General features: G+C 44.5%; 1 pseudogene; it reads left to right on the forward strand.

Annotated features, from left to right (window-relative positions):
- Nucleotides 1–21,978: 21,978 nt before the first annotated feature.
- Nucleotides 21,979–22,182, forward strand: LOC144499396 (U2 spliceosomal RNA; annotated as a pseudogene).
- Nucleotides 22,183–72,089: the final 49,907 nt, after the last annotated feature.

Consider the following 72,089-nt stretch of genomic DNA (forward strand, 5'->3'; position numbering starts at 1 on the left):
GATGAGGGTAGGGCAGTGGATGTTGTCTACATGGACTTCAGTAAGGCCTTTGACAAGGTCCCTCATGGCAGACTAGTGCAGAAGGTGAAGTCGCATGGGATCAGAGGTGGACACAAAACTGGCTCGGTCAAAGAAAGAAGTTTAACAACACCAGGTTAAAGTCCAACAGGTTTATTTGGTAGCAAAAGCCACACAAGCTTTCGGAGCTCTTAGCCCCTTCTTCAGGCCCCTTCTTCCTGAAGAAGGGGCTAAGAGCTCCGAAAGCTTGTGTGGCTTTTGCTACCAAATAAACCTGTTGGACTTTAACCTGGTGTTGTTAAACTTCTTACTGTGTTTACCCCAGTCCAACGCCGGCATCTCCACATCGGTCAAAGAAGACAGAGGGTAGCAGTGGAAGAATGTGTTTCTGAATGGAGGGCTGTGACAAGCAGCGTTCCTCAGGGATCAGTGCTAGGACTTTTGCTGTTTGTAAATATATGTAAATGATTTGGAGGAAAATGTAACTGGTTTGATTAGTAAGTTTGTGGACGACACAAAGGTTGGTGGATTTGCGGATAGCGATGAGGACCATCAGAGGATACAGATCAGTTGGAGACTTGGGCGGAGAGATGGTAGATGGAGTTTAATCCGGACAATGTGAGGTAATACATTTTGGAAGGTCTAATACAGATAGGAAATATACAGTAAATGGCAGAACCCTTAAGAATATTGATAGGCAAAGGGATCTGGGTGTACAGGTACACAAGTCACTGAAAGTGGCAACGCAGGTGGAGAAGGTAGTCAAGAAGGCATACGGCATGCTTGCCTTCATCGGCCGGGGCATTGAGTTTAAAAATTGGCAAGGTCATGTTGACGCTTTATAGAACCTTAGTTAGGCCGCACTTGGAATATAGTGTTCAATTCTGGTCGCCACACTACCAGAAGGATGTGAAGGTTTTGGAGAGGGTACAGAAAAGATTTACCAGGATGTTGACTGGTATGGAGGGCATTAGCTATGAGGAGAGGTTGGAGAAACTTGGTTTGTTCTCACTAGAACGACGGAGATTGAGGGGCGACCTGATAGAAGTCTACAAGATTATGAGAGGCATGGACAGAGTTGGTAGTCAGAAGCTTTTTCCCAGGGTGGAAGAGTCAATTACTAGGGGGCACAAGTTTAAGGTGCGTGGGGCAAGGTTTAAAGGAGATGTACGAGGCAGATTTTTTTTTTTTACACAGAGAGTACTGGGTGCCTGGAACTCGTTGCTGGGGGAGGTAGTGGAAGCGGATACGGTAGTGACTTTTAAGGGGCATCTTGACAAGTACATGAATAGGATGGGAATAGAGGGATATGGTCCCCATAAGGGTAGGGGGTTTTAGTTAAGTTGGGCAGCATGGTCAGTGCAGGCTTGGAGGGCCTGTTCCTATGCTGCAATTTTCTTTGTTCTTTGAGGGGAGATCAAATTGAGGTATTCAAGGTGATAAAAGGTATGAATAAAGTAGACGTGGAGATGATGATTCCACTGGTCGGGCATTTTAGGATGAGAGGTCATAGTCTTAGAATAAGAGATAGCAAATTTAAAACAGAGTTAAGGAGAAACTATTTCTTCAAAGGGTTGTGAATCTGTGGAATTTGCTACCCCAAGTGCAGTGGATGCTGAGATAGTGAGTAAATTTGAGGAGTTAGGCAGATTTTTAATTGGTAATGGGTTGAAAGGTTTTGGGGAAAAGGGAGGAACATGGGGATGAGGGTGGCACGGTGGCACAGTGGTTAGCACTGCTGCCTCAGTGCCAGGGACCCGGGTTCAATTCCCGACTTGGGTCACTGTCTGTGTGGAGTTTGCACATTCTCCCCGTCTGCATGAGTTTCCTCCGGGTGCTCCGGTTTCCTCCCACTGTCCAAAGATGTGGGCGTTAGGTTGATTGCCTATGCTAAATTGACCCTAGTGTCAGGGGGATTAGCAGGGTAAATATATGGGGTTACAGGGATAGGGCCTGGGCGGGATCATTGTTGGTGCAGGCTCAATGGGCCAAATGGCCTCCTCCTGTACTGTAAGGAATCTATGGTATGACTTTGGTGTTAAACAGGAGCATTTCAACCATGATCGAATAGCAGAGTGGACTTGATGGGCCAAATGGCCTAATTCTGCTCCTATATCCTATGAACTTATGAAGACATCCTCAATTTGTAATTTCCTTCGCAAAATACTGTGAATGCTGGAATCTGAAACAAAAACAGAATGGCTGGAAAATCTCAGCAGGTCTGACAGCATCTGTGAAGAAAGAATAGAGCTGACGTTTTGAGTCTGGATGACCGTTTGTGATTTTCCAGTATTTTCTGTTTTTGCTGTAATTTCCTTATTTCCCCCTCTGCCAATGTTCCATCCAGATATATAATCAAGATTTGATAAGAAGCAAAAAAAAAACGTCAATTAAGAACCAGGATTTGAACTTCAATCACTTCCAGCATTAATTTCCTGTTTGCCCACACAATCCTTTTGAAATTCCGATCTGCAGTGCACTACTCTATTTAATAGTTGAAAGTCACCAGTTGTTAAAAGAAGCAAGCAAGCAGCTCAAGGGACTGAATACCGGAAAGTTATAGTTTTGAGTCGAAGAGCTGCTCCTGTCTTGACTTAGCTTGACTGGATGGGAGTGAGCGACTTATCATTTCTCAGCTGCACAGCACAGCAATGAATATTACAATCTCACGCAAATGGGCTGAGAAAGAGAATGTGGAGGAATGGTCAGATTCAGCATTGCTGTGTTTCAAATTAAGCCGAATCAGGGATCAACACTGCTCACTGCTGCAGTGGATTCTGTAGTCCAAGACTACCACAGTCTAAAACACAGAAAAAAAAATAGAATAAATATTATTGATTCCCAAAGATATTCTGAAAGTTGTAACGAATGGCACTGTTGGCAGCACGATGGCATAGTGGTTATCACTGCTACCTCACAGCGCGGCCTTGTATGACTGTCTGTGTGAAAGCTGCACGTTCTCCCCCGTCAGCGCGAGTTTCTTCCGGGTGCTCCGGTTTCCTCCCACAGTCCAAAGATGTGCGGGTTAGGTGGATTGGCCATGCTAAATTACCCCTTAGTGTCAGGGGGGTGATCAGGTTAAATACGTGGGGTTAGGTAATAGGGCCTGGGTGGGATTGTTATTGGTGCAAGCGCAATGTGCCAAATGGCCTCCTTCTGCACTGTCGGGAATCTATGATTCTGTGATACGTATACCATACAGAATGCACAGTTCAAGATGGAGCTGACTGCCAACTACTCACAGGGATTTAGAAGAAGTGGACAATGAATGCTGGCCTTGCCAATAACGCTCATATCCTAAGAATGTATAGATTCTAAGAATGCTAGATTCAAACTGATATCCATGGCTCAAACATTGATAATTAATAGCTTTGGACTCTACTCCAAGCTTTACAACAGTTACATTTTAGCACTGTTGTACTCTGAAGAGTTTTACACTAATACAGTTTGCCATATTTAATATTCTATTGTGAATACTGTCACTTGTTGTGACAGTACACTCCTTCTTAAAAGGAAAACTAGCATTGACCATAAATTGACAATTTGACAGATGTCAACTTCAATGTACTGTAAAAAGGCAGTTCTAACCTAGCTATGCATTATACCTTATGTGGTAATGAATGAGGAAAGCTGTCTGTTAACTTTTGTATGAGACACTACTCAAGTCAACATAAAAAGGTCCAATAACACATTTGTCCAAAAGCAGATGAGACCATAATTTCAGCATCCTCAAAAGCATTTATCTCTCAGTCAACATCAAATGACTAACTGGTCATTCACCTCATTGTCTTTGTGGAACCTTACAATAGGCAAATTGGTGGCTATAATTGTTTACAAAACAACAGTGGCTACACTTCATATACAGTATTGTGTGAATACTAACCCAATATGGCTTCTATCATCTCCTGGCAAACAAAAGGAACCAAACTTATGGCTTGTGACATGTCAAAGCGAGAGATCATTTTGTATTCACCTCAAAGGCATTGGTCCATTTGTCGGCATGTAATTAATGAGGACACTGCAGTGATCAGATCTTTGCAATAAGAGTCACTAACAAAGCGAGAGTGCCTGAGGCTGAAGATAACAATTATTATTCACAATGTACAACTTGCACCTTTGTTGTAAGAAACATTACAAGGTTCTTCTTCACCAAAGCACAAATCAGAGCAATTCAGTAGGTCTGGCAGAATCGTGGAGAGAAACAGAGTTAACGCTTCCAGTCCATATGGCACTGCGAAGGGTCATATGGACTCAAAACATTAACTGTGCTTCTACCTCCATAAGTGCTGTGAGACCAGAGTTTATCCAGCATTTTCTGTTTTCATTTCAGATTTCCAGCATCTGCAGTATTTTGCTTTCATAAACCAGAGAAAATGAATCATGGAACAAGGAGGAGGCCATTCGGCCCATCGATTATGCAGCGACCGCAATCCCACCCCTATTCCCATAACCCCACATATTTACCCTGCTAGTCCCCCTGACACTAGGGTCAATTTAGCATGGCCAATCAACCCAACCCGTTCATCTTTGGGCTGTGGGAGAAAACCAGAGCACCCAGAGGAAACCCATGCAGGCACGGGGAGAATGTGCAAACTCCACACAGACAGTAACCCAAAGCCGGAATTGAACCCAGGTCCCTGACACTGAGGCAGCAATGCTAACCACTGTGCCATTGCGCTGCCCATGATGGACACAGTCAACATAGAAAAACTACAGCACAAACAGGCCCTTCGGCCCACAAGTTGTGCCGAACACATCCATACCTTCTAGACCTGCCTATAACCCTCCATCCTATTACGCTCCATGTACTCATCCAGGAGTCTCTTAAAAGACCCTATTGAGTTCGCCTCCACCACCACTGACGGCAGCCGATTCCACTCGCCCATCACCCTCCGTGTGAAAAACTTACCCCTAACATCTCCCCTGTACCTACCCCCCAGCACCTTAAACCTGTGTCCTCTCGTAGCAGACATTTCCACCCTGGGAAAAAGCCTCCGAGAGTCCACCCGATCTATACCTCTCAACATCTTATACACCTCTATTAGGTCTCCTCTCATCCTTCGTCTCTCCAAGGAGAAAAGACCGAGCTCCCTCAGCCTATCCTCATAAGGCATGCCACTCAATCAAGGCAACATCCTTGTAAATCTCCTCTGCACCCTTTCAATCTTTTCCACATCCTTCCTATAGTGAGGCGACCAGAACGGAGCACAGTACTCCAAGTGGGGTCTGACGAGGGTCTTATATAGCTGCATCATTATCCCCGGACTCCTCAACTCAATCCCTCGATTGATAAAGGCCAGCACACCATACGCCTTCTTAACCACCTCCTCCACCTGCGGGGCCGATTGCAGAGTCCTAGTGAGGGAGTGCTGCTCGGGCTGCAGTAGAGTGTGACAGTTGCTGTCTCAGTGAGGGAGTGCTGCTCGGGCTGCAGTAGAGTGTGACAGTTGGTGTCTCAGTGAGGGAGTGCTGCTCGGGCTGCAGTAGAGTGTGACAGTTGGTGTCTCACTGTGGGAGTGCTGCTCGGGCTGCAGTAGAGTGTGACAGTTGCTGTCTCAGTGAGGGAGTGCTGCTCGGGCTGCAGTAGAGTGTGACAGTTGGTGTCTCAGTGAGGGAGTGTTGCTCGGGCTGCAGTGGAGAGTGACAGTTGGGGAAGTGTGGGGAAGTTTTTTGTTTTCTTTTTTTCTTGCTGGTAATGGCTTCAGGGATGGCAGTTCAGGCAGTATGCTGCATCTCCTGTGGGATGTATGTGGTGAGGAAATCCAGTAGTGTTTCAGGAGATTTTAGTTGTAAGAAGTGCATTAGATTGCAGCTTCTGGAGGAGCGTGTAAAGGAGCTGGAGGGGGAGGTAGAGGAACTCCGCATAATTCGGGAGGCGGAGGTGGAAGTTGATAGGAGTTATAGAGAAATAGTAACTCCTAGAAATGAGGCTTGGGTCAATGCCAGGAGGAGGGGTAAGAAGCAATCGGGAAGACAATCCCCTGGGGCGGTTCCCCTCCATAATAGGTTTTCGGTGCTGGAGGCTACAGTTGAGGAGGAATCAACTGAGCATAGAGAGCAGATCTCTGGGGGTGAGCCGAGTGAGAAAGCTCAGGTGGTTAGGGGCTGTAAAAGACTGGGCCTTGTGATTGGGGACTCCACAATTAAGGGGACAGATAGGAGGGTCGGAACTAAAGGTAGGGACTCAGGGTTGGTGTGTTGCCTACCAGGGGCTGGGGTCCGGGATGTGTCTGACAGGGTATTCAGGACTCTTAGGGGGGAGGGAGATAAACCACAAGTTATTGTACATGTGGGGACACACGACATAGGGAGGATAGGGGAAGGGGATATTAGGCAGGGATTTATGGAGTTGGGGTGGAAACTAAAGGCCAAGACTGACAGAGTGGTTATCTCTGGACTCTTGCCTGTACCACGGGATAGTTTAGAGAGGAATAGGGAGAGGGAAGGTTTGAATTCATGGCTGAGGGGATGGTGCAGGAGGGAGGGGTTCAGGTACTTAAGCAATTGGGGCTCGTACTGGGGAAGGTGTGACCTCTATGAGAAGGATGGTCTACACCTTAATCAGAAGGGGACCAATATCCTGGGGGGTAAATTTGCTAAGGCCATGCAGGGAGGTTTAAACTGATTCGGGGGGGGGGAGGGATCCTGAGTAGTGGGGCTGAAAGTGAGGGATGCATGGATGGGGACTGCAATGCACGGCATTGCAGAGGTGGGGTGGAGCAGGGTTTGAAATGTGTATACTTCAATGCCAGGAGTATTCGCAATAAAGTGGGTGAACTTGCAGCGTGGATCAGTACCTGGGACTTCGATGTTGTGGCTATTTCAGAGACATGGATAGAGCAGGGGCAGGAATGGATGCTGCAGGTCCCGGGGTTCAAATGTTTTAGTCGAAGTAGGGAAGGAGGTAGAAGAGGGGGAGGGGTAGCATTATTGGTCAGAGATTGTATCACAGTGTCAGAGAGGAGGTTTGATGAGGACTTATCTGTTGAGGTAGTATGGGCGGAGATTAGAAATAGGAGAGGAGAGGTCACCCTGTTGGGAGTCTTTTATAGACCTTCTAAAAGTTCTAGAGAGGTTGAGGAAAGGATTGCGGAGTCAATCCTGCTTAGGAGTGAAAGTAATAGGGCAATTGTTATGGGGGATTTTAACTTGACTAATATTGACTGGAATTGTTATAGCTCTAGCTCGTTAGAGGGGTCAGTTTTTGTTCAAAGCGTGCAGGAAGGTTTTTTGACTCAGTATGTAGACAGGCCAACTAGAGGTGAGGCTATATTGGATCTGGTGCTGGGAAATGAGCCAGACCAGGTGCTAGACTTGGAAGTTGGTGTGCATTTTGGTGATAGTGACCACAATTCGGTTACGTTCACCTTAGTGATGGAAAGGGATAGGCATGAACCTCGGGCCAGTGGTTTTAGCTGGGGGAAGGGTAATTATGAGGCTATTAGGAGAGAATTAGGAAACATAGGTTGGACTAGGAGATTACAGGGACTGGGAACGTCCGACATGTGGAGTTTTTTCAAGGAGCAGCTACTGCGAGTCTGTGATAGGTATGTCCCTGTCAGGCAAGGAGGAATTGGTAGGGCTAGGGAACCGTGGTGCACCAAAAAAGTTTCTTTGTTGGTTAAAAAGAAAAAGGAGGCTTATGTTCGGATGAGACGTGAGCACTCGGGTAGTGCACTAGAAAGCTTTAGATTGGCTAAGAGGGAGTTGAAGAGCGAGCTTAGAAGGGCTAAAAGGGGACATGAGAAGACTTTGGCGGATAGGGTTAAAGAGAATCCTAAGGCGTTCTATAGGTATGTCAAGAACAGAAGGTTGGTTAGGGCAAGTTTAGGGCCAGTTATAGATGGCAGAGGGAAGTTATGTGTGGAACCGGAGGAGATTGGTGAAGCATTGAACCAATATTTCTCTTCGGTGTTCACGCAAGGGGACATGAATATAGCTGAGGAGGACACTGGGTTGCAAGGGAGTAGAATAGACAGTATTACAGTTGATAAGGAGGATGTGCAGGATATTCTGGAGGGTCTGAAAATAGATAAATCCCCTGGTCCGGATGGGATTTATCCAAGGATTCTCTGGGAGGCAAGAGAAGTGATTGCAGAGCCTCTGGCTCTGATCTTCAGGTCGTCGTTGGCCTCTGGTATAGTACCAGAAGATTGGAGGTTAGCGAATGTTGTCCCATTGTTTAAGAAGGGGAACAGAGACTTCCCCGGGAATTATAGACCGGTGAGTCTCACTTCTGTTGTCGGCAAGATGTTGGAAAAAATTATAAGGGATAGGATTTATAGTTATTTGGAGAGTAATGAATTGATAGGTGATAGTCAGCATGGTTTTGTGGCAGGTAGGTCGTGCCTTACTAACCTTATTGAGTTTTTTGAGAAAGTGACCAAGGAGGTGGATGGGGGCAAGGCAGTGGACGTGGTATATATGGATTTTAGTAAGGCGTTTGATAAGGTTCACCATGGTAGGCTTCTGCAGAAAATGCAGATGTATGGGATTGAGGGTGATCTAGGAAATTGGATCAGGAATTGGCTAGCGGATAGGAAACAGAGGGTGGTGGTTGATAGTAAATATTCATCATGGAGTGCGGTTACAAGTGGTGTACCTCAGGGATCTGTTTTGGGGCCACTGCTGTTTGTAATATTTATTAATGATCTGGATGAGGGTATAGTTGGGTGGATTAGCAAATTTGCTGATGACACCAAAGTCGGTGGTGTGGTAGACAGTGAGGAAGGGTGTCGTAGTCTGCAGGAAGACTTAGACAGGTTGCAAAGTTGGGCCGAGAGGTGGCGGATGGAGTTTAATGCGGAGAAGTGTGAGGTAATTCACTTTGGTAGGAATAACAGATGTGTTGAGTATAGGGCTAACGGGAGGACTTTGAATAGTGTGGAGGAGCAGAGGGATCTAGGTGTATGTGTGCATAGATCCCTGAAAGTTGGGAATCAAGTAGATAAGGTTGTTAAGAAGGCATATGGTGTCTTGGCGTTTATTGGTAGGGGGATTGAATTTAGGAGTCGTAGCGTTATGTTGCAACTGTACACAACTCTGGTGCGGCCGCACTTGGAGTACTGTGTGCAGTTCTGGTCCCCACATTACAGGAAGGATGTGGAGGCTTTGGAGAGGGTGCAGAGGAGGTTTACCAGGATGTTGCCTGGTATGGAGGGGAGATCCTATGAGGAGAGGCTGAGGGATTTGGGATTGTTTTCGCTGGAAAGGCGGCGGCTAAGAGGGGATCTTATTGAAACATATAAGATGATTAGAGGTTTAGATAGGGTGGATAGTGATAGCCTTTTTCCTCTGATGGAGAAATCCAGCACGAGGGGGCATGGCTTTAAATTGAGGGGGGGTAGTTATAGAACCGATGTCAGGGGTAGGTTCTTTACCCAGAGGGTGGTGAGGGATTGGAATGCCCTGCCAGCATCAGTAGTAAATGCGCCTAGTTTGGGGGCGTTTAAGAGATCCGTAGATAGGTTCATGGACGAAAAGAAATTGGTTTAGGTTGGAGGGTCACAGTTTTTTTTTTTTTAACTGGTCGGTGCAACATCGTGGGCCGAAGGGCCTGTTCTGCGCTGTAATGTTCTATGTTCTATGTTCTATGGACCCGGACCCCAAGGTCCTTCTGATCCTCTACAGTACTAAGAGTCTTTCCCTTTATATTGCACTCCTTCATCCCATTTGACCTACCAAAATGGACCACGACGCACTTATCTGGGTTGAAGTCCATCTGCCACTTGTCCGCCCAGTCTTGCATCCTATCTGTGTCCCTCTATAACTTCTGACATCCCTCCAGACTATCCACAACCCCACCAACCTTCGTGTCATCGGCAAACTTACCAACCCATCCCTCCGCTTCCTCATCCAGGTCATTTATGAAAATGACAAACAGCAAGGGTCCCAGAACAGATCCCTGGGGCACACCACTGGTGACTGACCTCCATTTAGAAAACGACCCATCTATACCCACTCTCTGCCTTTGGGCAAGCCAGTTCTGGATCCACCGGGCAGCAGCCCCTTGGATCCCATGCCCTCTCACTTTTTCTAGAAGCCTTGCATGGGGGACCTTATCGAACGCCTTGCTAAAATCCATATAAACCACATCTACCGCCATCCCTTCGTCAATGTGTTTAGTCACATTTTCGAAGAACTCCACCAGGCTCGTAAGGCACGATCTGCCCTTGACAAAGCCATGCTGAGTATTCTTGAGCATACTAAACCTCTCTAAATGCTCATATATCCTGTCCCTCAGGATCTTCTCCATCAGTTTACCAACCACTGAGGTTAGACTCACTGGTCGGTAATTTCCTGGGCTATCCCTATTCCCCTTCTTGAAAATAGGAACCACATCCGCAATCCTCCAACATCTCTTCCGTCTCCATTGACGACGCAAAGATCATTGCCAGAGGCTCTGCAATTTCCTCCCTCGCCTCCCACAGTAACCTGGGGTACATCCCATCCGGACCCGGCGACTTATCTATCTTGATGCCATTCAAAGATTCCAGCACAACCTCTTTCTTAAAGTCCACATACTCAATCCTTTCAGTCCACCGCACGCCCGCAGTACATCCACCCAGGTCCTTCTCCTCTGAAAACCGAGGCAAAATACTCATTGAGCACCTCTGCCATTTCTACTAGTTCCGTACAGACTTTCCCACCTTCACCTTTTATAGGCCCTATTCCGTCACATCTCATCCTTTTACTCTTCACATATTTGTAGAATGCCTTAGGGTTCTCCTTAATCCTACCTGCCAGGGCCTTCTCGTGACCCCTTCTGGCTCTCCTAATTTCCCTCTTTACTCCCTTCCTACAAGCCGTATACTCTTCTAAATCCCTATCTTCGCCAAGCTCTGAGCCTTTTGTACGCTTTTCTTTTCTTCTCGACTAGGTCCCGCACAGCTTTCGTGCACCACGGTTCCTTTAACCGACCAACACCTCCTTGTCTGCTCGGAACGTTGTCCTGTAGAACTCTAGACAGACATTCCTTGAAAAACTGCCACCTCTCTTCAGTACATTTCCCTGAGAATACCTCCTTCCAATTTACTCCTCTAATTTGCTGTCTAATGTCTTCATATTTCCCCTTACTCCATATAAACACTATCCTAGCTTGCCTGATCCTCTGTTTTTCCAATGCAAGCCTAAAGGAGATAGAGTTATGATCGCAATCCCCAAGATGCTCTCCCACTGAGAGATCTGACACCTGTCCAGGTTCATTGGTCAGTATCAGATCAAGTACAGCCTCTCCTCTTGTAGGCTTGTCCACATGCTGTGTCAGGAAACTCTCCTGAACACACCTAACAAACTCTTCCCCATCCAATCCCCTTACCCTAGGGATATTCCAATCTACGTTTGGGAAATTAAATTCTCCCATCACAACAACTCTGCTATTACTGCAACTCTCCAGGATCTGTTTCCCTATCTGCTCCTCCACCTTCCTGTTACAATTGGGTGGCCTGTAGAAAACTCCCAGCAAAGTGACCGGTCCCTTCCCACTCTGAACTTCCACCCACAGAGACTCGGTGGACAATCCCTCCACAGCATACACCTTCTCTACAGCTGTGACACTATCCCTGATCAGCAGTGCCACTCCACCCCCTCTCTTGCCTCCCTCCCTGTCCTTCCTGAAACATCTGAATCCCGGCACCTGGAGTATCCAGTCCTGTCCGAGACATCCAAGTCTCCGTAATGGCCACCACATCATACTTCCAGGCATCGATCCACGCTCTGAGCTCATCCCCTTTATTCACTATACTCCTGGCATTAACGTAAACACATCTCAATCCTTTGGTCTGAGCTCTCCCCTTCTCTATTCCCTGTCCATCCGCCCTCTTGCACTGCCTATAACCCTTCTCTGTTTGCGAGCTACCTTCCTCACTCTGTCACCTCATTTTGATCCCCTCCCCCCAACCTATCTAGTTTAAACTCTCCCCAGTAGCCTTAGCCAACCTTCCTGCCAGGAAATTGGTCCCCCTGGGATTCAAGTGCCACCCGTTTTTTGTGTACAGGTCACACCTGCCCCTGAAGAGGTCCCAATGGTCCAGGAACCTGAATCCCTGCCCCCTGCACCAGTCCCTCAGCCACACATTCACCCTCCACCTCACTCCATTCCTGCCCTCACCCTCCCGTGGCACAGGTAGCAATCCTGAGATTACTACCTTTGCTTTCCTCCTTCTCAGCTGTCTCCCTAATTCCCTATACTCTCTTTTCATGACCCCTTCCCAAAGGAGGGAATTTTAGAAGAGATGACTAAAATTTTAGTCTCAAGTTAGGAGAGATAGGTGAAAAGATTCCAGAGATAATGCCAGAGCTTGGGGTCTATTAAATATTATTCCTGGGGTTCACTTAATGCACTGCACAGGGAACATAGCTGTCACAGAGGAAGGGTGTCCGGCATAGCGGCAGATTTAAAGTGTTGCTGCTCTTTCTGAAAGTTAGTCATACAGTGCAGAAAAGGCTCTTTGGCCCATCAAGGCTCCACTGACAAGGGAATGGCCCATCGTACAATCAAACGAAGAATTAGAGTACTAATTTAGAACATGGGAGATGAGCAAATGACCAGGATAAAGAAAGGATTGCCTCGTTTATAGAGAGGGACCTGTCAGTGATGATGCATGAGGTGTAGCAACGGATTGCCATCATAAATTTATATTCATGGATCATCCGCGAATACGAAGAGGTCTTTAAGCAGGTCAACGAGATGGCCCAGTAAGGATGACGATGAGTCAGGCAAGAAAGCTTGCACCTGCAGAGAGCTGGCAAAACTAAATACATTCAGCTAAATACAGTTAGCATCAAGCTAACTGGTATGGTGTGCCTTCAACTCAAACACCTCAACCACAACATTTCCCACTGAGTCATAGAATCATAGAAACCCTACAGTACAGAAAGAGGCCATTCGGCCTATCGAGTCTGCACCGACCACAATCCCACCCAGACCCTACTCCCATATCCCTAGTCATAGAAGCTTACAGCATGGAAACAGGCCCTTCCACCCAACTTGTCTATGCTGCCCATTTTTTACCATTAAGCTATTCTCAATTGCCTGTGTTTGGCCCATATCCCTCTATACCCATCTTATCCATGTAATTGTCTAAATGCTTTTTAAAAGACAAAATTGTACCGTCTCTATGACTATCTCTGGCAGCTGGTTCCTGACACACACCACCCTCTGTGTGAAAAGATTGCCCCTCTGGACCCTTTTGTATCTCTCCCCTCTCACCTTAAACCTATGCCCTCTACGTTTTAGACTCCCCTACCTTTGGGAAGGGATGTTGACTATCTACTGGATAAAGCTAGCCCTACTCTCACTATCACAAGGCACCTACTGAGTAATGACACTTACAACTTGCAAGAAAAACGTGCAATGTTGTAGCTCATCTATGAAAAAAACATAGGCTGACTAAAACCTCCACCAGCATCAAATTACTGACTACACTGAGGTCTATAAGATGGATAAATTTCAGGGGAAGCCAAATAGACATGAGCAAGGAAGGAATGGTTACACTGATACGTTTGATAGTTAGATGAAGAGATGGGCCAGTAGGCTCAGGCGGAACATAGACACCAGTGTTGACCATTTAGGTCAACTGAAGGATTTCCTTCTTGTACTTTTTATGGAGTTGATTTCAATATGTTTTGTGAAGCAGGGTGTCGCTCTATCACCTCACAGCACTTTAAAACGGATTAGAATTGGAGTTTAAAAAAGTCTGCAATGCAAAGATGACAGGAGCAAGAGAAAGTGAATGGTTCTATCAGTATGCTCTGTCTGGGCTTCAATGAATAATCCTCAAAATAGTGGGACCAGAAAGGGTGAGGACAATTGACACCAATCCAAGTGGAGATTGTGCAGTCTGGTACTCACCACTGGCCCTATTTCACCTACCATTCACATTCTCACATATGCAGCAGACATTTCTGTCATCCATTTACCTATCATGCACTCCAGCATTATCCAGACAAGATGACATGTTTGCTTATAAGGGGTCAGGGTACTACAGGCTCCGTGGGGGAAACTCATTCATTTCCTGCTGCGGCAAGTGTTCTCAAGTGGTGGAGCTGGCTATCTGACAACAGCATCACTTACTCCACCTGCGGCAGGCACCAGCATTAATACACCCACTCTTCGACTGGGAGAATCTAGAGTTAGTCTTCAAGAATTGAGCAAAACACCAAGGAAGAATGAGGAGCAGCAGGTGGAAAATGGCAGAACACCAGCTCATAAATCATAAGTTCAACGCACAAGTAGTACTATGAGGGCCTTCAATTCGAAGGATACTCATGAGTACTTGACATTGTGGAAGGGTAGGAAAAAACGCAAAGGAGGTGGGGTAGCTCTGTTAATAGTTAATTCAGCAGTGCAGTAGCCAGAAATGATCTTGCTTTGGAGGATCAAGATGCAGCATTAGTGTGTGTGGAGGCAAGAAATAGCAAAGGAAGAAATCACTGGTAAATGTAGATTATAGTCCTCTGAAAATAGCTACATAGGAGAGTCATAGAGGTTTACAGAATGGAAACAGGCTCTCTGGTCCGACTTGTCCATGCCGCCCTTTTTTTTTAAACGACTAAGCTAGTCCCAATTGCCCCCATTTGGCCCATATCCTTCGATAGCCATCTTACTCATGCAACCGTCTAAACGCTTTTTAAAAGACAAAATTGTTTTATTGACGTGCTGGTAAACTTCTGGAACTCGGAGTGACTTGATGTCTTTCCACACTTTGATGAGACTCTTTAGCAGGCTCCAATCGTTCTCCTGTCCCATGTGACACATTCTTCAGGTTGTTCCGATCTCAGATTTATATTCCATAAGTCTTCTCTGTGCCACTGGGCTTTTCACATGACGATAATCAGTAATGCTCTTCATTGTGTTCCTTAGGGCACACAACTAGTCAGAGGAAAGGCTGACAAGATTTTTCTGTTGTCGAAATAGATACTGGTCATACAGCTGGGCCAATTTGCTTGCCAACGCATGCTCACTGCTAAACATAGGATGGTGTGTGAACACAATGCCAGCAACATCAATGCCCAGTTGAAAATGTCCCTGGATCTTCAGCAATGTATTATCACACATGGACCTCTCAGCCTTTCTATACAGAGTTTCTAATGCAGGATTCACTTTTTCATGCAGTGAAAACATGGGAGGTCCAGTTTGGGTCCTTTTAATAGGGTCAGCCAAGGCTATAATTCTGCCATCACTTCCATCATAGTTGGATGGGGCATAAATCAAGAAATATTGATGGCTTGTAAGAAAGGTACTGTAATAATCATAAGAGATTTTAATCATCATACAGATAGATTGAATTAGATTGCCAAAGATAGCCTGGAGGATACAAAGATAGGCAGGAAAACAAATTGTGTGTTTGTGCGAGTGTGTAGCGGAGGGAGTGGGGGGGGGGGATGGAATTAGGTTTTCAGAAAGAAACAAAAAGCAGAATATTATTTAAATGGAGAGGAGCTGCAGAATGCTATGGTACAGAGGGATTTGGGATCCATGTATATGAATTACAAAAGGTTTGCTTGCAGTATTACAGGAAGGCAAATAGAATGTTGGTCTCTATTGCAAAGTGGAAGGAATATATAAGGAAGTCTTGTTAATAAGTGGGTCACCGCATTGGTGAGACCACACCTAAAGTCATGTGTACAGTTTTAGTCTCCAAACTTGAGGGATATACTTGCATTGGGAGCAGCTGAGTGGAGGCTCACTCGGCTGGTGCCTGGGATGAAGGGGTTGTCTTATGAAAAAAGGTTGAGCAGGTTGGCTCATACTCAATGGAATTGGGAAGAAGGAGAGGTGACCTGACGGAAACATAAGATTCTGAGTGCAGCTTGACAGGAGCAAATCTAGATTTAAGGGACAAAGTTTAAAAATCAGGTGCTTCCCATTTAAGGAGACAAGGAGGAATTTATTTTCTCAGATTTGGAATTCTCTTCTTGAGAGGGGATTGGATGCTGTGACGTTGGATATATTCAAGACTGGGCTAGACAGATTTGAATCTACAAAGGAGTCACGTGTCAAGGGGGGTTGGTACAAGCAGCAAAATGGGATTAAGGTTACCACAATAAGGTCAACCATCTTCATGAATAGCAGAGAAGGCTCGAGAGGCCAAATAGCTTACTCTGTTCCAATTTATGATCAACATCCATGAATTAATTCTGTCTACTTTCACATGATAGGGAATCATCTGGATCGTCATATATTATTTCATTCTCTCACTGTGGATTCTGACCTGTTCTGGTGCAGATCCAGGGACATGCTGAGGGCACATTCAGTGGTGGAGCAAAGAAGAAACAATGCTGTACATTGACATGGCTAATGCCAACCTAGAAAGAGGCTCGGCCCAAACATTACAGTTTTGGAAGGGGCACGATTAGTTTTAACAAACAGGAAATATGCAGCCATGATCAGCCCAAGATTCTTTAAGTAGGCAGCAACCTCATTTGTTTCCTCCAGTGCTGCAGCACCTAAAAGGAACTCTAGATTTGGTCATACTAGACAAATTTCCAGAGGTTTTCGGGTGCTGTAGTAGTTGCCCTACCTCTGAGCCAGAAGCCTTGGGTTCAAGTCTCATTCTGGGATTTGATAGCCACAGAAGATGCATTCGTATCACAGCCAAACAGGGTTGTCTATCGACCAGCAAATATTTCCAAGCCTATGGCAGGTGGTAAGAGCAGGAGAGTTTCCTGTTCAGCCAGAATCTGCAGAAGGCAATAGCAAACCATTGTAGTACCTTGCCCAGCACAACCATGGAGCAACACATGGAAGTCCATGGTTGCCAATGCCCTCCTCCTTGGGGCCTGCATGGTACCCTTAGTGCTTGTTACTGGAAGAAAGAGATGGACAAAACACTGCGAGAATAAAGCTCCAATTTAGAGAACGTGAATCAATTATTTGAATTTAAATATTTAATTTTCACTTTGTGAAGGGAGAAAATTTACAGTGAAGCAGATTAACATGCATTCATTTCCTGCTACGTTATGTCGGTCAAAGTATAGAATAATGCAAACCCAGTACTGGGTTGAGAACATGCACTCAGAGCTATTTTAATTGGAGCAACAGTGCATCTTCACTAAAACTGATGTATTTTCGATGCTGCCCTTTTGCCTTCCTGATTGCTGTTTGAGGAAGTCCCAGTTTCACCAACAGAAGCCATGAGCCTTTAATGAACTTGCAGTCATAGAAACCCTACAGTGCAGAAGGAGGCCTTTCGGCCCATCAAATCTGCATCAACTCTCCGACAAAGCATCTTGCCCAGCCCCATTCCCTTAACCCTACTAATCTAACCAACACATCTTTGGACATTAAGGGACAATTTAGCATGGCCAATCCACCCAACCTGCACAACTTTGTACTGTGTGAGGAAATCGGAGCACCCAGCGGTAACTCACGCAGGCACGGGGAGAATGTGCAAACTCCACACAGAGAGTGACCCAAGCCTGTTACTGAATCTAGGTCCCTGGTGCTGTGAAGCAGCAATGCTAACCACTGTGCCATCCACTGCAATGGACTGGCCTGTGCATCCCAACATCCAAGCAATATGCATGGTGCACTCGTGGATTTTCCAACTCGTCTTGAACTGGATGTATTTATAATCAAGGCATCACAAAATGTACTTAAAGGTTTGAAATCAGGATGGTATAAAAGTTCAAAGTTGAATGTATGCTGTAATTTCAGCCTCATCTCCACAGTTTGCACGTCCAAAAAAGGTAGTTCAGAGTGGCAAGAAAAGAAGCACGTTAATAATAGTATTTGTACTACCCAAGTTCTCTAACTCCATTGTATGGCGTAAAATGGCTTTCTACTTAGCAATATGCCTTCCACACCTAAAGATTGTGCACTTAGCAAATTCAATAGAATTCCACTTAGCTTGCAACAGAATAAATTCATCTTGTTGGGCTGATGAAACAATGACTTGAGTATCTAAATTAGCTAATCATCTCAAGACCATCTCGTATCGATTGCAGCAATCATATTCTTTGAACTTTCATGATGGGGGAAATGACAATTCTTGAACAAAGACAGAATATGTTGGAAATACTCAGAAATATGACAGCATATGTGGAGAGAGAGAGAGAGAAATAGGATTAACATTTTCAGACCTGTAGTTTTTCCTCAGGCCATACACCCGAAACATCAACACTTGCTCTCCCAACAGATGCTGCCAGCTCCAGAGGGTGTTAATAGGACCCAAACAGACTGGTGAAGCCAAAAATCAAGACACCAGAGTTTTTCTTTGTTGAGAGAGTTTATTGACTTGTTCAGTCTGTCATGAGGCTCTGCCCTTTTAGTTTCTGCAAAAAAAAACAATTCTCCATCTTTCAACTGACTGGAAATATTACAATTTTAACTGAGACAAAGTGAAGTACTTAAAAATGCAAGGCCACATTCCAAGGTGAAGATGGGAAACCAACAAATCAGCCTCAGGGAAGAGTGAAGAGAGAGATATTTCCTATAATCCAGACACCCATCAAAACTCATATCAGTCTGAGGAAGAGAGTTGTACTAGCTATTGAAACAATGGCTGCCAAAGACAGATACACCCTAAAGGTAAGGCTGTCCAGCCACTAGAGAGAGATTACAAGCGATACCGATGATATCAAGAAAGTCAGAGGAAACGGGCTGAGCACTGCTATTCATCCTGTCTTGGAATAATTGCCCCCCTGGTTCAGGAAGCCATTTTTACCAGAAACCTACCAGCAAACTGAGAGATCTCGTAATAATTGCAACATCTTCTATATCTGGCCTCATCCAAGACCTAGATCGGCCATAGCATTTAAAATCTACACCTCAAGGACAATCAACGAACACGTAACCATATATTTGTTTATCTTTTTTGAAAAAGCTCCTTATTTCTGTGTGTGTGGCCAAATGATTGCATGAGGGCCAAATGCATGACATTGCAACTTATTATTTTCCTTGGGTTTGGTGGTTAACAAAATTGTTCTGTCATTGATTTAAGAAACCTTGTTTGATTGGTCCCTTATTGCTCACAACTTAAAAATTAAATACATTCTGATTTGGAAAAGGCATATCATTGCGAAAAATAAACGTACATCTTTGTTGCGACCAACCGAGAAGAAGCCAGTGCATCCCTCCGCACTTGGTAATAGATCTCACAGACACCACCCAGTGTCCCAGCTATCCCCTTGTTATATGCTCTTTGAAATAAATCAAATATAAATAAATCCCCTATTTACACATGCTCAAAGACAAAAACACCCATCACCTGTTTCTCTAAACCTTAATGTAATTGACAAGAGGCCAGCCCTTCAGTATTTCAAACTTTATCCATTTTTATTTCAGATCTCCAACATCTGCACTATTTTGCTTTTGGATGAATATAGTTGCTAAGCTCTCACACAGCCAAAGATAAAAACAACCCTAGAAATAAGCTGACAATCCAAAAAGAATTGCACAGTTGAAAAACAACTCTCAGCAAAAGGCCTACGACCGCTGTTTCACAGTGGCCGAAATTTAAATTTCTTTTTATTAAATTGGATTTCATTTCTTTATTGGTGTTCTGGGATCACATGCTGCAACTCAATTTTTGTGAAAATGGGAAACTATAGGTCACACATGAGACAAATGAAAACTATTAGTTATAATGGGGCACGAACCAAACCAACAGTTCGATCTAATATATACAGTGAAACAAAGTGAAGTACACAAAAAGGGGAACTTGAAAATTTTCAAAGGGTGGGAGGTGCATTAGTAATTCTTCAAGCATCTGGGTTCTGTGGACGTGTCCCTCTAGGGCATTTAAAAATATATATATACACATGTTTATCAGCATTCTTCCTGCATTTTGAAATGCTGTGTAATTCTTTTTCCTTCCTTCTACAATCTACAGGTTTTAACATCCATGTTTGGATGTTATGACTTGGGTTCTTCTCACACGCTGGTCAAAACCCTATCACCCCGGAATCGGGTGGGGGAGGGTCACAGAACAGAAATCTCCGTTGGCCTTGGGCAGGATTTTCCAATCTCGCCTCAGCTAGGCCGCAAAATCCCGCCCGCTGTCTTTTTCTTAAATTAATTTGTGGGACGTGGGCGTCACTGACTGGCCAGCATTTATTGCTCATCCCCAATTGCCCTCAAGAAGGTGGCGGTGAGCTGCCTTCTTGAAACGCTGTTACAACTGATTGACTTGCTAGGCCATTTCAGAGAGCAGTTTAAGAGTCAACCATCTTTCTGGGGCTCTGGAGTCACATGTAGGCCAGACCAGGTAAGGATGGCAGATTTCCTTCCCTAAAAGGACATTAGCAAACAAGATGGGTTTTTCCAACAATCGACAATGGTTTCATGATCAGCAGTAGATTCTTAATTCCAGATTTTTTTTATTGAATTGAAATTCCACCATTTGCCATGGCGGGATTCGAACCCGGGTGCCCAGATCATTAGGTGAGTTTCTCGTCCAGCAATAATACCAGTAGGCCATCGCCTCTCCTTTTAGTCTTTTTAATCCTGGTGGTATATTTTCCCATATGCCTTGACCCCACATGTGTCTCAATTAAAATGAGAAGCAAGGACGTATAACTCCCATGTCTGCAGAGGACAAATTTACAAGCCAAACCCCAAGGAGAGTGGAAAAAGTTTGGGATTCATGGAATGCTGTGAAGAATTATCAGCATGAGGAATCAGCTAAAAGGTAACACTTTCACACCTAGAGTCAGAGGATCATCTATTCAAGCCCCACTTCACTGCACATCAAGGCTGACACATCAGTGAGTGAAAGCTCGGAGGTGCTGACTTTTCACGAAACATTAAACCAATCTGTCTTCTCAGCTAAATGTAAAAAAACTACAGCACGATTCAAAGAACTGCAGAGCCCTCCCAACATTCATTCTTCAACTAACATTAAAACAGTGCAGTGTGCATGATCTTGGTCTGTAAAAGTTGTTTTTTATGTTTCATTACCTTACAAACATACTAAGTTGGCTGTGAAATTTTACCATTCCAAAATCCCATGAACCCCCAAAATTTTCCACTCGCTTTGGGATTCGGTTTGTAAAAATCATAAGAAATTGGAGTTAGGTGTCCTTGCTTCTCTTTTACATTGAGACACAGGTATAGGGGAGAGGGGGGGGGGGGGGGGGGTCAAGGCCCACAGGAAAAGATACCATCAGGGTTGCACGGACTAAGAGACAAGCGTCAGGGACCCAGATTCGGTTCTGGCTTGGGTCGCTGTCTGTATGGAGTCTGCGCGATCTCCTTGCGTCTGCGTGGGTTTCCTCTGGGTGCTCCGGTTTCCTCCTGCAGTCTGAGGGACATGCTGGTTGGGTGCATTGGCCATGCTAGGTTCTCCCTCGGTGTACCCGAACAGGTGCCAGAATGTAGTGACACAGTGGCTTCATTGCAGTGTTCATGTAAGCCTACTTGTGACTAATAAAGAAACTTTACCTTTAACTTCACAATGTGAGAAAAAGTCATTGGCTTATCGATACCAAACCCAGATTTAAGTCGGTGAATTGTAGCAGGAAGGGAAGCGGACAAGGAAAAGATCGACTATTCTAAAAAGGCAAGCTCCTTGCTTCTGTTAGATATTCTGAACACCAAGCAACTGAACTTGTCCAGCACACTAAAGATTATTCAAAAGTACTGAAATGCAAGTGATCAGCTTTACTTTCTGCAAGCAGAAATGATTTTGAGGTTTAGTCTCGTGTATCAAGACCTGGGTTTATTTCAGATCCGATGTCAAGGGACTTGTGGGATGAAGCAGGCTTGTGCAGCATCCAGGGATGCATGTTGAGTAATATTGTTTGTAGCACACTACCTGTAATTCTGCACATCTGCAACCTATTGTGCCAAGGCCAGGTAGTATCCAGCAGCGTGGAAAGCAAAAATGCAGCAAATGCAATGGTTTAATTGATCATCTGAACATAGGTGATGTCTGTTAGGGTAGCAATAAAGTTAAGACTGCCCTTCTCTCGAGCCTGTCTGGTGCTTGCTTGTTCTCCAATGCCCACTATTTTGGCATCGCTTCTCGGCCTTTTGGCTAAGATCAAGTGTAGTATGGATAGGATGCTGCACTCGGTTGAGGTCATTGGGTTACATTGAAGCTTCATATGTTTCACATGAAGCAATTTTTTAAAGCGGCATCTCGGCCTTTTGGCTAAGATGCAAATGAGTTCAAGTCTTGGAGGAGGTATTACTTTCCCTTCTCCAATCAGCTTGGCTCATGTAGATCAGGCCCAGGACAGGGTGATTTGGTCGCTCACCCCGTCTTGTCAGCCTGGATCAGAAATGTCTCAACTTGTTGAGACTCTGAATTGGATTTGATTTGATTGAATTGGAAAAGTATTTTTAAAAATGTGTCAACTTAAAACAGCTTCTTTGCAATATGAACAGACAGATTGATGGATACATCAGTTCAATACCTCCAATCAATTTGTAAAAAGAGGTCATTAAAACTTTCTCAAACTGTGTAATCCTTAAACTCTTCTCCTAGGTTCATAGAATAAATATTACACAGAGAAGGAGGTCACTAAGACTGTTCCTGCTCTTTCAAAGTGCGATCCAATAAGTGCGATTCCTGGCTCTCTTCCATATTCTAACAATTTTTTCTCCTTGAAAAGAATTATTCAATTCACTTGAGAAAACCATTCAATCGGTTTCCAGCACCTTATCGAGTAGTGCATTCCAAATCCTAATCACAAATTGCATTAAAACGTTTTTCTTTTCAAGTCACTTCTGCCACTCACCTTAAAATCGGTAGCCTCCGATTATCAATCAACCATTGGAAACATTTTCTCTTTATCTAAACCCTTCCTGATTTTGAACACTTCTCTCAAATCTCATCTTAACTGGACAAACATGAAAAAAGAGAGTGCTGATGCTGGAAATCTGAAACAAAAACAAAGTGCCGGAAACAGGTCAAGTAGCACCTATGGAGAGAAACGGTGTTAACGTTGCGGGTCAGTAGTTCTTCACCCAAACTCTTAGCCATCTCAATAGAAAAACCCCAAGCTTCTCCAATCTATCCATCTAATTGCAATTCCTTCATGCCCAGATCCATTCCGGTAAATCTCCTCTGTACCCTCTCCACAGACGTCACATCATAGCCAAGTTTGTGGCTCAGAATTGAACACAATTCTGTGGCTGGGACCAGACCAGTGTTATATAGGTTTAGTGTAACTTCTTTGTTCTTGTCCTCTTTGCCTAGAATCATAGAATCCCTACGGTGCAGGCCATTCAGCCCATCGAGTCTGCTCTGACCATAATCCCACCCAGGCCCCATTCCCGTAACCCCACGTATCCACCCTTGCTAATCCACCTGACACTAAGGGGCAATTTAACACGGCCAATCAACCTAACCTACACATCTTTGGAGTGTGGGAGGAAACCCACACAAACACAGGGAGAATGTGCAAACTCCACACAGACAGTGACCAGAGGCCTCTATTCATAAAGCTGAGGATTCTATGCGCTTTATTAGCCAGCTTTTGTAACTTCTCCTACCACCTTCAGAGATCTGTGCACTAACACCCTCAGGCCTCTTTATTCTTGTAGCCACTTTAATACTGTACCATTGAGCTTGCATTGTCTCTCACCATTCTTTCTACCTTGCACTTCTCAGCAGTGAATTCCATCTTTTTTTTATTCATTCATGGGATGTGGGTATCTCTATCACGAGTTGCATTTATTGCCCATCCTCAATTGCCCTCGAATTGATCAGGCTGGGCCATTTAAAGAATCAACCACATTGCTGTGGATCTGGAGTTACATGGAGGCCACACCAGGTAAGGATGGCAGGCTTCCTTCCCCAAAGGATATTCATGAACCAGATTGGTTCTTGGGACAATCAACAATGATTTCATGGTTGTCATTAAGACTCAACTCCAAGTTTTTTTTTTACGGAATTCAAATTTCACCATCTGCCGTGGTGGGATTGGGACCCAGGTTCCCAGAGCAATGCACTGGATCTCTGGATTATCAGTCCAGTGACAATACCACTGTCCATCCATTTAAACAGCTTCCTTCCACTTTTTCTCTCCTCGGAGCTTAATGATGCAATATTCAGAATACAACATTATACAGATGTAGGTTGCACATTTGTAAAAAAAACACATTCTGGCACTCTCAGCAAGATAGCTCTGGTAAAGAGAAAATAACCCTGCAATGTTTGATTGGAGTGGGATTCTTTTGTGTTGAACTAATACAAAGGAGGAAGTACAAATTAACGACAGTGAGTTGTATTTATCGACTCAGGTGATGATTCACTCCCAAGGCTATTCACGTAACTTCTCCAATCCTCCAGCATTCTAATCACTGTGGTTTAAACCGATATTCTCATGGTTTAATCAGTTACACCAGAGCTTCCCAAATTTTTCCCACCACAAAATTCTTTTGACCTCCCAGGAGCATTGTGGGGAGAGAAACATCATCATGCTGAAGAGTTAAAGTACAAAACATTTACAATAGGTACAAACATACAAGACAGCTTCATAAAAGTATTTACTATTTCTTACATGTATATGTTTATATTCATTTAAAAAGTTCCCCTTTTCAAAATACTTGATCATACCTTTTTCTGTCCTGGGTGTCCTTGTGCACCAGTTGCTGAAGGTAAGCATGCAGGTGCAGCAGGCGGTAAAGAAGGCAATTGGTATGTTGGCCTTCATTGCAAGAGGTTTTGAGTACAGGAGCAGGGATGTGTTGTTGTAATTATACAGGGCCTTGGTGAGGCCACACCTAGAATATTGTGTGCAGTTTTGGTCTCCTTTTCCGAGGAAGGATGTTCTTGCTCTCCAGGGAGTGCAGCGAAGGTTTACCAGGCAGGATGGCGGGACTGATGTACGAGGAGAGGTTGACTAGGTTAGGATTGTTTTCACTGGAGTTCAGACAAATAATCTCATAGAGACTTGTAAAATTCTAACAAGATTCGACAGGGTAGATGCAGGGAGGATGTTCCTGATGGTGGGGGGAATCCAGAACCAGGGGTCACAGTCTGAGGATTCGGGGTAGACCATTTGGGACGGAGATGAGGAAACATTTTTTCACACAGAGTGGGGAGCCTGTGGAATTCATTACCACAGGAAGAAGTTGATGCCAAAACATTGACTGTATTCAAGAGGTGGCTAGATATAGCACTTGGGGCGAATGTGATCAAAGGTTATGGGGAGAAAGCAGGAATAGGCTATTGAGTTGGACGATCAGCCATGATCGTGATGAATGGCGGAACAGGCTCGAAGGGCCAAATGGCCTCCTTCTGCTGCTAACTTCTATGTTTCTATGTCTATGTCACCTTTTTCTATCATTTTTAATGAGAGGAGTGGTGATTCTGTTTCTCAAAAATGTGTGTTTAATAGCAGCAGCGCTGCTGAAGAGCTGGATTTTCATATCGCATAAACATCCCTCCCTCACACATGCATGTACATCCCTCCCTCACACACGTGCACCCCTCCCTCACACCTCTCTGTCCCTCTCTCACACATGCGCACTCACTCTGGCCACTTCCCTCCCGCCCTCCAAGTCCATTGCCTGCATCGCTCTGCCATGTGGTCGCCTTGCCCTACACCCTTACCTGGAACTTGGAATATTGGCTTTTCCGCTATTTAAAATTTGTCCAACATATTCAGAATCCCTGCAGTGCAGAAGGAGGCCATTCAATCCATCAAATTGGCACCGACTTTCTGACAGAGTATTTTACCCAAGCCCAATCCCCCGCCCTATCTCCGCAACCTGACACATTTCCCAAGGCTAATCCACATTCTAGCCCCAAGGCTATTCCACATTCTCCCCGTGTCTGCGTGGGTTTCCTCCGGGTGCTCTGGTTTCTTCCCACACTCCAAAGATGTGTGGGTTAGGTTGATTGGCCATGCTAAATTACCCCTTAGTATCAGGGTCTTAGTAGGGTAAAAATGTAGGATTATGGGGATAGGGCCTGGATGGGATTGCGGTCGGTGCAGACTTGTTGGGCCAAATGGCCTCCTTCTGCACTGTATGGATTCTATGATTCTACGTAACCTACACATCTTGGGACACAAGGGCAATTTACCATGGCCAATCCACCTAACCTGCACATCTTTGGACTGTGGGAGGAAACCCACGCACACACAGGGAGAACGCGCAAACTTCACACAGAGAGTCACCCAAGGCTGGAATCGAACCCAGGGTCCCTGGTGCTATAAAGCAATAGTGCTAACCACTGTGCCATTGTGCTGCCCTATTCAGTGCACAAGCCTCTGAAGTCGAGAATTCCAAAGCTCTAGGACAGAAAGCATAAATGTTGTCATACACAAGTGAAAAGTGTCATCTGAACAAGGTTGCAGCCAGAACGTAGGACAGGCACTTGTTGTGATGGAAGAATTGCATTGGTATGATGGCAGGACCAAGATTAACCGAGCATTCATTTACCAATGAAATTCAGGAGTTACTGAGTTCAGACAGCACATTCACAGACAGCTCCAAACACACTTTGAGCTGCCATAAGTTATTTGATGACAATGGCCCAGAGTTTTGAACCCAACTGTGCTTTGCTGGGGGAGGCACAGTTTGCCTGCTATCACCTAACTGGTGCTAAAGGACGTAGAGCTTTCAGCATAAAAGAGTTTGTAATCTTTTGCACCATTTTCAAAATGGTGCACCTCAAAGCAGGGCATACACACAGGATGAATGGATCAACATTGGGAGTTAACATCGTAAGTTAAGGGCAGCACTGGTTAGCACTGCTGCCTCATAGCTCCAGGGACCAGGGTTCGATCCTGGCCTTGGGTCACTGTCCGTGCAGAGTTTGCACATTCTCCCCGTGTCAGCGTGGGTTTCCTCCAGATGCTCCAGTTTCCTCCCACAGTCCGACAGATATGCAGGTTAGGTGGATTGGCCATGCTAAATTACCCCTTAGCAATGTCCCAAGGTGTATAGGTTAGATGGATTAGCCATGGGGAAAGTGTGGGGTTACAGAGATAGGGTGGGGGAAAGGGCCTGGGTAAGATACTTTGTCAGAGAATCGGTGAGACTCAATGGGCCAAATGGCCTCTTCTGCACTGTGGGGATTCTATGATTCACAGGCAGTGGACTAACACGGATATAAAACACCTACTTTTCTGTGATACACCTATTCTCATCTGCATTAACCAAACTTTGTCACTTACTTAAACAAATATAAAATTTTGGCTTGTGGCATATTTTGCTTTCAGTGATATACAAATGAGTTTACACAGAAACATGGGGGAAATGGCACAATGTGCATGGTGTTACATGCACAGGCATATGATGCGAGTGTGAGGGGAAGATGCACATTTTTATCTTTAAAAAGGAGCTTGGAAAATAGCTAATTTACCTTGGCAGCTTCTTTTGTGGTTTCTGCACAGATGGGGACTAACTCATATTTGCACATGTCGCTGGAGAGTTATTAAATATAAATGATCTTTTTGGACCTTCCAGTGAAGAAGCATTAGGATGCAACAGATCACTTGTGGAATTAACAGTTATTATTGCCTAGATGTTTACAGAAGCTCTGAAATATTAGATATAGCAGTCATCCCAGACATTACGTCTGCAAACCTGAAAATTCACTAAGAAGGGCGTGATGGAAATCACTATCCCAAGGAAGTGTGAATGGTCAATCATCCCCCATTGGATTAGAAATGTTCAGCCATCACCCATTTGTATGGATAGCGGAAACCATAGAGTTATCATCGAATTCCTACAGTGCAAAAAGGAGGCCATTTGGCCATCAAGCCTGCATCAACAATCCCACCCAGGCCCCATCCCCGTAACCCCACATATTTACCCTGTTAATCCTCCTGACATTAAGGAGCAATTTAGCGTGGCCAATCAACCTAACCCGCACATCTTTGGACCGAGAGGGGAAACCGGAGCACCTCGAGGAAATCCACGCAGACATGAGGAGAACGTGCAAACTCCACACCCAAGCTGGAGTTGAACCCAGGTCCCTGATGCTGTGAGACAACAGTGCTAGCCACTGTGCCACCCATCGATACTGTTTGTCAGATGACAGGAACTGGCCAAAATAGCAGATATCTTATTATTTTCGGAACAGCCCTGAGGCCAGTCTGGGACCAGGACCTCAAAAAGGGAGAGATTTTGCTCCAAGCAGAAAAGAAAGCTAGCTCTTAAAGATTATCTCGGGCAGGGAAATGGAGTTTTGCTTGTACCTGTGAATTATAGGTTGGACTCGAGGGACTCAAAAGATGATGGCCAGAATAAACCCCACTATTGTTTGGCTTGAACGATCATGAAGTCATCACCAGCCTTCACTAAGAGAATTTTCTGGCCTCCAACAGTTGGGTGGCATGGTGGCACAGTGGTTATCACTGCTGCCTCACAGCGCCAGGGACCCGGGTTCGATTCCCAGCTTGGGTCACTGTCTGTGTGGAGTTTGCACATTCTCCTAGTGTCTGCGCGGGTTTTCTCTGGGTGCTCTGGTTTCCTCCCACAGTCCAAAAATGTGCGGGCTAGGTGGATTAGCCATGCTAAATTGCCCCGTAGTGTCAGGGGGACTAATTAAGGTAAACGCATGCAGTTATGGGGATCGGGCCTGGGTGGGTACAGACCTGATGGGCCGAATGGCCTCCTTCTGCACTGTGGGATTCTATAAGTTCTAACAACCAACTTGAAGAAACAATGTGATAGTGATTTTTGAACTTGCTACATTTGTCTGGTAAAAATCTTTTCTTGTCTGTATGTACCCTGGGTGGAGGAGGATTGGGTGTTGGTTGAGATCACACTTCAGGTGTTGTGCAAATAAATGGCTATCCTTTCTTTTAAATCTTACCACAAGATCGGTTTTGTGTCAATTTTATGATGACAGGACGGATGCAAATGATACAGTGTAATTTTTTAACCTTCGACCCGTGGAGGGACAATCTATCGGAAAATACTTGTGTGTTTGTGCTTATTTATTAGTGTCGCAAATAGGCTTACATTAACACTGCAATGAAATTACTGTGAAAATCTCCTAGTCGCCACACTCTAGCGCCCGTTCGGATGCACTGAGGGACACTTTAGCATGGCCAATGCCCCTAACCAGCACGCCTTTCGGACTGTGTGATACTGAAACAAAAAAATGCTTGATGCTGCTAATCTTTGCTCTTTGGGATCATAAATGCAGCAGATGGTGTTCAGAGTGTAGTCCAAATTGTACAGTTCAGGGCTAAAAGCATCAAATTGCTGCAGTCAGACAGACGGTTGCTTTGATCGGTCATCAACCCAGCTTGCCTACATGACGTGAAATCCAAACTGCTCTGCAGCAGGAGATAGTAAGTAAATGCTCCTTAAATGGAAAAGGACACATCATCATCCAAACCCATGTTGTGAACTAATTGGACATTTACATAATTTGGTTTAATCCGAGGTAGCACATTTGTTTTGTACTTGGTGATTTGAGCCTATTGTCCAGTGTAAACCAAACTCTGATGAATTGTCATCCAGACTCGAAACATTGGCTCGATTCTCTCTGCACTGATGCTGACAGGCCTGCTGAGATTTTCCGATTTTCTGTTTCTTTAACTCTTCCAAAGGTGGAGACAGAAATCATACAACAAAATCAGAGCTTTGTCAAATAGTCCGAGACATCACAACTCAACCTGAAATTGTATTTGAAACCAAAAGAGAAAACGCTGGAAAATCTCAGCAGGTCTGGCAGCATCTGTAAGGAGATGTTTCCAGCATCCGCAGTAATTTGCTTTTATCCTGAAATTGTATTTGGTGGTATTAAATGGTATTCATGGCAAGGGCGGAATGGTGGCACAGTGCTTAGCACTGTTGCCTCACAGCGCCAGGGATCTGGGTTCAATTCCCGGCTTGCGTCACTGTCTGCACTTCCTCCCCATGTCTGCGTGGGTTTCCTTTGGGTGCTCCGGTTTCCTCCCACAGTCCGAAAGACGTGCTGGTTAGGTGCACTTCTCCCTCAGCGTACCCGAACAGGCGCCGGAGTGTGGCGACTAGGGGATTTTCACAGGAACTTCACTGCAGTGATAATGTAAGCCTACTAATAAATAAACTTAAAATTACTCTCTCACTTACATTTAGTATGTACAAATGGAATGAGAAAGTATGTGATACATCTCGCATTTTCTTGCAGCTTACTGACATGTAACCCACTGGACTGTATGACAATATCTTTCATTTCAAAGAAAACTGGACTGTGTAAAAATGAGTCCAATGAAAAGTTCAGTCAATAGATAGTGTGTGCGGAACAGTTGTTGCCCTCGTTCACTCACCTCTACAAGCAAAAGCTACAAGGTTCTAGGTCCTTGGGGGAAAATATCCACTTTTCAAAAAAAAAACGGTCAGATCATCAGGAGACAAGGAAAAATGAAAAATCCTTCAAGTGCGACGCCATATCATCACAGAGCACACTAAAAAAAAAATCTGCAAGTCTGGTAGGGAACAGACAAGCAATTTGCTGTTGGAACCTTTAAAAAAGGGAAATGTTTCTGGTCACATTCAATGAAAACAGAATGAGATGGAAATCAGGAAGCCATTCAACAGCTAATAAGTGATGAACTTTGCAAAGCAGACAAGTGGAAAAATGGGAGTACGTAGTCACTACAAGAAGGTGTTAACACATTATGCAAAGCTGCTACATAGAAGTTATTTTAAAGCATTGACATTAACAGCGTATTTGTTCTGCCCATCCAGCACAAAATTATTCCAGTCTTTATGAGATGATCACTATGATAAGTGCTGAAGAGTGTCCACTATCATATCCTTGCAAAAACATTAATACTAAATGAATGCACGGTCCCACAGGTGACCCAAAGCGTATAGCATCACGCAATACATTTGAAGCAGTTGTATAAATTTGCACAAAAATGGTAATTCCAGCAGAATGATGCCAAGAGGCCATACAAATCTCCAATTTTCAAAAACCTTCAAAATGATGATCAATAAATGAATATGATAGAATTTTCATATTTTCAGCTTTAGAACGATAACTCAAGTTAGGAAAGGTTTCCCACTTATTCTCCATTTGTTAGTGAAATATTGCTGATGGCGAGAGATCAAGATTAGGTATCTATGTCCTGAATATAAATATTTCATTAAAATAACTTAGTAAGATAAAGGGTTATAGGCAAGCCTAGTAATCGCTAAGGTAGGGACATGTTCGGCACAACTTTGTGGGTTGAAGGGCCTGTATTGTGCTGTAGTTTTTCTATGTTTCTAAAATACTTCAATCCATTCCAATTTTAACAAGTCACATTTGTTTCTCGAACAGGTCTCAGACAACCTTCAACAATAATGCTACGGCTCACTTGAAAAAAAACTCAGCCTGAGTTGTTTCAAAAACAAGGGGTTCTATTGAAATGGACTGAATCTAGTCAAAGTGGCAGAATTCCAGATCAGACTAAAGAAACATTTCATGCTAGTTTGAGCCAGCCAGTAATTTTGTTAACTGTTTATTCCCTCTGACACTGAAGTTGGGCAGAAGTAATGTTTTCACCCTGGTTTGTTAGTGAATACATCTCAAAATACTCATTAATGGATTTCAATGAAACACAGATAAGATATAGGCCAAGGGAGAACAGATTCATTTTTATTTTAAAAAACTTCAGATGTGGATGCTGGATTTTTTTTAGGATCTGTTAAAATTGGGAGATTGGGTGAAGTGATCTTTTCACAGAATCACAGCATTCCCTACAGTGCAGAATTTGATTTGATTTATTATTGTCACATGTATTAACATAGTGAAAAGTATTGTTTCTTGAGTGCGATACAGACAAAACATGCCATTCATAGAGAAGGAAATGAGAGAGTGCAGAATGTAATGTTACAGTCATAGCTAGGGTGTAGAGAAAGATCAACTTAATGCAAGGCAAGTCCAAAGTCTGACAGGAGCAGGGAAGCAGCTGTTCTTGAGTTGGTTAGTACGTGACCTCAGACTTTTGTATCTTTTTCCCCCAAGGAAGGTGGTGGAAGAGAGAATGTCCGGGGTGCGTGGGGTCCTTAATTATGCTGGCTGCTTTGCCAAGGCAGCGGGAAGCGTAGACAGAGTCAATGAATGAGAGGCTGGTTTGCGTGATGGATTGGGCTACATTCACAACCTTTTGTAGTTCCTTGCGGTCTTGGGCAGAGCAGGAGCTATAACAAGCTATGATGCAACCAGAAAGAATGCTTTCTATGGTCCATCGAGTCTGCACCGACCACAATCCCACCCAGGCCCTGTTCCCGTAACCCCACACATTTACCCTACTAATCCCTTGACACACGGGTCAATTTCCCATGGCCAATCAACCTAATCCGCACAGCTTTGGATGGTGGGAGGAAACCAGAGCACCTGGAGGAAACCCACGCGGACACGGGGAGAATATGAAATCTCCGCACAGACAGTGACCCGAGGCCGGAATTGAACCCGGGTCCCGCATCAGCACAAGTTACAAGGCCATTTATACACAAGGATGTGGTTCCCTCCCCCACCGAGAGTGCCATACCCAAGAGATTTAGTCTACCTTTTATTCCCCACCCAATGGGTCCACCCCAGCCTGCCCCTCCCGTCACTGAAGGATGAAGTTGAGATTCCATAGGTGCTATCACGCCCTTTCATCTCTCCAGGTGACCAGTAACATATCAAATGGACCAGTGATCCATTCTACGGTTCTAATTAACATTCTAGCCCACCCACAAGTTAGCAAAAACTGTATTGAGGCAACATATTTCAAATGCTGGAAATCAACACAAAACATGCTGAAAACACTCAATGACTTTTTAATCTGAATACCGCTTCTGTCAAAGGATCAGTGAATGGAAAGCTCAAGCCTATTCTTCTCTCTCCATAGATCGTCTAACCTGCTGAATGTTTCCAGCCTTTTCTGTCTTTATTTCAGTTTCGGACATCCTGCTTATGGTTCAATGAAGCGAATCTTAATTTGGGTCGAAGTCCCAGGGCTCCCCAACCCTAACAGCACTGTGGGTGCACCTACACTGCGTGGACTGCAGCAGTTCAAGTTGGCAGCTCACTTTCAAAGTCAATTCAGGACAGGCAGTGAGGTGTGGGATTTGCCACCCACCCATCCATCGACTGTCTACACTTCCCACTGCCTCGTAAAAGCAGCCTGCATAATTAAGGACCCCACGCACCCCTGACATATTCTCTTCCACCTTCTTCTGTCGGGAAAAAGATACAAAAATCTGAGATCACATATCAACCGACTCAAGAACAGCTTCTTCCCTGCTGCCATCAGACTTTTGAATGGACCTCTCTCGCACTAAGTTGATCTTTCTCTACACCCTAACTATGACTGTAACACTACATTCCACACTCTCTCCTTTCCTTCTCTACGTACAGTATGCTTTGTCTGTAGAGTGCGCAAGAAACAATACATTTCACTGTATACTAAGACATGTGACAATAATTAATAAAAATCAAATCAATTGACAGTCCGTGAATGAAGAAAGAAAAAGTTTCAGGCAATCCATTACAAACGCAAGGGATTATTTAAAAAACGCTACTTCTGTTGCTGACTTTTTTTCTTTAAATGCAAATCCTTTACTTCTCATTTGTTCATTCCAAATACATATAGAGGTTAATGCTTAGAAATCTTGCTGATCAATAATAAATGCGGCCTGGGTGGTATGCAACAGATCTTCTGCAAATTAGGATAATTACTTGTAATTGGAGAGATTGAGTGCTACAATTGGCTTAAAAAGGCTCAGGGAGTGAAAGTGTACGAGTGAGCATTCAGTCTTGACTGCCGCACAGTGCTGCCTGCTGCAAGGCTACATGGAAGCAAGTTGAGAATTGGATCAGGTGCAGAGATGATGCTTCCAATAAATGACCAGCCTTCCAACACCCTCAGTTCCATTCTATTTTGCAATTACTGTACGTGAAGGGACAGTACCACAACAGTTAAATGTACAAGTTCTTGTCATGACCAGCATCCGAAGTGCCTCTAAATTGTTGGTCTTAGAAAAAGATATGTATAAAGTTTATTTATTAGTGTCACAAGTAGGCTTACATTAACACTGCAATGAAGTTACTGTGAAAATCCCCTAGTCACCACACTCCAGTGCCTGTTTGGGTACACCGAGGGAGAATTTAGCCTGGCCAATCCACCTAACCAGCACATCTTTCGGACTGTAGGAGGAAACCGGAGCACCTGGAGGAAACCCACGCAGATACAAGGAGAATGTGCAGACTGCGCACAGACAGTAATCCAAACCGGGAATGGAACTCAGGTCCTTAGTGCTATGAGACAGCAGTGCTAACCACTGTGCCACGCTTCAGAGTCCATTAACCATGTAAGATTCAACAAAGCTTGATCAGTCAGCAGTCGTTCACATGGACCTCTGCCTTATCTTTCGTCTTTTACACTTCTGCCTGCGGAGGTGGTGCTTCTTCCGCCACTAAGTTCTCACGTCGACAAGGGTCTCAAAAACCCAGAGCCAAAAAAAGTATTGCCACTTATGCAGATGACTTACGGGAGGATTGCCGGCAGCTGCTAAACTGTACCCCAAGCGTTTCTGGAAGGGAAATGCATAGGCGAGTACAATTACAAAGTAAATAGCTTCATTAGATGGTTGGTTATGCGAAGCACTGCAGCTGTTTTGAGCCTCCAATCTACATTTCTAGATTGAGAACTTGGTATTGCATCAAGATTCATTCAGTATTTCTGCAATTGCAGCTTCCTGCTTTGATGCCTACTGAAATTACACAACTTCTATATAGACAACCAACAAGTAATCAGCACAGTTTATGGACTGATGGATGAAAGCATGCACGCGCACACACAAAAAACTACAGTCTAGGTGAAATATAGGTCATATAATCTTACTATTTGCATTTCTAAAGAATGCCATTACAGATTTACTCCATCAATCATGGTAGCTTCCTTAGGTTTACTTCAACAATTTGTCGTTGCCTGCAATGCTGTCAAATTATTTTACGTGCCGTCTATTATGATAGAACTTCAGGTAGTCAAAACATTCATGAATTTGTGGACATTGGCTTAAATGTCAGTGCCCATCGTCTCAATGGTTGAAACTGTGCTTCAGAAATGAATAGAAAGGGAAGCTCGACACACAACCCAGTGATTTAGAGCCATAGATAGTTTTACAGCACAGCAAGAGGCCCTTCAGCCCATCATTTCTGTGACGGCCATCAAGAACCTATTTATCCCAATCCCATTTTCCACAATGTGGTCCATTGCCTTGTATGCAATGGCGTTTCAAGTAGTCATCTAATTGCTTCTTAAACATTGTGAGGATTTGAGCACACAATCCTGTCTGACAATTTCAATATGGAGGGATTGGTGCATGTTCAAGGTGTTGTTTGTATGACTAATATCCCTCCTAGAACAGTATAGTACAGCAGGCCATTTCACCCATTGACTCTGGCAGCTCTTTCAACAAACACTCCCCCATTTAGAAAATGACATTAGTTAACTTAAGCTACATACAAAAGTCTCAGATTTTAAAAAAATAATTTAAATGCCTTACTTAGTGGGCGGCACAGTGGTTAGCAGCAGGGACCCGGATTTGATTCCAGCTTTGGGTCACTGTGTGGAGTTTGCATGTCCTCCCCATGTCTCTGTGGGTTTTCTCCGGGTGCTCCGGTTTCTTCCCACAGTCCAAAGATGTGCAGGTTTGGCTGCCATGCTAGTGCTGCCTTAGTGTCAGGGGGATTAATGAGCTAAATACGTGGTGTTACTGGGTTAGGGCCTGGGTGGGATTGTTGTCGGTACAGAATCGATGGGCCAAATGGCCTCCTTCTGCACTGTAGGGATTCTATGGTAGAGAACAAAGAACAGTACGGCACAGGAACAGGCCCTTCGGCCCACCAAGCCTGCGCCGATCACTTTGTCCTATCCATACCAACTGTCCGTATCCCTCTTTTCACCGCCTGTTCATGTGTCTATCCAGATAATGTCTTAAATCTCGCTAACGTATCTGCCTCAACCACCTCACTTGGCAGTGCATTCCAGGCCCCCATCACTCGCTGTGTAAAAAACTTTCCCCGCACATCTCCACTGAACCTTTCCCCGCTTTACCTTGAACTTGTGCCCCCTTGTAATTGTCATTTCTGCCCTGGGAAAAAGCTTCCCTGTTCACCTTATCTCTGCCACTCAATTTTTATAAACTCTTATCAGGTCACCCCTCAGCCTCTGTCTTTTCAAAAAGAACATTCCCAGTTTATTCAACCTCTCCTCATAGCTAATACACTCCGTACCAGGCAACACCCTGGTAAACCTTTTCTGTACTTCTTCCCAAACCTCCACGTCCTTCTGGTCGTGTGGCAACCAGAATTGGACAGAGTTGCCAGAATTTTACCGCCTCGCCCGTCCGAGGCTCATAAGGTCCCTCCCGAGGCCAACAGGGAATGCTGTTCTGTGAACCTCACCCGCCCCAATTCCAGGCCAGTAAAATTCTGGCCAGTATTCCAAATGGGCGGCATGGTGGCATAGTAGTTAGCACTGCTGCCTCACAGCGCCAGGGACCCGAGTTCAACTTCCAGCTTGGGTCACTGTCAGTGTGGAGTTTGCACGTTCTCCCCGTGTCGGCGTGGGTTTCCTCCGGGTGCTCCGGTTTCCTCCCACAGTCCAAAGATGTGTGGGTTAGGTTGATCGGCCATGCTAAATTGCCCATTAGTGTCAGGGGGATTAGGAGGGTAAATATGTGGTGTTACAGGGTTGGGACCTGGGTGGGATTGTTGTCGATGCAGGCCCGGTGGGCCAAATAGCCTCCTTCTGCACTGTAGATAGATGCTATGATTAACACACACTTCTTTTTCTATCCCCTTGTTCATTCAGAGAGCTCTGCATTGTTTGCCCTCGCTTTCCTTCTTGAGAGAATACTCCTTGACTGTGCCTGGACCATTTCTTTTTTGAAGGTATTTCATTGATCAGCTAGTTTTTCCTGCAAAATTTTCACCTATCCACCCCAGCTTCAGTCTTTCCCCAATAAACCAGCTCGCCTTCTTGCTCTCATTGGACCGGAAGGGTGAGGCCACCATTGCTGGTGGAATGTCTCGAGTGCTCTTATATGTTCCTGAAGGATAGTCCAGCTTTCATTGCAATAGGGGAGGAAAGTGTTGACAATTGCTCTGTACACTAAGACTTCTCTGGATTTGTCAGGGTCTTTTTGTTACCAAACATTGCTGAAGTCCATGCCCAAATGCAAGAAGACCTGGACAATATCCAGGCTTGAGCTGACAAGTGGCAAGTAACATTCACGCCACACATATGCCAGGCAATGACCATCTCCAACAAGGGAGAATCTAACCATCGCCCCTTGACGTTCAATGCTATTATCATCACTGAATCCCCACTATCAACATGCTGGGGGTTACCCACTGACCAGAAACTGGACTAGCCATTTAAATACTGTGGCTACAAGAGCAGGTCAGAAACTAGGAATCCTGTGGTAAGTAACTCACTTCCTGATTCCCCAAAGTCTGTCCACTACAAGGCACAAGTCAGGAGTGCGATAGAATACACTCCACTTGCCTGGATGAGTGCAGCTCCCAACAACACTCAAGAAGCTCAACACTATCCAGGACAAAACAGTCTGCTTAATTGCTACCCCTTCCACAAACATTCACTCCCTCCCCACTGACGAACTGTGGCAGCAATGTGCACTATCTACAAGATGCACTGCAGGAACTCACCAAGGCTTCCTAAACAGTGCATTCAAAACCCACAACCACTGCCATCTCGGACAATGGCAGCAGACACCTGGGAACACTGACACCTGGAGGTTCCCCTGCAAGCTGTCATGGAAATATATTGTGGAGATGCCGGCGTTGGACTGGGGTGAACACAGTAAGAAGTCTCACAACACCAGGTTAAAGTCCAACAGGTTTATTTGGTAGCAAATACCATAAGCTTTCGGAGCGCTGCTCCTTCGTCAGATGGAGTGGAAATGTGCTCTCAAACAGTGCACAAAATCAAGTTACAGAATACTGATTGCCTGATAATCAGTATTCTGTAACTTGATTTTGTGCACTGTTTGAGAGCACATTTCCACTCCATCTGACGAAGGAGCAGCGCTCCGAAAGCTTATGGTATTTGCTACCAAATAAACCTGTTGGTCTTTAAACTGGTGTTGTGAGACTTCTTACTATGGAAATATATTGCCATTCCTTCACTGTCGCTGGATCAAAATCCTGGAACTCCATCCCCAACAGCACTGTGGGTGTACCTAACATCGCATGGACTGCTCAAGAAGGCAACTCACCATCCCTAGTTGCCCTTGAGAAGATGACGGGCAATAAATGCTGGTTTAGCCAGCGATGCCCACATCCCATAAATTAATTCAAATGAAAGTTAGAAGGCTGAACTGATGGAGCTGGTCCAGTTTTGGACTTCCTCGGCAATGGCATCCTTTTGGGAAAAAGTAGCTGGCCAAGGTATTAAAAAGTAAAAAGTTTATTTATTAGTGTCACAACTAGGCTTACATTAACATTGCAATGAAGTTACTGTGAAAATCCCCTAGTCGCCACACTCCAGCGCCAGTTCGGGTACACAGAGGGAGAATTTAGTATGGCAAATGCAGCACATCTTTCGGACTGTGGGAGGAAACCGGAGCACCCGGAGGAAACCCATGCATACATGGGGAGAACGTGCAGACTCCGCACAGACAGTGACCCAAGCCGGGGATCGAACCCGGGTCCCTCACGTTGTGAGGTAGCAGTGCTAACCACTGTGCCACCATGTATTATCAACACTTCAATAGTTTTAGACACCGCACACTAAACTAATGTTGTTTTGCTGATGTTTTTCTTTGCAAGAGCTGCAGTAAGAAAAAAGCTGACATGTTGTAATGTCAATTCTTTGCAAGTTACAGTAGAAAATGATAGCTGCCTACTGGTATTTACCTTTGGTCAGACACCATGTCTAAACCTTAAAGGCAATCATTAAGGTGTCATCCTATTCATGACAACACACAATGCGTTGCCTCAGGCCAGTTGATAAATTTCATGCGGCTCTCAACAGAAATAAATTCCAAGGCATTGATTCAAGCCTGAAAAAGGAATATGCGCTACACTATTTGGAAAGAAAGCTCAGTGAAGCTTGATTTTTATATTTTAATCATTCCCTTCCAATTTATAACTTACACCCATGATTACTTTGCTAATCACAGTATATTTCAGCTCTGTCACACATTATTTTGCAACTGTGTAAGAAGTCATCTGATGAATGTTATCGCTACCCCTTTCATCCACTCAATGCGATAAATTACTTTAAGGCCAAATATGGCACACAAGAAGGTTAAAATCTGAGTCTGGCTTTTCTCATGAGGCCCCAAGTCCAACATGAGTTACAAGAACCCCATCTTCCTGCAATGTGATTTAGACAAACATTAGCTGGTGATATAGACAAAATGAGTTCTAGGCTGTAAAATATGACACTCACAATTGATCGAGACAACTAATTGATATTTATTTGAGCTGTTAAATTCCTCCTCCCAACCTTACAAAAAACTGTTCAGAGTGGTTGGATAAAATCAAAATCTTTGGTTGCATAGGCACTTAAATATATAAGTAGGTCATACGGCCCCTCGAGCCTGCTCCACCATCAAAATCATGGATCCACATCTACATCAACTCCACTTTCTTGCCTAACCCCTCATTCTCTTAGTGCTTTAAAGAAAATCAACAATCTCAGCCTTGAATAGATTCAACAAAAGAACATCTGCAGCCCGCTTGGAGTTCAGAATCCACGAGTGAAGACATTTCTCATCTCAACCCTACATGGCCAAATCCTTATTCTGAGACTATGCCTCCTATTCGTAAACACCCAGGCCATGGGAAAATAGCCTCTTGGCATCTACCCCATCAACACTGAGAATTACTAATGTTTCAATGGGATCACCATTTTTCTAAATAAGAATGATAGAAATGATTCAGCATAGAAGGGAACCATTCAACCCATCGTGTCCATGCTGACCCAAAGTCTACCAGGTGCCTTTTCTAATCCCATCCCCCTGCACATGGGCCATAGCCCTGCAACTTACAGCAGACCCAGGTACTTCCGAGTTTAGGGTCTCTGCCTCCACCACCAATTCAGGCAGCAAATTTCAGACACCCACCACCCTCTACATGAAAAGGTTTTTCCTCACATCCCTCTAATCCTTCTGCCACTTACCTTGAATCTATGGCCCTTGGTTTGTGAACCCTCTGCCAAGGCAAACAGGTTCCTCCTGTGCACTCTCTCCCTACCCGTCACAATTTTGTATTCCTCAATCATGTCACCCCTCAGCCTTTACCAGGCGATTAAGAAGGCATATGGCATTCTTGCCTTCATCTGCCAGGGCATCGAGTACAAGAGTTGGGAAATCATGTTGCAGCTAAATAAAACCTTGGTTAAGTCGCATTTGGAGCGCTGCGTGCAGTTCTGGTCACCACCCTACCAGCAGGACATGGAAGCTTTGGAGAGAGTACAAAGAAGATTCACCATGATGTTGCCTGGTCTCCAGGGCGTTGGCTATGAGGAGATTTGAATAAACTAGGATTGTTTTCACTGGAAAGACAGAGGCTGAGGGGAGACCTGATAGAGTTCTACAAAATTATGAGAGGCATAGACAGGGTGGATAGTCAGAAGCTTTTTCCCCCGAGGGTAGAGTTTCATCACAGTAACTTCATTGCAGTGTGAATGTAAGCCTACTTTATTTTTTTATGTATTTATTAGTCACAAGGAAGGCTTCCATTAACACTGCAATGAAATTCCCCTAGTCGCCACACTCCGGCACTTGTTTGGGTCAATGCACCTAACCAGCGCATCTTTCAGACTGTGGGAGGAAACCGGAGCACTTGGAGGAAACCCACGCAGACATGGGGAGAATGTGCAAACCCCACACAGACAGTAACCCAAGCCGGGAATTGAACCCGGGTCCCTGGCACTGTGAGGCAGCAGTGCTAATCACTGTGCCACCGTGCCGCCCCCACTTGTGACTAATAAATAAACTTTTAGAAGCGTCAATCACAAGGAGGAACAGGCTCAGGGTGAGAGGGGGAAAGTTTAAGGGAGATGTGCGGGGTTCGTTTTTCATGCAGGGAGTGGTGGGTGCCTGGAACGCGCTGCCAGAGGATGTGGTGGAAGCAGGCACATTAGCAACATTGAAGAGGCATCTGAATGGGAACATGAGTAGGGAGGGAGTAGAGGGATATGGACCGAGTAAGGGCAGAAGGTTTTTTTTTAAAAGTTTAGTTCAGACATCATGATCGGAACAGGCTTGGAGGGCCGAAGGGCCTGTCTGTGCTGTACTTGGTTCTTTGTAAACAACCCCGACCTCTCCTTGCAGCTATAATTTTCCAGCTTTGGCAACATTCTAGTAAATTCCTAAACTCCCAAGAATATTACTCAATCTCTCCTCAGGACAATGCTCTCATCCCAGGAATCAATTTAGTGAATCGTCCTCCAAGGCAAATAGATCCTTTCTAAGGAGATAAACCACACTCAATACTCCAGGTATGATCTTGTAAAACTCCATTCAATAGTAGCAAGATTTCAATACACTCCAGCCCTTTGCAATAAAAGGCAAACACATCGCATTTGTCTTCCAAAGCACTTTAGCAAACGCATATTTGTGTACAAGGTTCCCCAAATTAATCCAAATGTCAACATTTAATCGTCTCTCACCTTTTTAAAAAAGTCTGCTTTTCCATCCTTCCCACCAGTGGAAAATTTCACACTTCTCCACAGGATACTTCAGCTGCCACTTTCCTGCCCATTCATTTAAAAGCTCACAATGCTAACTTTACCAACAAGGTTTGTATCATTGGCAAACTTGAATGTATTAAAATAAGGGACCCGAATGTAAATTTTCTTTATTCATTTGCAGGATGTGGGCATCGCTGGCTCGGCCAGCATTTATTGCCCACCACAAATAGCCTGAGACAAGCTGGTGGGGAGCTGCTTTCTTCAACCACTGTAGTCCCTGTGTGGTATGTACACCGATGTGGAAGTGCCAGCGTTGGACTGGGGTAAACACAGTAAGGAGTCTAACAACACCAGGTTAAAGTCCAACAGGTTTATTTGGTAGCAAACACCACTAGCTTTGCGACCAAATAAACCTGTTGGACTTTAACCTGGTGTTGTTAGACTCCTTACTGTGGTATGTACACCCACAGTGCTGTTAGGGAGACAGTACCAGGATTTTGACCCAGCGACAGAGAAGGAAAAACAATGTCAGGATGGTGAGTGACTTGGAGGAAAACTCCCAGGGGGAGGTGTTCCCATCCACCTGCTGCCCTTGTCCTTCTAGATCGTAGCCAATGGGTTTGAAAAGTACTGCTTAAGGAGCCTTGGTGAGTTCCTGCAGTGCATCTTGTAAATGGTACACATGGATGCCATACTTCATCGACGGTGAAGGGAGCAAATGTTTGTGAAAGGGGTAGCAATCAAGCAGGCTGCTTTGTCCTGTATGATGTTGAGCTTCTTGAGTGTTGTTGAAGCTGTACTCATCCAGGCAAGTGGAGAGTATTCTTGCACACTTGATTTGTGTTTTGGAGATGGTGGACAGATTTTGGGGAGTCAGGAGGTGAGTTACCCGCCGCAGGATTCCTAGCTTCTGATCTGCTCTTGCAGCCACAATATTTATATGGCTAGTCCAGTTCAGTTTCTGGTTAATGACAACCCCCAAACGTCAATGGTGGGGGAGGCGGGAGGGGGGGGGGGGGGGGGGGGGGGGGGGTCAGCGACAATAATGACACCCTGAATGTCAAAGGGTGATGGCTAGTTCTCTCTTGTTGGAGATGATCATTGCCTGGTACGAATGTTACTTGCCATTTGTGAGCTCAAGCCTGGATACTGTCAAGGTCTTGCTGCATTTGGATATGGACTGCTTCAGTATCTGAGGAGTTGTGAAGGATAGTAAACATTGTGTAATCATCAGTGAATATCTCTAGTTCTGACCTTATGATGGAAGAAAGATCATTGTTGAAGCAGCTGAAGATGGTTGCACCTAGGACACTACCCTGAGGAACTTCCGCAGTGATGTCCTGAAACTTTGGAATGGAGGCATAGATTATTTTCTGAATGGGGAAATGATTAGGAAATCAGAAGCACAAAGGGACTTGGGAGTCATTGTTCAAGATTCTCTTAAGGTTAATGTGCAGGTTTAGTTGGCAGTTAAGGCGGCAAATGCAATATTAGCATTCATGTTGAGAGCAGGGATGTACTTCTGAGGCTGTATAAGGCTCTGGTCAGACCCCATTTGGAGCACTGTGAGCAGTTTTGGGCCCCATATCTAAGGAAGGATGTGCTGGCCTTGGAAACGGTCCAGAGGAGGTTCCCAAAAAATGATCCCTGGAATGAACAGCTTGTCGTATGAGGAATGGTTGGGGACTCTGGGTCTGTACTCGTTGGAATTTAGAAGGATGAGGGGGGAGATCTTACTGAAACTTAGAGGATACTGCGAGGCCTGGATAGAGTGGACAGAGAGAGGATGTTTCCACTAGTAGGAAAAACTAGAACCAGATGGCACAACCTCAGACTAAAGGGACAATCCTTTAAAACAGAGATGAGAAGGAATTTCTTCAGCCAGAGAGTGGTGAATCTGTGGAACTCTTTGCTGCAGAAGGCTGTGGAGGTCATTGAATGTCTTTCAGAGATAGATAGATTCTTGATTAATAAGGGGATCAGGGATTATGGGGAAAAGGCAGGAGGATGGGGATGAGAAAAATATCAGCCATGATTAAATGGCGGAGCAGACTCGATGGGCCGAGTGGCCTAATTCTGCTCCTATGTCTTATGGTCTAACTGAGATTATTGACCTCCAATCACCTTAACCATCTTCCTTTGTGCTAGGCATGACTCTAACCATTGGCAAGGTTTCCCCTAATTGCCAATTTTATTAAGAATCTTTGATGCCACACTTGTCAAATGCTGCTTTGATGCCGAGGTCAGTCGCTCTCACCTCACCTCTGGAATTCATCTCTTTTGTCCATGTTTGAACCAAGGCCGTAATGAGGTCAAGGGCTGAGTAACCCTGGCGATGGCCAAACGTAGCATCAGCGAACAGGTTGTCACTAAGCGGGTGCTGCTCAATAGCGTTGTTGATGGCCCCTTCCAGCATTTTACTGACAATCGAGTGTAATTAGCTGTTGGATTTCTCTTGCTTTTTGTGTAAAGGACACAAATGGGCAATTTTCCACATTGCCAGGTAGATACCACTGTTTTAGCTGTGCTGGAACATCTTGGCTATGAGTACAGCAAGTTCTGGAGCACAAGTCTTCAGTACTATTGCTGCAATATTGTCAGGTTCCAAAGCCTTTGCAGCATCCAGTGCCTACAGCTATTTCTTGATATCACATGGAGTGACTAAAGACTGACAGCTGTGATGCTGGGGGCCACAGAGGAAGCCGACACGGATCATCCACTCGGTTCTTCTGGCTGAATATGTTGAAAATGTTTTAGCCCTTTGTTTTGTACTGAAGTTCTGGTTTCCACCCCCACCCTCCAATTCGCTGGGGATGGAGATATTTATGGAGACTCCTCCTCCAGTAGAGTTGTTTCATTGCCCGGTACAATTCACAAGTGGAAGTGGCAGGACTGCAGAGCTCAGATTTGCTGCTTATGCTGTTTGACATGCATAAGGCCTGTGTTGTAGCTTCACTGGGTTGACACCTCATTTTTAGGTTCTGGCTTGCCCTGCTGCACTCTTGATTGAACCTGGGTTGATCCCCTGGCTGGGTGGTTACAGCGGTGTGGGGGATATGTCAGGCCATGACACTGGAGGGGGTGCAGAGGAGATTTACTAGGTTGATTCCGGAGTTGAGAGAGTTGGCTTATGAGAAGAGACTGAGTAGACTGGGGCTATACTCATTGGAATTCAGAAGAATGAGGGGGGGGATCTTATAGAAACATAAGATTATGAAGGGAATAGATAAGATAGAAACAGGGAAGTTGTTTCCACTAGTGGGTGAAACTAGAACTGGGGGGCATAGCCTCAAAATAAGGGGAAGCAGATTTAGGACTGAGTTGAGGAGGAACTTCTTCACACAAAGGGTTGTGAATCTGTGGAATTCCCTGCCCAGTGAAGCAGTTGAGGCTACCTCATTGAATGTTTTTAAGGCAAGGATAGATACATTTTTGAACAGTGAAGGAATTAAGGGTTATGGTGAGCGGGCGGGTAAGTGGAGCTGAGTCCACAAAAAGATCAGCCATGATCTTATTGAATGGCGGAGCAGGCTCGAGGGGCCAGATGGCCCATGCCTGCTCCTAGTTCTTATGACATTATAGATTGTGGTTGTATACAAGTCTGCTGCTGCTGATGGCCCGCTGTGCCCCATGGATGCCCAGTCTTGAGTGGATAGATCTGTTTGCAGTGCCACACAACATGGTGGAGAGTATCTTCAATGTGGAGACAGGGCTTTGCCTCCAAATGGATTGTGTTTCAAAACATAATTGCCATGTAAAGTTCAGTATTGATGCCAATACCTCTTTGCAAACTCTTTATCCTCCCCACAGCTTGCATCCCTACTTAGCCTAGTATGGTCATTGTATATTCAAATCATCAACGTACACAATGATGAAAGAGTCCCCAGACTAGAACCTCATGGGATGACATTACCTATTTTCAATGTGCAAGAAGCTACCCTCAATTCTTACATCGTCATCCTGGTCCTTCATACCCATCTTTATCCTAATTTGCTTCATTTGCCAAAATTACACATCCTTTTTCTTCTCCGGTGAGGTACATCACTGGGGAATTCAATTCCCAAAGCAACTGCAAAAATTCTAAAATACAAAATCAAGTTTCATCTGTATTAATTCATTTGCTGCCAGTTAATAGCTCTGATGGTTTATCTGACATAACGTAAGTATCCTCAGTGTTAAGTGATGATCTCCTGGGAGAATGATAAGTATTTTAGAATAAATCTTAAGGCTGAAAAACTTAATCACATCAAAGATCCACTTGAACACCTAATAAGCATAATTTTATTCAAATCGACTAGATACAGCATTGAAACCAAGGTAACAGAGAATAAGCATCCAGTCTGGCTTCGGATTTGGGCTGCCCTACCCAATCTGAAGTTACGTTCCAGTTTCCACACATCCATTTGCATGATGGCAAATATAAAACTTTCCTTGAATTAGCATAACGAAGTAGTGTAAACAAGCACAATTGATAGAATGACTGGAAACAGCACCAATCGGTCCCTTGAAATCATTGCCAAAGAGATTGTTCGGGAAGACGATGGATGTCCAAAGGAAATTGGATGGGGACTGTCGGGAAATAATCTTGCAGGGCAGCAGGGAAATGATACCGATTTGGACGGCTCTACAGAGAATGTTGGCATGGGCTCGATGGGCTGAATGGCCTCTTCTGTGCAGTAATGACTTGGGCATCTGGAGAGTGGTCTGACAAATATCACTGGGGGGGGGGGGGGGGGGGGAGGCCATCAGTGTAGGGTTGAAGGTTAAACAGCAAAGAGAATTTACTCTTTTACTCTTTTCCTGCAAACTTTATGCTGCCCAGTGCCCTGCCTTTCTAGTTTTAAGAGCATTGATCAGAGAAGCAAGGAGAAATGCAAACCCAGAATGTTTATTATCCTGGTGGACATTCTTATCCACCCCACTAACTGAGGGTTCCCCCCCAGATCCCCCAGACAATAGCAACTGATGTGCTCACAAGTTATTGATTTTTTTTGTAAAAAATCATTTATTGATCATAGTTTTAGAGACCAAGAGAGGCCCTTTGGCCCATCGTGTCTGCGCCGGCCATCAAGCACCAATCTATTCTAATCCCATTTTCCCAAGCACTTGGTCTGTAGCCTTGTGTGGTATGATGTTTCAAATGCTCATCTAAATGCTGATCTTCAATGTTGAGGGTTCCCGCCTCTCCCACCCTTTCAGGAGTGAGTTCCAGATTCCCACCACCCTCTGGGTGGAATAGTTTTTCCTCAAATCCCCTGCAAGTCTTCTGCCCCTTTGCGTAAATCTAAACCCCTGGTTACTGACCCTTCTACTAAGAGGAAAATTCTTTCCTATCTATCGCCGTCATAATTTTGTAATTCGGTCTATGCACACGTACGCAACAGACATGGAAAAATTCAAGTTACATCATATAGTTCTTGTATTTTAATGGCACCACTTTCTCCTCTTGAAATTTCTTAGCTCTATTTACCTTCATCAATACAATAATTGCAGTCATTCTGTGCCTAAACATACTGGTGAATCCTTAGTGAAGAGTCCAGACAATGAATGCTGGTGGGCTATTTCACAATGGCAGCTGTCATAGTAACGCTGAAACCTGGCTTCTCATACTATTTACAACTGAGCATGTACATCTCAGAGTCATTAGATGGCAGTCAGGGGTGTTTGCTACCTGGCCTGAGAATGGTGAAGCTAACCACTGTGTGTCAATGGCTGCCTCAGTTCAGAAGAGTGAAATCAGCATAAATTGAAGGATAAACCAGAAATCTGTGTGATCTTAGGATCCCTACACTGCAGAAGGCGGCCATTTGGCCCATCGAGTTCTGCACCAACAACAATCCCACCCAGGCCCTATCCCTGTAATTTCATGCATTTACCCTGCTAAACCTCCTGACACTAAGTCACCATTTAACATGGCCAACCCATCTAACCTGCAAATTTTTGGAGAGTGGGAGCAAACCGGAGCACCCAGAGGAAACCCACGCAGACAGGGAGAGAACATGTGAACTCCACCGAGAGCGGCATCCAAGGCCGGAATCGAACCCGGGTCCCTAGCGCTGTGAGGCAGCAGTGCTAACCACTGTACCGCCCCTCTGGTCTGTCTGGCTTTGAAACACAGAAGCACTCAGCCACCAAAGTCTCGCAGGTGACTTTAAACCATCTGAGGTTCAGTGCATATTGCTGAAAATAACTCCTATATTAGTAGATAATTCATTGAATTTCTATATCATGTTAAATTGGGACAATAAGGTCCTTTTTTGGGGGGCAGGGAAGAAAAGACAGAGAAATAAAAATTGGCACGCATAAGTGAGCTTAGCTGTCATATTTCAATTGTTACATCACATTCTATTCATTAATGCCTGTAATGAGTGTGCCAATGTGTGCATTCTGCTGAAATAGTGGATTTTAAGCAGATTAAAGCACTCAACTGTACGTACCTATTACTCTAATCAGTTTTGTGTCTATTACCTCAGCAATAAACTCACAGGAACATTCATTGTTGCATAGAATGTTGGAGCCCAGAAACAGGCCATTCTGCCCATCAGGTCTGCACTATTGGTTTTCTCCACAAGTTCCTCCGTCTAATTTCACTACCTTACGCATCCTCTCATCCTCAAATATTCCTTTGATAACCAACTTTTAAATTCCAGTTTTGAAAAGAATTCCAAACTCTGCTTCAATAATGTTTGCTGAGCCACACTCAAAATTATTTTTGTGATTTTTTTTATTGGAGTCCTTGGTTTTGCCATGGTATTTAGCTTTCTACCTTCCAACCAGCTTTCTATCCACAGAAGCCACATTCCCCTTCATTCCACATGCCATTATTGTTCAATCTCTGGTGAAGCCTCCCAAGATCCATGCAACATTTTCAGTGCCATTTTCGTGTCCCATCTCTGATAAAATGGCCATAAAGCCAGCATATTCAGATCTTTTGTCGAGAGTCAAAGCATTCAGGCATTGGCCCATCCCAACCACCTGGGAAAGGACGCAGAAACAGAGCATACACATGTTCGGACTTTCTAGATGTTGTCCAATGTACAGAAGGCCTCCATCTACTGTTAATGGAAGGGAAAAAAAAGGGACTTAGCTTCTTGGGTCCTCTCATCTTTGCTGCCTACTTTTGCTGCCTGGGGGGAGGCGATAGCCTAGTGGTGTTATTGCTAGACTATTAATCCAGAAACTCAGTTAATGTTCTGGGGGACCAGGTTTCGAATCCCACCACGGCAGATGGTGGAATTTGAATTCAATAGAAATGTCGGGAATTAAAAATCTACTGATGACCATGAAATCATTGTCGATTGTCGGAAAAACCCATCTGGTTCACTAATGTCCTTTAGGGAAGGAAATCTGTCGTCCTTACTTGGTCTGGCCTACATGTGACTCCAGAGCCACAGCAATGTGGTTGACTTTCAAGTGCCCTCGGGCAACTAGGAATGGGCAATAAATGCTGACCAGCCAGCAATGCCCATGTCCCATGAAGTGAATAAAAAAAACTCCTCTTCTGATCCTTTGGGTGCCCCAGAGTCAGCAAATGATAAAGAGGATAAAGTCTGGCAGGTTGTTTTCCTTTCCTCAAGTCTGGGGATGGATAATTTGTCTGTCACACTGGATGGACATCAATATCACCCCTCCCTCTATCCCCTCCTCCATTCTGCTTTACCTACCTGCAGTCATTTCCTCAAAAGAATTCTTCAAGGTTGACCAAGCACCACCTGCAATTTCAAAATCCATGCCAGATGGTCCTGATTACTTTGTGCTTCTCCATGTGCTTAGCAATATCATCCTGTATTGACAAACTCCAGTAGTTTGCCAATAATTGAGGGCTCACTGGAATGTAATTTTTATCTCTGTGAATAGCAACTTCTACCACTTGTTCTACACGGTCAATGTTTGACTCTATGAAAACTGAGGCAAAGGCTGGAATTTTAACGCCACGGAATCGGAGCAGGTGAGGGGCAAACAATGGAAATCTCCGTTGACCTTAAGCAGGCGGTTACGGTTTCGGGACGAGTGAGACCGTAAAATCCCACCCAAAGTCTTTATTCGGTATTTCTCCCAATTGTTCACTCCATTAAAGTCTCGCCCTCTTCCTCCCTCACCATACCCACCCCTAACTTTACAACCCTCCATTACTGTCTCACCAAGTCTACCCCTAACTTTACAACCCTCCTCGTTACTAAGATGCAAATAGAAAATGGTCTTCGTCTTTTTTTTGCCAATTTTCTCTTTTTTTTTGATAGGTTTCTTGAAAATGTTCTTATATTTTACATAGCAAACAGATACACGCAGTGTCCGCTTGTACATCCCAACACAACTGGGCACAGGGGGCTCCCTGTGGCCAGGGGACAAGCCCCTGGTGCCCCCGGCACCCACCCAGTCCAAGTCCTGTCTAATTGCACCGGTAATGATGGTAATAATATAAAAACAGACAGAGGAACGCCGCTGGAGAACCAACCGAGCGCCCAATCAGCCCAGGCTATAAACTAGCGAGTGGAGAAAAGAAAGAGAGAGACAGCAAAAGGAGAGAGAAGAAAGGGAGTGAGAGGGAAAAGAGAAAAGTTCCCGTGTTGGCCCCCACACTTCGGCAGGGTTGGTGGGCATACTCAGGTAAAGGCTAGTACGCCTCCACCAAGGGGTTCTGTGGGAGCACCCGGGGTCATCGGGTATCTAATCACCCGGCTCCAACTGCAGTGTCCCAACATGTGCTATAAATGGTTGCCAGGTCTTATTGAACCTAGCAGTGGACCCATGTAGCGTGCACCTCAACTTCTCCAGCTTAATGGTATCTACCACCTCCTTCACCCACTGTAAGCGTGTCGGGGTGCACCTGATTTCCACCTAAACAGGATTAGTCATCTTGCCAGGATTGTAGTGAAAGCTACAAAATCCGCTTGGAATTTCAGTAGCGTTGGATTTAAAGGCACGACCACAAACAGGGCAGCCGGGGGGGGTGCACCTATGTCCCTATCTAGCGTTGCCGCAATAGTCTCAAATATCGATGCCCAGTTGTTATACAGTGACGGGCAAGCCCAGAACATATGTAAAAGGGTGGCAGGATCTTCCCAGCACCATTAACAAATGGGGCTGGGCATGTTCTAGAGAGTCTAACCCTAGTTAGATATGCTCTGTGAAAGAGTTTACATTGCATCACACCCAGCTTGGCACATATTGAGGAGGAGTGTATTCGATGCAGCCCCTTGTCCCAATCCTCCTCCAAGAACTTCCCCCCCAGATCTTGCTCATATAAAGATTCAACCACTGATAGAGAGTTTTGTTTGGACAGAATTTGTGAATAAAGAATAGAAATGATACCATGCATAGTAATAGAAGGCACTAAGAAGATGTCAACGGAGGCACAAGGTGGCACGTCGGAAATTGGGGACCAGCCCTACTCAAAGTCTTGAATTTGCAAATATCTGAAAAAGTGCATTGCAAACTTATCCATCACCTGCTGGATTGGCGCAAACATACAAGCCCAGAAATGTTCTATCCCATGCTTGGCCCATATGTTGAAGGCACCATCCAAAACAGACGGAGGGAAAAAATGGTTAGCTGATACTGGGGAGGCCAGCAACCAGGCCTGGAACCCAAAGTGGATTCTAAATCGCGTCCAAATTCGAAGAGTTGGCTTGACAAGTGCACTCCTAGTATACTGGGAGGAGGGAAAATTTACCGGGGAACATATCAAGGCAGCCAGGGAAGACAGAGCACAGGAGGATGATTCTAACTGCAGCCAACAAGGAACCTCCTGTTGCCTCTCTCTCTGCACCCAACACACTACTGCTCTCATATTGGCTGCCCAATAATATAGAAAATTGGGCAATCCCATACCCCCACCCCCCTCCTTAACACGGCGCCCTCACAGCACTCCGCATGGGACAAAATCTCCACCTCCATTCCCATTGCAGTCACCAAACACTTAACCTAACAGTCGCAAAACCCATTACCCTTTCCTGGCTGACAATTCAATCTGGGTATAGCATGCAGGTTCATAAAAAGCAAATATCAGTTTTCATTCGCCATGTGGTCACCCGACTCAAAAGTCTGCTCCACAAATTTCATCACCGCCGCTAGATCCGTGAACTTGTGCTCGGTTCCATTGTTGAAAGTAATTCTCAAGCAGGCTGGAAAGCAAAGCCCAAACCTGACCCTAGGACAGTCACGCAGAAGTCGTTTGACATGAGTGAAGGCCGCCCTTCTCCTTGCCACCACCGGGGTAAAATCAACAGCTTATTTTCCTGGTACCTCAGAGTGGTAGCCTGTGCTGCTTGCCACAGGATTCTGTCTCATGCCGAGGTGTAACGTACTCGTGCAATAATGGAGCTTCTCCCGGTCTGGGCTTTGCCCGTAACACTGTGCGCACGATCCTGAAGCGGCTCATCCTCAAGTTCCAGCACATTCTTCAATGGCCGGGCGATAAATTCTGTGATATTTGGGCCCTCGATTCCCTCGGAAGGCCTATCAGACGGATGTTATTTCGTCTTTGGCATCCTTCCATCTCATCACATTTCTCCCTTAGGGATGTCAAATAAGACCATAAGACACAGGAGCAGAATTAGGCCAATTGGCCCATCGAGTCTGCTCCGCCATTCAATCATGGCTGATACTTTTCTCATCCCCATTCTCCTGCCTTTTCCCCATAACCCTTGATCCCCTTATTAATCAAGAACCTATCTATCTCTGTCTTAAAGACACTCAATGACGTGGCCTCCACAGCCTTCTGCGGCAAAGAGTTCCACAGATTCACCACTCTCTGGCTGAAGAAATTCCTCCTCATCTGTTTTAAAGGATCGTCCCTTCAGCCTGAGGTTGCATCCTCTGGTTCTAGTTTTTCCTACTCGTGGAAACATCCTCTCCATGTCCACTCTATCCAGGCCTTGCAGTATTCTGTCAGTTTCAATAATCCTTCTAAACACCAACGAGTACACACCCAGTGTCCTCAACCATTCCTCATACGACAAGCTCTTCATTCCAGGGGTCATTCTTGTGAACCTCCTCTGGACCCTTTCCAAGGCCAGCACATCCTTCCTTAGATACAGGGCCCAAAATCACTCACAATGCTCCAAATGGGGTCTGACCAGAGCCTTATACAGCCTCAGAGGTACATCCTTGCTCTTGTATTCTAGCCCTCTCGACATGAATGCTAACATTGCATTTGCCTTCCTAACATCCGACTGAATCTGCATGTTAACCTTAAGAGAATCGTGAACAAGGATTCCCAAGTCCCTTTGTGTTTCTGATTTCCTAAGCATTTTCCCATTTTGAAAATAGTCTATGCCTCCATTCCTCATGAGTAACTTGGCTCTTCAGCTCGGAGCTAGTATTTCCACTAAATGCCTCTGAGCCCTCAAGCAGTTCTCATGGGTGATGGTGACACTTTGGAGAGATTTAACAGATGATCCGAGCTCCTCTCTCAGCTCGTCTATCTTAGCCTGCAACTCAGTGGCCCACCGGTCCAACTTATTGTCCAATCTTTGCATGGCCTCCATAATAGCTTCCCTTGTCCTTTCGCTCAGCATGCTCTGTACAGGGATCCCTTCAGGAGAGCATGACGGGGTCCCCCTCCCTCTGCCCCTGTGGTCCCACTCTTTGATTTTGGTTTACCTTCTGCCATTTTGTCAGCGCCCGTGGACTTACCCATTTCCTCCAGCCTGGAGCACTATTTCTTGGTCCACGTGTCAAGCTGCCTCGCTGTTCGATCTACCAGAGTTCTTACATGGATTGCTTTTCACCTTACTTCACCCTTAACTGGGCAAAGGCAGCAAAGGGTTCCCAGCCGCACTGCAAGTTGCAACTCTTCTCCTTCACTTCAATTCATCCTTGGTTGGGTGAGAAAAGAAACAGCAGTGTCCCCAGGTTGATCTGACGGTTGCAGTTTTTAATGACACAGGAGTTCTTCCCTGGGCTGCCCCCTACCCTAAACCAATTCACACTTGACTGAGTGAAAAAACTTCGAGATGGTTCCAGGCTGAACTGCAAGTCGCAACATGCCACGCGTTGAGCTCCAGCTGCAAAACAAAATCCAAAAGTAGAAGTAGCAGCTTGCAATGTGCAGCAGGACCTCAGTGGCTCCTGCCTCCCACCTTAATTTACCCTTTCTTGGGTGAAAAAAGAACAGATCAGCAGCCCCTCCCCTGCTGAGTACACACAGTAAATTCCAACCGGCAGGAAGGAATTTAAAAATAATCCTTTCCAGCTAGACTTTCGAAGTTCTCTCTTTGCAACTGCGCTCCGGGTATGTTTAAAGCTTGCCTGATGTACATTAAACTCTCTCCAGGCCTCAACAAACAGCCGGATTTCAAGAAGGATCTTGCTTCTTCTCTCACCAGCGCCATCTTTGATTCAATCTTCTCTTTTATAAAGACACAGATTTCCGATATATAGTCTTTATATTTACTCTTTTTGGTGCAAAATATCTGTCCTAAAATACTAAATGCTTTGATTTATTGTCACACCTATTAACATACAGTGAAGAGTATTGTTTCTTGAGCGCTATACACGCAAAACATACCGTTCATAGAGAAAGAAACGAGAGAGTGCAGCATGTAGTGTTACAGTCATAGTTAGGGTGTAGAGAAAGATCAACTTAATGCAAGGCAAGTCCATTCAAAAGTCTGACAGCAGCAGGGAAGAGGCTGCTTTTGAGTTGGTTGGTATGTGAGCTCAGACTTTTGTATCTTTTTCCCAAAGGAAGAAGGTGGAAGGGAGAATGTCCGGGGTGCGTGGGGTCCTTAATTATGCTGGCTGCTTTGCTGAGGCAGCGGGAATTGTAGACAGAATCAATGGATGGGAGGCTGGTGTGTGTGATGGATTGGGCTGTGATGTATTGGATGAATGCATCATGTTTTGTTAAATTTGTTCCAATCTCTAATATTCAAGGGAATCACAGCATCTGTCTAATACCTCCTACGCCCTTACTGGAACAAATCAAAGGATCCAATCCAAACTAGGACACTATACAATATCCACACATTCTTTTACTTGGAACTAAAGGGAGTTAAAAGTGGAAACAAACCTTGGATCGCATAGAAGACCATGGTTTTGTTTTGAAAGTTTTATCTACAATGAGAAGTTCAATGAATCAAGGTTCAAGAATTTCATCCTCTGTTATGAGCCCCACTTGAAATCATAGCTTGCAATTTCACAACAGAAGTTTATTCTTTGAGCAATGAGAATAGTCGATAATAAAAGACAGGCAAAATAAACAAAGTAATGAGAATGAAGCAATGTGAAATGAAGGTGAAACCTTAAATGTACTCAAGATAGTAAGATGAAGCTAGGCTCGCAATTAATATAAAAAATGATAGTAAAAGTTTTTATAAATATATAAAAAGGAATAGAGTGGCTAGAGTGAATGTTGGACCCTTGGAGGACGAGAGGGGGGAGTTAATAGTGGGAAATGAGGATATGGCTGAGTCTTTAAATACGTTTTTTGTGTCGGTCTTCACGGTGGAGGACACAAATAGTTTGCCAAATATTAACGATAGAGGGTTGGCAGTAGGAGAAATACTTAATACAATTAATGTTACCAGAGAGGCAGTGCTGGGTAGACTAATGGGACTGAAGGTGGACAAGTCCCCGGGTCCGGATGGAATGCATCCCAGGGTATTGAAAGAAATGTCAGAGGTAATAGTGGATGCGTTAGTGATTATTTATCAAAACTCGTTGCATTCTGGGGTAGTGCCGGTTGATTGGAAAACGGCTAATGTTACGCCGCTGTTTAAAAAAGGAAGGAGACAAAAGGCGGGTAACTATAGGCCGGTCAGCTTAACGTCTGTAGTAGGGAAAATGCTGGAATCCATTATTAAAGAGGAGATAGCAGGGCATCTGGATAGAAATGGTTCAATCAATCAGACGCAGCATGGATTCATGAGGGGAAAGTCGTGCTTGACGAACATGTTGGATTTTTATGAAGATGTGACTAGGGCGGTTGATGGAAGAGAACCGGTGGATGCGGTGTTTTTGGATTTCCAAAAGGCGTTTGATAAGGTGCCCCATAAAAGGCTGCTGAAGAAGATTAGGGCACACGGAGTTGGGGGTAGTGTGTTAAAGTGGATTGGGGACTGGCTATCCGACAGGAAGCAAAGAGTCGGAATAAATGGGTGTTTTTCCGGGTGGAGGAAGGTAACCGCAGGGATCGGTACTCGGGCCGCAACTATTTACCATTTATATAGATGATCTGGAGGAGGGGATGGAGTGTAGGGTAACGAAGTTTGCAGACGACACAAAGATAAGTGGAAAAGTGAATCGTGTGGAGGACGGAGAAGATCTGCAGAGAGACTTGGACAGGCTGAGTGAGTGGGCGAGGATATGGCAAATGGAGTATAACGTTGATAAATGTGAGGTTATACACTTTGGAGGAAATAATAACAAATGGGATTACTATCTCAATGGAAACAAATTAAAACATGCTACCGTGCAAAGGGACCTGGGGGTCCTTGTGCATGAGACGCAAAAGCCCAGTCTGCAGGTACAACAGGTGATCAAGAAGGCAAATGGGATGTTGGCCTATATTGCGAGGGGGATAGAATATAAAAGCAGGGATGTCTTGATGCACCTGTACAGGGCATTGGTGAGGCCGCAGCTGGAATACTGTGTGCAGTATTGGTCCCCTTATATGAGGAAGGATATATTGGCATTGGAGGGAGTGCAGAGAAGGTTCACCAGGTTGATACCGGAGATGAGGGGTTTGGATTATGAGGAGAGGCTGAGGAGATTGGGTTTGTACTCGTTGGAGTTTAGAAGGATGAGGGGGGATCGTATGGAGACTTATAAGATAATGCGGGGGCTGGATAGGGTGGAGGCGGAGAGATTCTTTCCACTTAGTAAGGAAGTTAAAACTAGAGGACACAGCCTCAAAATAAAGGGGGGTCGGTTTAAGACAGAGTTGAGGAGGAACTTCTTCTCCCAGAGGGTGGTGAATCTCTGGAATTCTCTGCCCACTGAGGTGGTGGAGGCTACCTCGCTGAATATGTTTAAAGCGCGGATGGATGGATTCCTGATCGGTAAGGGAATTAAGGGTTATGGGGATCAGGCGGGTAAGTGGTACTGATCCACGTCAGATCAGCCATGATCTTATTGAATGGCGGGGCAGGCTCGAGGGGCTAGATGGCCTACTCCTGCTCCTATTTCTTATGTTCTTATGTTCTTATGAACACAAAAAGCCAAAGACGACATCATAGATGGGGAATCTGACATGGAAACAGAGACACACAGAGCCAGATAAAATAGATCCAAGCCTGGCATCTGTCTTTACAAAGGAACCCTGGATATTGTGAAAGAGGAGGCAATTGATACACTAAGAGGGTTTAAAATTGACACGGTGGTGGTATTGGATGGGCTGCCTGGACATAAATTCCATGAGACACCAAAACCGGATGAGATGCATCCACAGATACTGAAGGAAATGACGACTGAAATTGTGGAAAATTACGGCCAGTGCCTCCAACCTACTGAGCCTCTGGGGCGGTGCCAGAGGACTGGTGCAAAGACAAGCCCAGCAACTACAAGCCAGTCAGTTTAACCTTAGCTATGGAGTCATAGAGCAATTCTGCGTGGAAACAGGCCCTTCGGCCCAACCAGTCCATGCCACCCATGGTGCCCTCCTAGCTGGTCCCAACTTCCTGCGTCTTAGTTTGAGGGGAAGTTTTTAGAAATGATAGAAGAACAAAGGACAGTACAGCACAGGAAACAGGCCCTTCAGCCCTCCAAGCCTGTGCCACTCATTGATCCAACTAGACCATTCGTTTGGCTCCCTCCATTCCCAGACTGCTCATGTGACTATCCAGGTAAGTCTTAAACGATGCCAGCGTGTCTGCCTCCACCACCCTACTTGGCAGCGCATTCCAGGCCCCCACCACTCTCTGTGTAAAAAACGTCCTCCTGATATCCAAGTTATACCTCGCCCCTCTCACCTTGAACCTGTGACCCCTTGTGATCGTCACCTCTGACCTGGGGAAAAGCTTCCCACTGTTCACCCTATCTATCCCCTTCATAATTTTGTACACCTCTATTAGGTCTCCCCTCATTCTCCGTCTTTCCAGGGAGAACAAGCCCAGTTTACCCAATCTCTCCTCATAGCTAAGACCCTCCATACCAGGCAACATCCTGGTAAACCTTCTCTGCACTCTCTCTCTAAAGCCTCCATGTCCTTCTGGTAGTGCGGCGACCAGAACTGGACGCAGTACTCCAAATGTGGCCTAACCAACGTTCTATACAGCTGCAACATCAGACTCCAGCTTTTATACTCTATACCCCGTCCTATAAACGCAAGCATATCATCTGCCTTCTTCTCCACCTGTGCTGCCACCTTCAAGGATTTGTGGACTTGCACACCTAGGTCCCTCTGTGTTGCTATACTCTTGATGGCTCTGCCATTTATTGTATAACTCCCCCCTACATTAGTTCTTCCAAAATGCATCACTTCGCATTTATCTGGATTAAATTCCATCTGCCATTTCTCTGCCCAATTTTCCAGCCTATATCCTGCTGTATTGTCTGACAATGTTCATCGCTATCCGCAAGTCCAGCCACCTTCGTGTCATCTGCAAACTTGCTGATAACACCAGTTCCAAATCATTTATACATATCACAAATAGCAGAGGTCCCAGTACAGAGCCCTGCAGAACACCACTGGTCACAGATCTCCATCCGGAAAAAGACCCTTCGACTGCTACCCTCTGTCTCCTGTGGCCATGCCAGTTTTCTACCCATCTAGCCACCTCTCCTTGTATCCCATGAGCCTTAACCTTCTTAACCAACCTGCCATGAGGGACTTTGTCAAATGCCTTACTGAAATCCATTTAGACGACATCCACGGCCCTTCCTTCGTCAACCATTTTTGTCACTTCCTCAAAAAACTCCACCAAATTTGTAAGGCACGACCTCCCTCTTACAAAACCATGCTGTCTGTCACTAATAAGATTGTTCCGTTCTAAATGCGCATACATCCTGTCTCCAAGAATCCTCTCCAACAACTTCCCTACCACGGACGTCAAGCTCACTGGCCTATAATTACCCGGGTTATCCCTGCTACCCTTCTTAAATAACGGGACCACATTCGCTATCCTCCAATCCTCAGGGACCTCACCTGTGTCCCATGGAGAGACAAAGATTTCCGTCAGAGGCCCAGCAATTACATCTCTTGTCTCCCTGAGCAGTCTAGGATAGATGCCATCAGGCCCTGGGGATTTGTCAGTTTTAATGTTACCTAAAAAACCTAACACTTTCTCCCTTGTAATGGAGATTCTCTCTAACGGGTCTACACCTCCCTCTGAGACACTCCCAGTCAACAACTGATAATACAGAATAAAATTAATAGCCCCTTAGGCAAATCTGGGATCATTACAGAAAACTAGTGTGGATTTGTTAAGGGAAGATCATGTTTGACTAGCTTGGGAGTTCTTTGAAGAGCTAACAGAGAGTAGATGATGGCAATACAGTCTGAAAGACATGCTGGTTAGGTGCATTGGCCACGCTAAATTCTGTTCACAAGTACCCGAACAGGCGCCAGAGTGTGGCGACTAGGGAATTTTCACAGTAACTTCATTGCAGTGTTAAAGTAAACCTACTTGTGACACTAATTACTAAACTTAAAACCTTTTTTAAAAAAAAACTTCTAATAAAAAAACTAAAAGAGGCAGCAGCATCATGGATACAAAATCGGCTGAGTCGTAGTGAATAGCTGCTTTTCAGGCTGGAGGAGGGTTTATAGTGAAGATCCCCAAGGATCGATGTTAGGATGCCTGCTCTTCGACCAAGACTTTGGGGCACAGGGCATAAATTTCAAAATTTGTGGATGCTTTGAAACCGGAGTTATGAACATGAGGATAAATGGTTTAAAACATCAACAGGTTGTAGACGAGTCAGTGAAATGGACAGACAGGTGGCCGATGAAATTTAATGCAGAGAAGTGTGAAATGATTCATTTTGATAGGAAGAACGCACAGATTCAAGATAAAACAAATAGCACAATTTTAAAATGATGCAGATGTATGGTCTGGGTGTGTTCTGTGCCCACGTCACTGAAGGTGGCGGGATAGATTGAGAGGAAAACAAAACAAATGCTGGAAAGTCTCAGCAGGTCTGACAGCATCTGTGGAGGGAGAATCAAGACCATGTTTCGCGTCTGAATGTCCCTTTGTCAGAGCTGAGATTGAGACTATGGTTAATAAAGCATACAGCATCCTAGACTATCAATAGGGCACAAGTACAAAGCAAGGAAATATAAAACACAAAGCATTGCATTCAGTTTTGGACACCAGACTTTAGAAAAGGTTTGAAGACATTACACAGGGTGTGCAGAAAAGATTCACAAGATTGTTCCCAGATACGAGGAACATCAGTCATATAGCAAGATTGGAGAAGTTGGGACTGTTCTTGGAGGAGAGATTGGCTAAGGATTGTTGAAATCATGACGGAACTGGACAGACTAGATAGGGAAAAACATTCCCATTGGTGGATGGAAAGAGAATCAAAGGGCTAAGATTTAATGTAATTGGTAAAAGAAGCATGGTGACATGAGGAAAGACATTTTCAAGCAGCAAGTGGTTATGATCTGCTTGTGAGTGTGGTGGAGGCAGAATCAATGTCAGCATAAGAGGAAAATGGATCATTATCTGAAAATGAAAAACTATTGTTGGGCTACAGGGACAAGCTCAGTAAGAAGTCTCACAACACCAGGTTAAAGTCCAACAGGTTTATTTGGCACTAGTTTTCGGAATCTCAGCCTCCTTCATCAGGTGAGTGAGGACTTGTGTTCGCAAACAAGTCATATACAGACACAAAATCAATTTACAAGATAATGGTTGGAATGCGAGTCTTTACAGGTAATCAAGTCTTAAAAAAGGTGCAGACAATGGGAGTGGAGAGGGGGCCAAGCACAGGTTAAAGAGGGGTGTGTATTGTCTCCAGCCAGGACAGTTAGTGAGATTTTGCAAGCCCAGGCAAGTCGTGGGGATTACAGATAGTGTGACATGAACCCAAGATCCCGGTTGAGGCCATCCTCATGTGTGCGGAACTTGGCTATCAGTTTCTGCTCAGCGATTCTGCAGTGTCATGTGTCGTGAAGGCCGCCTTGGAGAACGCTTACCCGAAGATCAGAGGCTGAATGCCCGTGACTGCTGAAGTGTTCCCCGACTGGAAGAGAACACTCTTGCCTGGTGATTGTCGAGCGGTGTTTATTCATTTGTTGTCTGCATGGTCTCCCCAATGTACCATGCCTCGGGACATCCTTTCCTGCAGCGTATCAGGTAGACAACGTTGGCCGAGTCGCAAGTGTATGTACCGTGTACCTGGTAGATGGTGTTCTCACGCGAGATGATGGCAGCCGTTTCGACGATCCAGCACATCTTGCAGAGGTTGCTGTGGCAGGGTTGTGTGGTGTCGTGGTCACTATTCTCCTGAAGGCTGGGTAGTTTGCTGCGGACAATGGTCTGTTTGAGGTTGTGCGGTTGTTTGAAGGCAAGAAGTGAGGATGGCCTTGGCGAGATATTGTCTTCATCGATGACATGTTGAAGGCTCTGGAGAAGATGTCGTAGCTTCTCTGCTCCGGGGAAGTACTGGACGACGAAGGGTACTCTGTCTGCCGTCGGGTCCCGTGTTTGTCTTCTGAGGAGGTCAGTGTAGTTTTTCGCTGTGGCATGTTGGAACTGTCGATCGATGAGTCGAGCACCATATCCTGTTCTTATGAGGACGTCTTTCAACGTCTGTCGGTGTCTGTTGCAATCCTCCTCGTCTGAGCAGATCAGGGACAAAGCAGGGGAGCAGTTCAAGACGAATTATTCCTTCAAAAAGGCCAGCACATACATGACAGGCCAAACGGCCTCCTTTTGAGCTGTAATCATCCCATGATTCTTGCAAAAAGACAGAAATGTTGTCCAGTGGAATTGAACTGTCAAGCAGACACTGAAAAGGAACCTAGAAAAAGATGGTCATTGCCAAGCATTTAGCTTCCTTACAGTATTTTGGATGTGATTCACACAGGCTTTACAGCTGTTTTCCCACAGTGCAGCAACCTCTAAGTATAGTATGACTCTGGATTTGAGGTCAGAACTGAGACTATAGATAAATTATATCAAAAACCACTGGAAGAAGTAATGTGACATCATTTGGGTTTGATCCAATATGTGCAACAAAGCTTCAATGTGGTTTCCAACATGGTTTGAAAATGTGAGTATTTGTCCCTCAGATCTTCTCAATCGGTTTAGAGTACCACCACATTCCTACTTCCTTCAATTGAACATTTTTTAAAAATCCTCTTATTACAATGCCACTGGAAGATATTCTGTATTAAACTAGAAATGCTTTCTTCAACTGTTGTACTAAAGTAAACTTTTCGCTTCAGAACCATTACAACAAATGCGAAAAGATTTTTCAGAGATACATCCATATTTAGCACAAGACCTATTTAAATTAAATCTAATAATTGTCAGAACACAAATGTCTGGCTGGATCTATGTGCCAGCATTTCCTTTGTTTTCTCTCATTAGCCATCATCAGTAACGAGGCCCTTAATTCAATCTCAGATGTGTGTCTTTTTGTCCAAAAGAGAACTTGAGAACTATAGAGCCATTATTACTGAGAGTGAAGTGTAGAATACAGGTGCTTGTAAAAGCCTTGTCCCTCTCTGATCGATACCATTTGGTCTGAAGCAACACAGCAAACTCAGCACCCTGCTAAAATAATGCCTTCAGATTAACAACCTAATTATGGACACTGCAGAGTAGTTATTTAAGATGGCAATCAAATATCACAAAGCCCTGTAATCCATTGCCTTTAGTCAACATGTCAGCTGCAAACCATCTTCTTGTTCCCCTTCCTCCTCCTCCTCACAAAAGATAAGCTCTGACGCACTGAATAAAATTTCTAGCAATTGTGAAAGCGTCCACCTTTGTTTGCTGCTTAGGAACCTTGGACGATGGAGCCCTTGTATGAAGCTGTACGAGATTCTCCCCCAATGTTTCACAGTTCTATTAACAAGCATCCAAACGCAAAGAGGTTTAAAACCACACAAATTTTTCTGTGCTTTTAATTATGTCGAGAACAGTTTGTTTTCAGTCTTCACATGATTCGAATCCCAACAACAGGAACTCAAAAACTGGCTGGAAGGAGAAAACTTTGAATTACATTTTAAATTGATTTATTCTACCTGTAAATGGACATTTTTGAGGACAAGTTATTAGTGCCAATAATTGTGATTTTAAAAAAAACTTATAAAAGCACAAGCAGGTATGGTAAAGTCGGCATAACCCCAGATGACCATAGGCTGTGATAGGTGGCGATTTAATCTGAGGATCACCACACCTGAGGCCACGGTCAAGTTTGAGAAGATGGGGCCTTCACGAATAACCTCAACCGGTACAGGAATTGAACCTGTGCAGCTGGCATCACTAACCAGCTGTCCAACCAACTGAGCTGAACCAATGATATCTTTGAGCTAAGATGCCCTTAGTTGAAGGGTCAGTCATGAGGGAACCAATGTAGGTTCAAGGTGAGGGGAGAGGGGTGGATGTTAAGAAAAACTTTTTTTACACAGAGGGTGGTGACGGTCTAGAATGCGCTGCCCAAGAGGGTGGTAGAGGCAAGTTGCCTCACATCCTTTAAAAAGTACCTGGATGAGCACTTGGTTCGACATAATATTCAAGACCATGGGCCTAGATGGGATTAGGTGGGAGTTCAGGTGTTTCTCAAATGTCATTGCAGACTCGAAGGGCTGAAAGGCCTCTTCTGTACTGTATGATTCTCTGATCATAATTGATCTCAGCCACATTGGTTAGTGACCTGAGCAGCCTTGGCTGTGTTGTCATGAGGATTAAAATGACCTGCTCACATTCACTGCCAAAGTTCTCAGATAGCTACTTAGGTAAGGGGCTGGCGGACAGTGGATGTTCATGCGACGCACAGAAAAACATGAATATCCTGAGTTAAGAAGGCAGGGAAGCTGGCGGGGAATAAATACACTAATATTTGCTCGAATTCTGAGAATTGCAAAGGCATTTCAATGCAAAAGATTACATCATTGCCTTCCAGCAATACTGAACTACAGTAATGCTGAACATGGGAAATGTTTGATCTACAGTGACCTGGACCATTTTTTGATGTAGTGGCCTTTACATAATGCAGCATGAGAGACAAGCATCTTTGAATAACACAGCTTATGGGCATCACAGTTATAAGTTATGATACTTTACAAACATTTGATCATCCTAGGGAAAGCAAGATGCTTCTGCTTTAACACTTGTGTGCTTGGAAGAGATACGGGCCAGTAAAAAATATATTGCAACATACAGCTTTTTAATTAGGTTCATTGATTTTCATCAGCCATGAGTTGAGAATTCAGTTGAAAATGTGACAATATTACAAAGGCATCATTTCAAATTCTTTGTGGTTCTATTTGGACTTTATCCAGTTAGCAACAATTAGAGATATTTATTTGATCACATTATTGTTTACAAGTTTCAGAGCATTTATGAAGTCAGTTAAAAGCAAATTATGATAATTAGGTAAAAAACAGATGACAAGTGACAAGATTTCACATGCCCATTCCAACCAACAAACTAACAGTTTAGAAACCATGATACAGGGGCAGCACGGTGGCACAGTGGTTTGCACTGCTAGACTGTGCCGAGTCTGCACGTTCTCCCCGTGTCTGCGCAGGTTTCCTCCCACAGTCCAAAAGACGTGCTGGTTAGGTGCATTGGCCATGCTATATTCTCCCTCAGTGCACCTGAACAGGCGCTGGAGTGTGGCGACTAGGGGATTTTCAAAGTAACTTCATTGCAGTGTTAATGCAAGCCTATTTGTGACACTAATAAATAAAGTTTATAACTAAGGGGCGGCACGGTAGCACAGTGGTTAGCACTGCTGCTTCACAGCTCCAGGGACCTGGGTTCGATTCCCGGCTTGGGTCACTGTCTGTGTGGCGTTTGCACATTCCCCTCGTGTCTGCGTGGGTTTCCTCCGGGTGCTCCGGTTTCTTCCCACAGTCCAAAGATGTGCGGGTTAGGTTGATTGGCTATGCTAAAAATTGCCCCTTAGTGTCTTGAGTGGCGTAGGTTAGAGGGATTAGTGGATAAAATATGTAGGGATATGGGGGTCGGGCCTGGGTGGGATTGTGGTCGGTGCAGACTCGATGGGCCGAATGGCCTCATTCTGTACTGTAGGGTTTCTATGATTTCTATATGCACCTCATTCATTGGTGCCATTAAATGCTCCATTAAATTATATTTCAATCTTTCTCTAAATTAAGCAAGTTCTAAGCCATGAGTGGCAGTCACTTCTGAAACAGGATGTGTGCAGAGAGAAGAATTCAACTTTCTTCTGAAACAGTACACTATGAAAAATTAATTGCATCAGCATTTGTTTGACTGGATTTTAAAGGATTTGCTGGGTCAGTGAAATAATGAGAAATAATGACCTTGCTGTAGTAACCATAATCTAATTTGCAAGATACCACCTTAAATGGGGTGAGAAAAAAAGAAAATCATTGGTGACTTATCCCGATTATGGGAAACCATGATCAAATCTCACATCAAGGCAGTTAAGAGAGGAAGTTCTGTGAACTAAAATATACTGGCAATTAATAATTGAATATTCTCTGAATAGAATTCCTCTTATCTATTTTGGGTTCACAAAACTGTAGATTTAAAAAACTCCTCCCTAAAAATAAATTCAAACCTTGGTTAAGTTATTCAGAAAGCCTTTGAAAGCGATAAATTATAGAATGGTGTAACCAACTGCCAACATTACAAAGTTAGATTTGGATTGTTTATTATCTTCTAAGGCAGTTGAATATTAACTCAAACAATGTCAACATGAATTGATAGATCTCCAGGCAAAAGATTCCACTTAACCCTACGAGGCTTGTAGCAGTCAACATTGAACAATGTTTCCGAAACATTTTTGTTTCTCCCTTGACTGTTGTTAAGGAAGTAAACACTTCATCTCGATTTACACTTGCCTGAGCCATTTAAAAAGCTCTACCTTTACAGAGGGCGACTGGATTGGGAGTACACATTTCAGCACATCTGCTGCCGAATAACCTCATCCATGCCTTTGTTACCTCCAAGACACTCCTGGCTGACCTTCCACATTCTACCCTGCTTGCAGGGAGGCACGGTGGTACAGTGGTTAGCACTGCTGCCTCACAGCGCCAGAGACCCGAGTTCAATTCCAGCCTTGGGTCACTGTCTGTGGGAAGTTGGCACGTTCTCCCTTTGTCTGCATAGGTTTCCTCCAAGTGCTCCAATTTCCTCCCACACTCCAAAGATGTGCAGGTTAGGTTGATTGGCCATGCTCAATTGCTCCTTAGCATCCCAAAAATGTGTAGGTTAGGGGGATTAGTGGGGCAAATAAATGAGGTTGCAGGGATATGACCTGGGTAAGATGCTTTTGATTTGATTTGTCACATGTATACAGTGAAAAGTATTGTTTGTTGTACACGATACAGACAAAAGCATACCGTTCATAGAGAAGGAAAGGAAAGAGTGCAGAATGTAGTGTTATAGTCATAGCTAGGGTGTAAAGAAGGATCAACTTAATATAAGGTAGGTCTATTGAAAAGTCTGATGGTAGCAGGGAAGAAGCTATTCTTGAGTCAGTTGATATGTGTCCTCAGACTTTCGTATGTTTCCCGATGGAAGAAGGTGGAAGAGAGAATGTCCGGGGTGCGTGGGGTCCTTGTTTATGTTGGCTGCTTTTCCGAGGCAGCGGGAAGTGTTGACAGTGACAACGGATGAGAGGCTGGATAGGAACTGGGTAAGATGCTCTTCTGGAGAGTCAGTGTAGACTTGATGGACCAAGTGGCCTATTTCTGCGCTGTGGGGATTCTATGACAAAACCCAAGGTCATCCAAAATCCTATTGCCTATGTCCTCACTTGTGCTGTTCAGTTCACACATGTGGATGTGGCTCATTGTCCAGTTTTGCTTCTTAATGCTCCTGCGTAGCGCCTTAACACATTTTAAGTTAAAAGGAATAAATAAGTGCAAGTTGTTATTTTACATACCAAATATATTAGGGACAGCTCATCTGTCACTACATTGCACCCTCTTGTCTCCACTTTTTCAACATCAAATTTTGAAGCAAGACTCAAAAACATCAACTTCTCCTCCCCTCGGCAGACACAGACACACCTTCCAAATCTCTGGCATTTGGCAGCAATCTGCCAACAAGATATCACAGTCACACCCCATTCAACCCTCATTGTGGCGTTCACTCTATGCACACACATACAAAGGTTCACTGGAGCTGGTACTCATCTATGCTTTCTGAAGGGTCAACTAGTATGAAGTTGATGGTCAGGAGTCAGGCAAGACAGAAGTTAAGGGAGTAGTAGGCGGGTAAATCTGTTAAACTCTATGAAAACAAGCAAGGCAAGGTGATGGCCTAGTGGTATTATCGCTAGATTATTCATCTAGAAATTCAGCAATGTCCTGGGGACCCGGGTTCAAATCACACCACGGCGAATGGTGGAATTTGAATTCAATAAAAAAATCTGGAATTAAGAATCGACTGATGACCATGAAACCATTGTTGATTGTCAGAAAAACCCATCTGGTTCACTACCTGGTCTGGCCTACGCATGACTCCAGAGCCACAGCAATGTGGTTGACTCTTAGCTGCCCTCCAAGGGGAATTAGGGATGACCAGCTAGTGACACCCATGTCCCACGAATGAATTAATAACTCAAAAGACAGCAATGCCAAATGCATTTCCAGAATTTCCTATTCTGATCAGGTTCTCAAGTTATTTTTAATCGTTTTCTGGCCGCCCACATCTCACTTTTAGGTTTTCCCACTTCAACTGTTGAGCACAAATAATCAGGCATGAGGAAATGCAGTTTGTTATGGGATAAGGTAAAGCGGAAGAATTGGATCAGGAACTTGCATTACATAGTGTATTTAATATAAAACATTCCAAGATGCTTTCAGGGGGGTAATCAAAACTTGACTCCAAGTCAAAAGGAAACATCAGGAAGGGGTGACCAAAGGTTTGGTGGAAGAGGTGGATTTTAAGGAGCCTTGCAGGTAAACCAAATTTGAAACAGATTACAAAGTGGAATTTGATAATGGTGGCATAGTTTGAAGACAATAATCAGCAACACATAAATAAAGTTTCTTCAGAACCACAACCAATGAATATTATAATATCATGGCAGCCAAGGAAATCATGGAAATGGGCTGCATAATTCGACTTGAGTAAAGAACCAAAAGTACCCAATTATCAGGAATGAGCAAGTGTAAATAGAAAATTATTTTAGATATGCAATCTCCACTAGATTTATCAAGTAATTACTTTAGTGGAGCCAACGATATCAATCCCATTAAGCTCAAGGACTCCATTTATTTACTTTCACTGTCTGAGTCAATAATTCGGTGCACAAAAGCAAATCCACTCTTCAGAGCCATCAGGCAATAAAACCTACTTTAATCAGCCAGTCTTCACTGTAACCGGTGATGAAAGGATTGTTTACTGTTGCTGCTCAGAAACTGCAGCTTTTTTCTTCATTTGTGGGACATGGGCATCGCTGACTGGCCAGCATTTAATGCCCATCCCTAGTTGCCCGAGGGCAGTTGAGAGTCAACCACATTGCTGTGGCTCTGGGCTCATAAGTAGGCCAGACCGGGTAAGGACGACAGATTTCCTTCCCTAAAGGGCATTAGTGAATCAGATGAGTTTTTCCAACAATCGAAAATCGACATGCTCATCAGTAGATTCTTAATTCCAGATATTTTTGTATTGAATTCAAATTCCACCATCTGCCATGGCGGGATTCGAACCTGGGTCCCCAGAACATTAGCTGAGTTTCTGGATTAATAGTCTAGCGATAATACCACTAGGCCATCACCTCCCCACTGGCACTGCTGTGATGACCTCTTGGGCACCACCTCAGTATCAAAAAGGACAGTATAAAAATGCGTAATGGTGTGATGGTGCAGAGGTCTTCTGCAAAAAGGTGGTTTAACATGATCAACACTAATATGGCAGTGCATAGAAGTGGCAACTTAACAAGGGATTTTAGATTAAAAACCAAAATTTGTGCCACCATATCTTTGACAAGTTTTAATGTTGAGAGTTGGAGAAATAAGGAGAGCTGTTCAATATTTAAAAACACACACAGGAGAGTAGAGGCTGTAAGCAGTGCTTCAGTCAGTCATGAATGAAATTGAGATCGAGTGGTGCAAGCATAGATACAATTACGTCCATAGATTGTACCCACATCAAGGTTAAATGAGACCTCATCTAAGTTAGCTGTTAATACATCTCACTAAGTTCTGTTGCTTCTGGGCAGATGTACAGTAACATGCCTGCATTGTTTAACAAAATAATACAACAAGGGCAAATTTCCTTTGAGTCCTACTCCATCACCGTAACCTCATTCTAATCTCATCACTGAGCCCACTGACATACGTAAGTGGGGTTTCTGCCTGACTTCGGGCAGAAGAGACAAGGAAATTCAATCCTAATCAAACAACTTTCGGATATGTAGTGCCTTTAAATTTAGAAAGAAATGTCCCAAGGCACTTTAGAGGGGCAAAAATGGCACCTAGCCAAAGGAGGAGACATTAGAAAAATCAAGAGGCAGATATGCAGTTGAGTGGCCAGAAACTATGCAAAGCAAAAGGTTAATAAAGCAGAAGTGGATGGTTGAAGTTTCGAATGTCCAATGGTGAGACAAGGAAGTAAGAAGTTTAACAACACCAGGTTAAAGTCCAACAGGTTTATTTGGTAGCAAAAGCCACACAAGCTTTCGAGGCTCGAAAGCTTGTGTGGCTTTTGCTACCAAATAAACCTGTTGGACTTTAACCTGGTGTTGTTAAACTTCTTACTGTGTTTACCCCAGTCCAACGCCGGCATCTCCACATCGAGACAAGGAAGACCAGCGCTGGAACAGTCAATTCTCAGGACAAAAGGTGGAATTGTATGGCTATAATGAAATGATAGTGATGAGAAGCAACAAAACTACAAATGAACAGAAACATAAATGCTTGGAACTTCACAGTTGACAGTGAAGTAACCTCTTCAGTGAGGATTTCACCTGTCTCTATGCAGTAGTTCTGTAACTGACTGCAGAGTGCACTCACACCAGGGAGTAGCAGGGAGGTCCTCAGACTAGCCAAGCACATTAAAAGGAATTTTTCTGACACACAAACAGGAAACAGAAAGCGAGAACAAAAGTCTCTTTTTCTTTTTACATCAAGTAACTTAAGGATTAGGGGACATGCATTCAGTGAAGGTAGAAGCCAACAGGTTCCGAAATCGAAACAATCATTAAAATGTTTTCAGGCATAGCTTTGTTGTTCATCAATTGTGATTGATCGCACTGCCATTAAAAACCCAGTTACCTGCTTTCAATCAGTGAGGTGGATGTGAGAAACTTCAAACTCTTGCTCATTTTAATGATTGCCAGCTTTGTTTTTTTTATTGGGGTTAAGGTGGAGTTGTGGGGGGGGGGGGGGGGGGGGGGGGGGGGGTGTGTCCAAGGTGCAGCCTGTGGCAGAGCACTAAACAAAATGGTTAGGCGCATTGGCCATGCTAAATTGCCCCTTAGTGTCCCGGGATGCCTAGGTTAGAGAGATTAGCGGGGATTATGGGGATTGGGCCTCGGTGGGATTGCTGTTGGTACAGACTCGAAGGGCCGAATGGCCTCCTTCTGCACTGTAGGGTTTCTATGATTCTATGAAAGGCAGCAACTTTGGGATTTCAATACTAATCTGAGCATGCATTTCATCCTGTAAATTTTGGTCAGTTTCAGAAGGGTAACAAAGGTGAATGTTATCAACCCCACACTTCTCTCCCCGCCCCTGCATTTCCCCTCCATCTCTCTGCCCAATCATCTCAACAAAATCTGACCCAAAGACAGGAATTTTAACGTTGGCAGCCAAAAGCAAGGAATGATGTGATGAGAGATCAGATCAGGATATGGGCAGGAAACTTGATGCAGAACCTACAGCACAGAAACAAGCCTAAACCCCTTTGGAGCACCACATGAGCATTGTCCTATACGAACTCATCCATCCGCAGAAGCATATCTTTCTTTTCATTCCTATGTCTATCTTCCTCTTCAATGCATCTCTGCTCCTTGCTTCAACTGTTCCATATGGCGGTGGTTTCTTTGTAGGGTCAGGATTTAGTCGGCGTTTTAGGCATTGTCTGTTCTCCCAAAGTATGCTGCTCGAGTCTGCGGTCTCTTCAAACCATTACTCTTCATTCACAGCATGCATTTACACATCTGGACCTCGAAATGAGGTTGGAGCATCTCTTCCTTCCAGATCACTTACTTCTGCCCTGTGATCTGACCTTTACACAGCTTCACTTGTTTTGGTTCCTCCTGATGACAATTGTGCATCTGCCATCATTTGATGAAAGCAAAATACTGTGGGATGTTGGAATCTGAAACAAAAACAGAAAATGCTGGAAAGTCCCAGCAGGTCTGACAGCATCTGTGGAGAGAGAATAGAGCCAACGTTCATTCTGACTTGAAACATTGACTCTGTGCTCTCTCCACAGATGCTGTCAGACCTGCTGAGATTTTCCAGAATTCTCTGTCTTTGTGCCATTGGTTGATACTTCACTTGCGCATATTCTATGATGGAGATGTCTCAATCTCAGACTGAGCTGCTGGATTCTGGGCAGCATCTTCACAATTTCTTTCCTGTTCTGAAAGGTAACCAGTGGCTTATGATTAGTTTCAATTTTGAAATGCAATGCCACAAGTCTAAAAACTTCGTATGTCCATATTGCTTCCAATGCTTCTACATCTATCGTGTTGTTTTGTTTCTGTTGAAAAGTTACAGCCATAATGTGGCATGGTGGCACAATGGTTAGCACTGCTGCCTCACAGCGCCAGGGACCCGGGTTCGATTCCCGGCTTGGGTCACTGTCTGTGTGGAATCTGCACGTTCTCCCCGTGTCTGCGTGGGTTTCCTCTGGGTGCTCCGGTTTCCTCCCACAGTCTGAAAGACGTGCTGGTTAGGTGCATTGGCCATGCTAAATTCTCTCTCAGTTTGTCGGAACAGGCGTGTGGTGACTAGGGGATTTTCCCAGTAACTTCATTGCAGTGTTAATGTAAGCCTACCTGTGACTAATAAAAATAATAGACTGGTCTACACTCATTGTCTCTCGCATTTGACCCACAGATGATGCATCTGCTGCTACTATTACTTTGGGTTGCAATGTGCCAAAAATTCAGAAGCAATTAAAAGTAGTTTGATCCTTTCAAATTGATTTTGCTGGTCCACATTCTAACATCACTGCTGACCCTATCGCAACAGCTGTCCCAAAAGGCTTGAACTCTTAAATTTGGTAGGAACTTGCCTATTTGGTTAACCATCCCAAGGAATTGTTGAAGCTCAGTTATACACCTGGGTTGTGGAAATTATTTCATTATTTTTCATTTTTTATGAATTAACTGGGGTTCCAGAGACGAGTACAGTGTGACCCAGAAACTGAATCTTCAGTGTGGTACACTCATTTTGCACTCAATGTTTGGCCTGCATTCTGTAAGATGCTTAGGGCTGCTCA

This window comes from Mustelus asterias, chromosome 9 (assembly GCF_964213995.1).
Source record: "Mustelus asterias chromosome 9, sMusAst1.hap1.1, whole genome shotgun sequence".
NCBI classification, from domain to species: Eukaryota; Metazoa; Chordata; class Chondrichthyes; order Carcharhiniformes; family Triakidae; genus Mustelus; species Mustelus asterias.